Source organism: Zingiber officinale, chromosome 11A (assembly GCF_018446385.1).
Source record: "Zingiber officinale cultivar Zhangliang chromosome 11A, Zo_v1.1, whole genome shotgun sequence".
NCBI lineage: Eukaryota > Viridiplantae > Streptophyta > Magnoliopsida > Zingiberales > Zingiberaceae > Zingiber > Zingiber officinale.
Genome location: NC_056006.1, coordinates 90,058,065 through 90,122,168, shown reverse-complemented (window position 1 = coordinate 90,122,168; position 64,104 = coordinate 90,058,065). Strand labels below are relative to the sequence as shown.

General features: G+C 41.2%; 7 protein-coding genes across 11 annotated transcripts; 5 read left to right on the top strand and 2 right to left on the bottom strand.

Annotated features, from left to right (window-relative positions):
* Positions 1-350: 350 nt before the first annotated feature.
* On the top strand, positions 351-5,828 carry LOC122032230 (glutathione hydrolase 1-like). 2 transcript variants are annotated; one of them, XM_042591502.1, is made up of 7 exons: positions 654-765; positions 887-914; positions 1,638-2,156; positions 3,116-3,351; positions 4,402-4,666; positions 5,016-5,153; positions 5,263-5,828. In XM_042591502.1, exons 2-7 carry the CDS (start codon positions 888-890, stop codon positions 5,512-5,514), a joined length of 1,437 nt encoding a protein of 478 aa, XP_042447436.1. In that variant the 5' UTR covers positions 654-765; position 887; the 3' UTR covers positions 5,515-5,828. The 2 variants fall into 2 exon arrangements, with proteins under 2 accessions (XP_042447435.1, XP_042447436.1); XM_042591501.1 differs by lacking the exon at positions 887-914 and having other exon boundaries at positions 351-765.
* An 8,045-nt stretch (positions 5,829-13,873) lies between these two features.
* On the bottom strand, positions 13,874-16,325 carry LOC122030911 (pentatricopeptide repeat-containing protein At2g22070-like). Its single transcript, XM_042589956.1, has one exon. It carries the CDS (start codon positions 16,278-16,280, stop codon positions 13,917-13,919), a length of 2,364 nt encoding a protein of 787 aa, XP_042445890.1. The 5' UTR covers positions 16,281-16,325; the 3' UTR covers positions 13,874-13,916.
* A 16,162-nt stretch (positions 16,326-32,487) lies between these two features.
* LOC122032922 (MICOS complex subunit MIC60-like) lies at positions 32,488-51,587 on the top strand. Of its 3 annotated transcripts, none has more exons than XM_042592237.1 (12): positions 32,488-32,697; positions 32,842-32,902; positions 43,210-43,878; positions 45,163-45,258; positions 45,435-45,557; positions 46,155-46,232; positions 47,368-47,460; positions 47,541-47,660; positions 47,828-47,905; positions 49,839-50,018; positions 50,783-50,884; positions 51,026-51,587. In XM_042592237.1, exons 1-12 carry the CDS (start codon positions 32,687-32,689, stop codon positions 51,251-51,253), a joined length of 1,839 nt encoding a protein of 612 aa, XP_042448171.1. In that variant the 5' UTR covers positions 32,488-32,686; the 3' UTR covers positions 51,254-51,587. The 3 variants fall into 3 exon arrangements, with proteins under 3 accessions (XP_042448171.1, XP_042448170.1, XP_042448169.1); XM_042592236.1 differs by having other exon boundaries at positions 32,490-32,697; positions 43,213-43,878; positions 45,163-45,300; XM_042592235.1 differs by having other exon boundaries at positions 32,490-32,697; positions 45,163-45,300.
* LOC122032921 (pentatricopeptide repeat-containing protein At1g74600, chloroplastic-like) lies at positions 47,817-57,214 on the bottom strand. Of its 2 annotated transcripts, XM_042592233.1 has the most exons (3): positions 54,004-57,214; positions 53,702-53,801; positions 47,817-47,947 (listed from the first exon to the last, which is right to left on the bottom strand). In XM_042592233.1, exon 1 carries the CDS (start codon positions 56,755-56,757, stop codon positions 54,169-54,171), a length of 2,589 nt encoding a protein of 862 aa, XP_042448167.1. In that variant the 5' UTR covers positions 56,758-57,214; the 3' UTR covers positions 47,817-47,947; positions 53,702-53,801; positions 54,004-54,168. The 2 variants fall into 2 exon arrangements, with proteins under 2 accessions (XP_042448167.1, XP_042448166.1); XM_042592232.1 differs by lacking the exon at positions 47,817-47,947 and having other exon boundaries at positions 53,124-53,801.
* Positions 52,255-53,345, top strand: LOC122032923 (chlorophyll a-b binding protein CP24 10A, chloroplastic-like). Its single transcript, XM_042592238.1, has 2 exons — positions 52,255-52,533; positions 52,628-53,345. The coding sequence occupies exons 1-2, from the start codon at positions 52,313-52,315 to the stop codon at positions 53,175-53,177; spliced, it is 771 nt and encodes a 256-aa protein (XP_042448172.1). The 5' UTR covers positions 52,255-52,312; the 3' UTR covers positions 53,178-53,345.
* A 359-nt stretch (positions 57,215-57,573) lies between the features above and the next one.
* LOC122031560 (type I inositol polyphosphate 5-phosphatase 5-like) lies at positions 57,574-59,886 on the top strand. The gene is made up of 8 exons (XM_042590658.1): positions 57,574-57,627; positions 57,700-57,784; positions 58,038-58,236; positions 58,324-58,843; positions 58,936-59,132; positions 59,222-59,330; positions 59,408-59,556; positions 59,652-59,886. Exons 1-8 carry the CDS (start codon positions 57,574-57,576, stop codon positions 59,884-59,886), a joined length of 1,548 nt encoding a protein of 515 aa, XP_042446592.1.
* A 1,606-nt stretch (positions 59,887-61,492) lies between these two features.
* Positions 61,493-63,053, top strand: LOC122032586 (pollen receptor-like kinase 2). Its single transcript, XM_042591890.1, has 2 exons — positions 61,493-62,227; positions 62,320-63,053. Exons 1-2 carry the CDS (start codon positions 61,504-61,506, stop codon positions 62,934-62,936), a joined length of 1,341 nt encoding a protein of 446 aa, XP_042447824.1. The 5' UTR covers positions 61,493-61,503; the 3' UTR covers positions 62,937-63,053.
* The last annotated feature ends 1,051 nt before the right edge of the window (positions 63,054-64,104 follow it).

Here is a 64,104-nt window from a genome sequence, read left to right as displayed (position 1 = left end):
GTTAAAATATGCTATCTATTATGTATTTCGACTTCTAAAATATATTACAATATAATAAGAAAGAATCGTCAAAATTTTCCACGTTGAGCTTGATATGGAATCATATCAAGCATAACGTGCGCCTTATATAATTTCATATCAGGTCTAACATGAATCTTATATCATTTCATATCATGTCCACATTGAGTCTGATATGAATAATTAAATTCAAAAATACGCATTTTAGTAACTTATCGATATTAAAAAATTTTGCTAAATTTTTTAGATTATTAAAAGTTTATACTACACTTAGTCACTAAATGGTTAACATATAAGAACTTATTAGTTTCCAAAATAGAAACATTGGACCTTCAGTTTCAATTTTGTTTATTTTTATCTTCGTCAATGGACTTGGGCAGTGTCGCGTAATCGTGTCAATTACTTCACCAAAACCGTGGAATCTCCATGGTGTTCTTCTGGGCGGTCCTCGCGTTGGGCCTCCTCCTTCAATTGCCACCGCCGACGGCGGGATTGGTGCCGGAGGTCATTACCTCCAGGCGCGGAGCCGTGGCCAGCGATGACCGCCGCTGCTCAAGAATCGGGAGGGACGTCCTCCGGGAGGGCGGTCATGCCGTGGACGCCGCCGTCGCCGCCGCTCTCTGTCTTGGTGTCGTCAGCCCTGCGTCCAGCGGTATTGGCGGGGGTGCTTTCATGCTTGTGCGGTCGGCGAGCGGGAGCTCACGCGCCTTCGATATGAGGGAGACCGCTCCCTTGGCTGCCTCCGAGGTATGGGCTTGATTTTTGTGGTCTTTTCTCTTTTTCTCTTACCCTATTGGCGAGTTTAATATATTTTTTTCCTTTTTCTCATGTTATAATTTCTATTTGTTAAATTTTTATGGAAAAACAGGATGCTGGATTCTTATGCACTTTATGAGGTAAGCTTTGCTGTTTTCTTTCCAGTATATTTGGTTTAGGTTTCAGAAACGTAAGTCTGTGGTTGTATACTTTTTTTTTTTAATATTTTCTTCTGGTTGTTGTTAAAAATAATTAAAAGTGGTAGAAACCACGATTGGAACTTTGTAGTTTGATCTTTGCGTCGAATATATAAAGGGTTGTTGTGCAACTTTAACAGACCAAATAAATGAACTAGTTAAACAAGAGTGTAAAACAGATATAAGTTAGATGGGATGCTGAGAAATGGACGAAGCATTTTTTGTTTTTTTTGAGTGTGTGTGTGTGTGTTGTTGTTGTTGTCCTATAGCCTTTGTAGAAATATGGTGGCGTTTGATTTGCTGGATGTCGTAGGTGGGAAATAGCGTGGATATGGACTCAATAGAATGATAGATAAGGAATAACTTGGGTTGTAGATTGCAAGTGATTGAATCTCTCAAGCATGCCTGAGCTCCAAAAGGGCTCAACCAATGTTTTGAACTTCTGGTTCAAATTGGTTTATTGAACTGGAGGCTAGAACTATAATCAAGCTTTTAGTAAGTTCTTTAGTCAACTTCATGTGCAGTGTCGAAACTCAGTGTACTTTGTTTCTCTCTTGCATATGGCTTCTACAAATTTCCACTTCATAGTTCAAATGAATATTAAGAGAATTGCATTTTAGAAGTTTCCATTGAAAAGGAATACTTTTTCTTTGCTGATGCTTGCAGAATATGTATGCTGGAAATGCTACACTTAAAGGAAGTGGTGCTCTCTCAATAGCTGTTCCAGGGGAACTTGCAGGCTTGCATGAGGCTTGGAAGCATTATGGAAAACTTCCATGGAAGAGACTGGTGATGCCAGCCGCACAGATTGCTTACAGAGGATTCAAAATATCTCCTTATTTATATTTTCAAATGAACAGAACAAAATCAGGCATTTTGGCAAATAAAGGACTGTTTGACATTTTTACATCAAATGGAAGCCTCCTGCAAGTGGGAGATGTGTGTTATAATAAAAGACTTGCTGATACTCTGAAAGAAATATCTAAACACGGACCAGATGCGCTTTATAATGGTCCAGTTGGAGTTAATTTAATCACGGATGTGCAAAAGTCTGGAGGGATATTAACAAAAGAAGACTTGGAGAGATATAAAGTAAAAGTGAAGAAGGTTGTATCTGGTAAATTCATGGGACTAAACATACTGGGCATGCCACCTCCTTCAGCTGGTGGTGCTGGACTCATACTTGTAAGTACTATGTAAATATGTGTTTCCAGCTAAATTGTTAAAAATTCAATCTTTCATCTAATAGGCACATAGAGGTTAGTACATACTACTGCTTGTTATCTCAAGCAATTTGGCATCGGGACATAAGTTTCCAATGTCAGGGATCTGACGCTTATGTATTATTTGAAGTTAAACTTTAAATGGCATGTCCACAAACTTAATTGCCATATACCCCTAGTTACTTAAAATGTATTCCAAACATCTGAGGAGAGAATTGACTCTACATTTAGCTATTTGTTAATTAACCTTTTTGTCCTTCCTTGGCATTTTGCAGTGACAAATCAATAAAAATCATTAGAGGACACAATGGTTCGTATTTAGTAAATACAGTGCCAAAATTGATAAAATGTTGTAGATTTTTGTTGTGACTTTCTAGGTTGAATGTAATCATTAATTCATCAAACTAATCGGAATAACTACAATTTTCTCCAGAAATCAATTGCTATGGTATCTTAGAATTAAGTTGTGCTTTTGCCAATTTTCCATATGATATGCGTCGCTTTTATACTCAATCAAGTAGCATGTCGAAATAAGATCACTTGCACAAAGAAGCTACACAAAAAAAAAAAAAAATGTTAAAGAATAATTTCAAGTCACTATTAAATGGAAGTGTTTAAAATGCCTAATCAATAACCAGCCTCTAGGAGTAAGATTGGGGAATAATTTACTTTTTTTTCCAGAGGGAGGGGGGAGCTACCTATGTGCCGTTTCATAAAATAGCTATATCATGCTATCTAACCAAGGTTTCTTTATAAGTTTAGTTCACCTAATAGCTTTTGAACATCTGAGCTTTTAGGTACCAGATCCTGAAATTAACAATGAAAGATCTGGAGAGAATGCTTTTTGTTTGCAAAGCAATAAGATTGTGTAGTTCTTTCATGTAACAAAAGTATCCTTTCTTTGATTTCCTTGTGGCGCAGATATTAAATATTCTTGCTCAATATAGAATTCCATCTGGTGTTTCCGGCTCTCTTGGACTTCATCGATTTATTGAGTCACTAAAACACGTGTTTGCCATAAGAATGAATCTTGGCGATCCTGACTTTCACAATGTCACACAAGTTCTTTCAGATATGCTTTCTCCTAAGTTTGCAGAAGAATTGAGAAAAACCATATTTGACAACAGGACATTTCCTCCTGATTATTATGGTGGAAGGTAAGCTGAAATACATAAAGCTGCTTTAGTAGCTAAGTTCGTATAACATAGTAACTTTGAACTATGTTCGCTTTAGCATCTTTACATTTACAGAAAGTAACAAACATGCAAAACCTAGGGTTGGTCCATCTTTAACTCCAATGAACCAAGGGTGAAACCGTAATAAAAGACACATTCAATGCAAGGTTTTCTTATTTACAAATTGCATCATCTCTTCTAAGCTGAGTTTTGAATTGCAATGTCACTCGATAATGTGCATGTGGGCTCACATTTCATTCCCGTACTTTTGTTGGTAGCTTAATTTTCTCACATGAGAAATTACATGCAGAGTTTGTTAGCTGTACTGTTTAATTTCCCATTAATAGACTAGCGGTTGCACAAAATTAGTGAGGCAAAGCTGGAAGACAAAGAAAAGATTATTAATATACATTTGTTGAAGGGGTTTGTATTTGATGCAGTTGACATTTTTTTTTGTTTGGTCAATTAGTTTTGTCACATTTTTGGACTGTCGAATATTGAGATTTTGGTACATTTCTGCTGCTTGCGCGCATGATGTTTAGCTTTGACCATGGCAAATAGGATCTCATTTTTTTGAGCATGTTGAAATAAGATCGGTGAGATATGAGCACTCTTCTGCTCACACCCATGAGATTAAACATGAGCTTTACTGGGAGCAAATAAAGGATGTCATACTTTGTGAGTTTAAAATTGATTTCTTGATCAATAAGCAGCAACTTCTCCTATCGTAAGATCTGTCTTTCTATTAACATTCTGCAAGTAATTACTTGATAGTACTGCAATGTTAATACCTAAACCATGTTTAGATAGCGGATCATTGATTCTTTTTGGGACTGACATAGCTATGATTTTTAAATTACGTCTCTATACTGTCTTACCTCAGAAAGGTAACATTTTTATCTCCTTTTTTTTTTACAAAATTTCTTGTATGTTACTTCTCATAATTCACAGAAACCCATTTGTGCTTGTTTTTGAAAGTTGAGATACTGATTGAGATATTAGATACTTATTATCTGTGGTGCAAATATCCAGGTGGAACATTATCCGTGATCATGGAACTTCTCATTTAAGCATTGTCGACCATGAGAGAAATGCAGTTTCAATAACCAGTACTGTCAACTCATACTTTGGATCACAGATTTTGTCACCTAGCACTGGTATATTGCTCAACAATGAAATGGATGATTTTTCCATCCCTGGTAATTTTTCGGCTGATGTTGCGCCACCAGCTCCTGCAAACTTTATTAGACCACTAAAAAGACCATTATCTTCTATGGCACCTACAATTGTGGTCGAGGTATGACATTTATGGTCAAAGCTTAATCTAATTCAACATACAAAATTTTAAAAATTTAGTCAGGGCTACCTGCTTTTCAAGAACTGTGGTGAATGGTGATTCGTATGGTTAAATTGTACGATAAAGATGAGATTAGTAATATACATTTTGACATGCGTTTTCATTTTTCATTTTATTCTACATTTTTGTATTCATAATTCATATAGTGACAGTAGTTGGCAGATAAACATTAATTTAGCTATACCATCAATTCAAAATATATGTACATAATGAGTTAATTCGTGGAACTGTTGGCAGTGTCAATTGTGAACCGTTTTATTGTATAAGATCTTCATTTATTGCTTTGCAGGATGAACAATTGAAAGCTGTGGTGGGTGCAAGTGGTGGGGCTATGATCATTGCTGGGACTGCCCAAGTATTTCTGAATCATTTTGCGAAGGGAATGGATCCTTTATCTTCAGTTCTAGCACCTAGATTGTATCATCAGGTTAGCCTACAAAAGCGACTTTGATAGATCAAAATCTTTTTGTTTTCTTAATAACCTTTCAGCATTATAATCATTTCATTTCGACCAAAATGTTTTTCTTCTTTTGTAGCTAATACCGAACGTGGTTCAGTTTGAGAATTGGACGACAGTAACAGGAGGCCACTTTGAAGTCCCCGCTGCAACAAGAGCAGCCTTGCAAAAGAAGGGTCATGTTCTTCAAGGCCTTGCTGGTGGCACAATTTGCCAGTTTATTGTTCACCACCTGGGGAAGTCATCTGTCCATGGAGATGGAAGGGTTTCTTTTGGCCGACTCACTGCTGTGAGTGACCCTAGAAAAGGAGGTTTACCAGCTGGTTACTGAAGTGCTATTCAGATGAACTTAGAACCATTCAAGGAAAGATCACACTAGATAGTTAATGGTTTTTCTTTTCCAGTATGTATCTTGGAGTAGTCAGGAGAGTTAATGATCTTTTTCCAGATTTCTTCATTCAGGAACAAAAAATTAAGAACAATCTGTGTCTGATGGCACGTCAATATAGCCTTAGTTGAGTTATACTGGTTACAGCTTACATGATCATGTCTCAGCCTGATTCAAATAATGTTCTATGTATTCGCACATCAAAAAGTGCATGAATAAACCAACTTATTTTAGAAATGGCCAAAACTGTTCCTTAATATGTTTCCATTGCATCTTATACGAGTCAAGGCCCAACTTAGTAGAAATTTTCTGTATTACTTTCCAATTTACATGAGTGGCCATGTATATCTTAGAATCCAATCTTGAGCTTTCTAGCATTTCCCTGTTTTCTTTAATGTACTATAAGCCTAGATGTTCTTTGTTAGGCGTGGATCTTATGCTACTCCACTGCATCTGCAGAGCCACATATCTAAATAAATAAAAGTTTATCACCATATGCCAAAATATATTACATTCTACCAGAAATCACTGAACGAGCAAAATCCATCTCTCAAATGGTGAGAGCGAGTAGCATCTCTCACAAATAATTTCCCTTCCTGCAACTTTCGATATAAACTTTATTGCAGAATAACAATCATTACAAGCTCTTAGATTTTTCAATTTCTTTTTTATAACCAGATGTCCAATTTTACGATCAATTAGTTTTGGAGGTGACGGGTTTGATCCTACATAAGTTTTCCACCAGTTCCTAGAGGTAAATCACAGAAGCACAATATCAGCTCATCAACAATTGATCTGTCTTCGTCGATATCAAATCAATACTCTGCTCGTGAAAGTAAACTTATAGGCTTTTTCTACCCATGGGTGTGTTAGCCCACGGTCTCTCAATCTAAGTTTTTCATTAAATTCAGCGCTAAACATATCCTAACAAAGGATCAAATTGTGGCATTCTAAGAATCCCCGTTACGCCTTAACCCAACACCGTGCTGGTGAGGAAGCTCTCAGGTTTTTCATAATCCTTATAGTAGGGGTTTCAATAGGGCTGTAAATAAATGGAACATTGATGGATAAACTTGGTGTTCAGATTGTTAAGAACTTATTTATATTTATTTAATACAGAAGATCAATTAAATAAGTAAATTGTAACAACTCGTTAAACTAAATGAACAAGTGTGAACACATATGTGTTCGGCTCATTAATATTCATGAACAAAGTTCGTGAACGATTCATGAACAACATTCGTGAACGATTCATGAACAATATTCTCGAACCAGGTTTATTAATAAAACTTTTATCAACATACTAAATAAACAAAGAAACTTTCCAAATGAATAAATGAATTTGTATAATCAAGCTCAATAACCATTAAACGAACTTAAAATGTATAAGTTTCAAACGATCAAACAAGCTTGAATTGAAAGTTTGATAACATTTAAACGAATCAAGCTCAGATCAAGTTTGAATCAAACTCAAGCTTATAAAAAAGAAATCAAGTCAAGCTTGAACCATTATTTCAATGGCTTAGTTCATTTTAGGCTCAATTTAACTTGGCTCGATTATCTTATAAAATAAATTTATAGCCTAGTTTTCTGATGTATTGATCAAACCAATATTATACTGATATTAATTTACTTATCAAAGAATGATATGATAGGACCAAAAGAATTTAGATATCTCCATAATTACATGATATTATCCACTTTGGGCTTAAGTCCTCATGGCTTTGCTCTTGGACTCTCTCGAAAAGGCTGCATACCAATAGAGATATATATCTCTTATAAACTCATGATCTTTCCCATGTGTTTTCAATGTGGGACTATATTTATAACTTTGCAGCCCCAACATGACACCCTGCACAATTTATCCTAAGCGATATCCAATGTGAATGATCTGATGAGGCCTTTACTCATTTTTTATTTTCCTCTCTCATCTAAATGCAACTTTTTTTTCTCTCCGGCATGTAAGTATTTCTCTTTCATGCAAGGGGTGCTGGTTAGCACCAGCCAGCACCAATGTTGATTTGAAACCAACACCAACCAACACCATTAGTGTTGGTCTTTAAAAATAAGCACTAGCTGGTGCTGGTTTCAAACTAGCACCAGCTTGTGTTGTTCTTTAAAAACCATCATCAACTCTAGTGTTAGTCTTTCAAATTAGTATTGGTGCTGGTCTTTAAAGACCAACACCAACTTGGTGCTGGCTGGTGCTGGTTTCAAACCAGTATTGGTGTTGGTCTTAAAGACCAGCACTAATGTAGTATTGGCTGGTACTAGTTTCAAACCAGCATTGATTGTGTTGGTCTTTAAAGACTAGCACCAACACTGGTGTTGGTTTGTAGAAACTAACACTACTTTACATGCAAGAGAGAAAAAAAAAGTTGAATACAGATGAGAGAAAAGGAAATAAAAATATGAATAAAGGCCACGTCAGATCATCTATGTTGGATGTCGCTCAGGATAAGTTATGCAGGGTATCATTCTTGTGTGTGTCTATATATATATACGCTAGAGGGGGAGGGCAGGTGAATAGCGTTCGTTGAAAATCGAGAGTTAAAACGAGTTACGCAGTGGAATAAAGAAAATAAAAGTCAACGCTAACGCAGATGGTTTTACTTGGTTTGGATCCTGTAACGACCCCTACTCCAAGGTCCACGATCGTCGATCGCTTTTGTTGGGCAATCAGTATTAGTTCGAATAATGTGTTACAAGTATTGCGTACAAGAACTGAAATAATTGTTATCGACAAATAGAAAGGAAATTGAAGTTTTTCGTTATTTGAACTTCTAAAAAACCTTTCGGTGTCGTCGGAGCCTTTTTGGAACAACACGCAAGAATGAAAGTCGTAGAAAGTGTTGTTATGAAACTGCTGGTCGAAAGCCCTTATATAGGCCCCGGGAGCCTAGAACCCATCCGGGGGGCTTGGACCATGATAACGTGGTGACCTCTTGTCGAAACTTCATCATCGAAGTTTTATCCACTTTCGAGCACTTTGACCCTCTACGGGTGCTTGGACTATTGACGTGGGGTCGGCCAGTCGACGTGCTCCAACTCAGCTCCTGGATAACTTTTCTAATATGTGCACCTAGACCAATTTTGGACGCCCAGACCGCTAGGGTGCATGTCAAGATACCCGCCCAAGTAAGCTGGTTCGGATGCCCCGACCAGTTGTGGGTAGGGGTGGGATAGGGTCGGGACCCGTCTCGTAACCCCCTTACCCAATACCCGTCCCGATAAGAATTAGGAATTTTTTTTTTCTCCGGATCCCGTACCCGAAAAGTGTCGGGACCCGAATGTTCGGGATCCCGAATATTCGGGATCGGGTAGGGACCTGTAAGAATATCTCGAAAAAAAAATTTTTTTTAAAAAATCTATAGAGACTCAAACAATTTTTTAGTACAATACAAATAAATTAAAACGATTTCGTGGTACTTAACCATTAAAAGCTAAAATATCTTCCTAGGACATCATAAATATATTAAAACTAATCAACAAAAACTAAAACTACTACTTAGTTTATACTTTATACCTAATACAAGAAAATCCAAAAATAAAAATTGTCATGTCAACCATTGTATCAATAATGAATTGATGATATGATGACCTTAGTCCTTAGAAATGCTTGGATTCAACATACAGAAAAAAGATCATAAAAATTATTCTTTATATCATTTTATCAGTTTTCATATGCTAAAATAAACTAAATGATTATCTTCTTCACACATTGTCAATAAATTATTTAGAAACAAAATTATGATAAAGTATGAGAAAAATGAAGAGAAAAAAAATAAACATAATAGTTAGTTGCTTAAAATATAAAAAATATATATATAAAATAATATTTTTAATATAAAAAAATAATATTTTTAATATAAAAAATAATATTTTTAATATAAAAATAATATTATAATATAATCAGGTCGGGACGGGATTTCCGTCGGGAGGAAAAAAATTCCCGATCCCTTTCCCGATAGTGATCGGGACGGGAAAAATCCCGAACCTTCGGGTGGGGAAAATGTCGGGTCGGGATATTTTCGGGTCGGAAATGGGTGGGATTCGGGAAGGGTCGGGATTTTCGTGAATTTTTCCAACCCTAGCTGTGGGTGCCCGGAGTCAGGGCGCTCAGACCGCTCGAGTGCCTGTCCAAGCACCCGTCGGGGTGAGCTGGTCCAAACGCCCTGACCAGCTCCAAGCGCTCAGAATCGAGGCCCCCGGATCCCTTCTAGGCACCTGGACTCCCCTTTTTCGCACTTCTCTTTCCTAAAATAAAGAGTTAATCCAGACAAATATAAAATATGTTTATCTTGTAAAACAGAGTTAGCACAATATAATAAGATAGAGTTAGTCTAGGATCTAGTTAAAATCTCAGCTTAGGTTTCCCAAATGGACCTAAACTGGAATAACGCCTATAGTTCCCTCCATAGTTTGCAAAATCGCGATCTGGATCATAAGATCGTATGATCCTACGATCTGGAAATCCAAAATTGATCCAGGATCGTGCAGAATCGATTTTTGCAGTAGGATCGCAACAGGATCGGTAGGATCAGAACAGAATCGGTAGGATCAGAACAGAATCGGTAGGATCGAAACAGAATCGGAGCAGGATTGATGGAAGCTTTGAGATGTCATAAATTTTGACTCGGATCGAATCACGGGGCCTATAATATATCAAGTCAAAACTCATTCAAAGATCTTTAATAAATTTTAAAGTTTATCCTTAACCACCCTATTTCAAACCCAAAAAGTATCATTTAAATCCATTTTGGATGTGCAGAAGATTTTATCTTTTTTTATTATCTTTTTTTTATCTTATTAAGGTTTTAAATTATTCAAACATATGTTTAATTATTTTTGAGTTAATTTTTTATCAATAATATTCTGCCATTTCTTTTCCCAAAATGATAGTTTTTGGATGTCTATTGTCAAGTATTGTGTGACATCAACCAGTTTTTAGAAGATTATTTTCGACGTTCATATTTAAATCAAATGATTCAATATCTTCTGTTATATACGTTAGATGTTTTATTGGTCTTTAAATTGAATTATCTTATAAATAAAGAAAATATTTTTGACATTGAATGTGTTATTATTATTGTGTTAATATAAATTTTATATTTTTTTTATTTTATGATATGAAAATATAAATATTATTATTGTGCGAGAATGATAGTTAAATTACAAGTTAATTTAAATTTGTACATATAGTAATGTAATATAAGGTGTTGAGTGTAAATGATTGCATATATAAAAAAAATTAGTTATCTATTTATATGTAAATGAGTTTTTAGGTATTTTTTCTAATTATTAATCATGTATGATAAACTGTTAAAGGTTTTTGGTAGGATCGTACGATTCGATTCTACGATCATATCTAATCCTAACTGATCCGATCTTGACCCTAAATCGATTCTGCGTAGGATCGTGATTCTACAAACTATGGTTCCCTCAACCAAGAACGAGTTCTCACTGGATCTCTCCTCCAGTTGCTTACTTCTTATTTACCAAATGAGTCGCTTGACTTACCTTTGACTCACCAGGTCTTCTTGCCAGTTGTCAGGTTCGCAAACCCAACTAGACTTCGACCAATTGTCAAGTCCCGCAGACCCAACCAGGCTTTCTGTCAGATATTGGGTCCTGCGGACTTATCTGGACTTCGCTTCAACTATCATGTCCTGTATATCTAGTTAGATTTCAGTCTGATGTCAGATCCTCTAGACCTGTTAAGTCAAACACACTTAGTTAAATAATTAGATAATAAATATTCTAACTTTAATCTATTTATCATTTATCAAAATATGAATTAAATCATTAATATAAATTATATCAGCATATATAGAGATTTGATATCAAAATATTTGAACATTAATATAAATTATATCAAGATATAGAGATTTGATACGTATACTCATGGGCAACTCTTTATAATCTGGGTGCCTAAATTGTAAAGGATCACTCATTATGGTAAAAAGACGAATACGCTCGCCCCCAGCGCCTCCGCCAACTCGTTCCAAGGCTAACACGGAGGAGGTAAATCACGGGTGACTACTAGCCTTTGGAATAGTGATTAACACATAAGGGAGGTATTTATCTCGGTGTTGCCGAGATTTATAAAGGATCGCCCATGAGTATGAATAAGGATGTATGGACTAAAAAATCTTTATTATATATAATTGTTACAACTCTGTTGCATTCCCTACTTTAAACACTTTAATTGTATTTTTTTTTAATGAATATTACATTATGCCATTTTTTTATTCCATGAATTTAAACACCACCAATTTTTTTAAAAAAAAAATACAGACAAAAAATTGAATACTTACAATCAATGAGGAGTCGAAATAATACGATATCAATAAAATATGATGTGGAAGTAATATTTTGAGAACTTGGTCAAAAATTTAGTCATAAATTTTATCTCTGATGGAATTATTACAATTACCAGGGTAAATGACGTATTTATTAGACATTAATACTAAACTAGTTACACTCGTATTTAGTAACCAAGTCAGTTAACAAATTTATCATTTGGATTGTTCTCAGTTCTTGTGAACTATTAAGTTTTGACCAGTCCACTGTGGTGTACTTCCTTGTCAACCAAGTTGTCTTATTTCAGCAACCTTGCCAGCCAATCCAAGTAGCTTCCCATTCTTCCTCTTATAAAGTCCTCCCACATTCTCACAGTCTCACAACTCATGCAGCAGCAACTCTACTGGAACAAACATTGTTAGTCATGGCTTTTGCAGGGCGCGACATTGCAGAAATCTACATCGCGAAGAAACTCTGCATGGAGGAGATGAAGTCGAGTGAAGAGAGACGAGAGACACTGCGGGCAAAAGAAGGAAAAATTTGGTGGAATGTTTTCAGAATTGTAAAGAAAATGCACCCAAGCAAGAGCAAATCAGACCTGAGATCATCAAAGAATGATCATATGAAGTAATTTATAGGTGTTGGCTTCAATTGTATTGATATTTCAACCATATCGTCCTCACGTATCTTAGGTCTGTTTGGGAGGAGGTGAGGGAAGGGGAAGGAAGGGGAAGTAAGGGAAAGGGAAATTTTGAACCTCGTTTGGGAAGGAGTGAGGAAAGAGAAGGAAAGGTAAGGAAGGGTAAGCTTTAACCTTCGTTACCCATGAAAAGAGAGATTTTCTTATACCCCGAATTGGGGTGTAAGGAAGGGGAAGAGAAAACAAAATATTTTTTATTCCAATTCTATCCCTGTTCTTAATAGTTTAAGAAATATTTCAATTTCTAATTTTACTATGTCGCCGGAGTTCAATTTCCTCGCCTTCTTCATAGCTTGCTTGCTACCAGATTATTAGAGGAGAGGATTCGACACATCTTCTAACTGAATTGAAGGGAAAAACTATTTTTGTCGTCAAAATTTAAGAGGATATCTACTATTTTTTAATTTTTCCATCAAAATTTAATAAGTTTTTAAAGAATAGGAATTCTCGTTATTATCTTTCAAATTTTTTTACTTAAGATTTTTAAAATCATTATTTTCATTAATTTTTATTTAATTAATTATCGGTAATTCATTATTTTGTTATGAATAGTATAAAAAAAATAATTTTTTATTAAAAAAATATCTAATTTAAATGATAATATAAAAAAATAATTTTATTATTAAAAATATCTAATTTATATTTATAAAATAAATATAATATTATGAAAATTTTCTAATTTAAAAAATAAGGATATTTTTGTAACTTTATCTATTTAACCTTTATTCCCCTTCCTTTTCTCCCAAACAAAGTAACACATGTTAGTGTATGCTTATGATACATGTGATTGATCAAATAAATTTGTATACGAACTGTAAACCTGTCATGATTGTTTCTGAATGATGACAAACTTGGATGAGGATTGGGATAACCTCTTCAAAGACTATATGGAATTAAAGAGCAGAAATAGAAAGTGATATAACCAATATGAAGGGTGAAGGACCATCAAGTAATTCTAACTTAAAACTACTTCGTTATCCTCTGCAACTCATAAATTAAGATCACTTTCCCCATGTATACGTATCAGTTGTTGGATAGACAATATGAGCATTGTAGCACCATTAAGTGACCGCTAAAAAGTTTTCACCATAAAAGAATTACTCATGTTCATGTTTTATGAAGTGTATTTTGTTTATATGTATGCTCATTGGGGTATACTACTTATTTAACGCATTTGATCTCAATAATTAATAATCAAATATAATATTATATACATAAAAATTGAGAATTTCAAATCTCAATATTGATAATTTGAGTCTGTTTCTTTTATTTATTTACTCAATGTGCCACATATCTCTAAATAAATAAAAGTTTATCTCCATATGCAAAAAAATTTTACATTCTACCAGAAATCTCTGCACGAGCAAAATCCATCTCTAAAATGGTGAAAGCGAGTAGCATCTCTCACAATAATTTCCCTTCCTACAAATTTGGATATAAACTTTATTGCAGAGTGACAATCATTACAAACTCTTAGGTTTTTCATAATCCTTAGAGTAGTGTTCTTGGGTGTACTGATCAAACCGAAAGCTATAGCAAGTTTTTCACTGTGACGACTTAGTAATTCCTCCTTCAACTCATCATCTATGTCATGCAACACAGATTGTGTATCTGGAACAAAACCTGCTTTCTTAATCTCTTTCCAGAGCTTTGCAGCCATCTGATATATTTCATATCTCTGTGGGTGCAATCCGTCATCAGCGCCAAAGACATGAACCTTATTCTTTGAGTACATCCAGCTGAATCCTTGTTCTTTCCTCACTCCTTTGTCCTTCATTGATTTCCAAATCTTAGCAGCATCATTCCATCTGCCACATGCAGAATAGACGTTAGCAAGTGCAGAATAAGCACCACTATTGTCAGGATTAGTTGCTAGTAATCTTTCTGCAGCAATCTTTGCCAGCTCTGCATCTTTGTGAACTTTACAAGCAGCAAGAAGAGAACCCCATGCTATATCATCTGGATCTATAGGCATATGTTTGATGAATTCTTGTGCTTCCTGAAGTAAACCAGCACGTGCAAAGAGATCAATCATGCATGAATAATGGCTTTGTGTGGGTTGAATCAGATGTTTTGTCTGCATCCACTGAAAATACTGCTTGCCTTGTTCCACCAGTCCTGCATGTGTACAGGCTGAGATGACACCGACATAGGTTATATGGTCAGGCTTCACACCTGTGTTGATCATCTCTTCAAACAAGGTTATAGCTTCTTCTCCAAGACCATGTTGAGCTAATGCGATGACCATTGAAGTCCATGAGACTGTTTCTTTAAGTTGGCATATCTGATCAAACACTCTTCTAGCTCCTGTAATGCTTCCAGATTTAGCATACATTGTAATAAGGGCATTGCTTACTGAAACAGACAGGTTCCCGGATTTGATAGCTTTGCAGTGAATTTGCTTTCCATTGTCTAAAGATGCCAAGGTAGAACAGATACTTAATACTGCGGCCAATGTGTAATTGTTTGGCTTAGGGCCTTTGTCAAGCATCAACCTGAAGAGGTCCATACCTTCACTATTGAAACCATTTTGCTCATACCCAACAATCATAGCAGTCCAAGCAATAACATCACGATTTTTCATCAGCTCAAAGATTTCTCTAGCTGGCTGCAAATCTCCAAGCTTAATATAACCCTCAAGAAGTGCAGTGAAGGATATGACATTGAGATCAGTAGCCACTGTTTGTTTAACAAGCCTTCGAGCAATTTCAACCCCACCTGATTTGGAGTACATAGAGATCAAAGCATTTACAAGATGCATATGGAGAGACTGTTCAGTTCTTATAATGTGAGAATGAATTTGCTTCCCTACATCCAACCTTCCAAGGTAGCCACATGCAGAAAGAGCACTGGTAAAAGTGAAGGTATCAGGGGCTGCAGATTGGTCTTTAAGCATTCGCGAGAAGAATTCCATTGCCTCCTGGTTCATGTCATTCTGATTGTACCCTGCGATCATTGCATTCCAAGAAACAATGCTGCGCTCCTCCATCTGCTCAAGTTGGTCAAGAGCAAGATCCATCCTTCCAGATTGAGCATACAAGGTAATCATTGAATTCCAACTCGACACACTCCTCAATCTCATCCTATTAAAAACAGCCTTTGCAGTCACTGCTTCCCTCGACTTCCCATACATGTTAATAAGGGAATTAGCAACTGGAACAACGCTACTAAGTCCAAGCTTCACCACAAAAGTGTGAACCTTCCTGCCAATATCTAATGCCTCAAGGGCGGCACACGACGAGAGCACATTTGTGAATGTGAAGTGAGAAGGTGGAACCCCGAAGCGAAGCATCTCCAGAAACAAGCAAACAGCTCGCTCAAAATCTCCCACCTGATTAAATCCCACGATCATTGTGGTCCAAGAAACAGAGTCCCTCTCAGGCATTTTGTCGAACACGTTGTTCGCCGCCTGAGTCATTCCGGCTTTGGCGTACATGGACAGCAAGGAGTTCCAGGAGAAAATGTTTTTCAGGGGCATCTCGTCGAACACAAGGCGGGCATCGCTGAAAAATCCGAACTTGGAGTAGAAGTGGATGAGATTGTTGGTGAAGTAGACGCCAAGTTGGAGACCGGCTTTGATGACATGGGCATGAATAGATCTACCGGCGGAGATGTTCTCGGTCCGCAGGCACGTCTGGAGGAGAGAAGTATAGGGCTCAGAGAGCAATGGCCGGGAAAGGACAGATTGAGGCCTAGTTAGGAGCATTGGTTTGGAGGGATAGAAGAGGGAGAGGGAAGATTCAAACCCTGATATACTTATATTAATTTATTTGCATTTTGATCGTGAATAATATATATATATATATATATACACATTGTATTTTTTTTATGAATATTATTACAGTATGCCATTTTGTTATTCCATTAATTTAAACACCACCAATATTTAAAAGAAAATGGTAGAAAAAAATTGAATATTTATAATCAATGCGGTGTCCAAATAATTAATACAATATCAATAAAATATGAATACTTTAAATACAATGTTTGATGATTACAAAATTTGTTACTTTCATTCGAATTTAGTACTTAGTTCTTCCTATTATCTTCATAATAGTTCTAAATGAGTCTTCTGTCTTAAGTATTATATTGATGATTCTCTTAAACGGTATAAAATTCGTCTTGAGATAAAAGAATTTATTTAATAGCTAGATATTAACTTTAACAACACATTTAACTTAGTCATTAAGATTAAAATAGTTAGATTATTATTATCTATAATGATCATGTCCGAACCAAGGGTCAACGAACGCTGGGAACGTGGCGCTCCCTGCTGAATCCTCGAGTGCTCCGGCGAACCTGCAACAAAACCGAGCCGGGAGGGGTGTCCCGGCGACGGTCCTCCGACGCTCAAGTCAGGCGAGGGAATAGATGAAGGAAGTGGCTCAAAGATGAAGACTCGTGTACCTCCGGTTGAAGAAGTGGAGGCCTTATATAGACTTCTGAGGAGGGTGATGTACATATACCGAGGCACACACACGTGTCCTCAACCCATACCCAGTATGGGCTTGTCAGAGGAGCTTGCCTGACTCCTTACTGCTACAGTACGAGCACGTCTTTGATGGGACAGTGAGCATGTCTTTGATGGGACAGTGAGCCCATGTCCTAGGATCCTGCATATCATCTGCTGTCAGAAGATGTTCCTATCCTTGACTTTTCTTACTCCCCGTCAATCGTCCGACCGGTCGGCCGTTTCCTCGCGTCCGGCCGATCGGATGTTCTGATCCGCGCGGGAGCTTCCGGGTCATGTGCTCTAGACTGTTCGCAGCGTTGATGTTTTATTCCTTCGGCCGAGCAGGCCCTCTGCTCGGCCTTTCCTACTGTTCATCATGAGCGTCGGAACCCCGCCTCCGGCAGGGTATATTGCTTCCGCTCGGAAGCCTCAGCTGGTCGTCGCCCTCCTTATCCGCTCGGCCAAGGCCTTTGGCCCTCCTCGCGGCGTTGACTCTGCTAAATGGGGTCCCCCATTCTTACTGCCGGATCACTTGCCTCCTCTCTAAGTCTAGTCGAAGGAGGCAGTGAGTCCGACTGACTGGACTATGTGTCCGAACGGGCGGTCGTCATCTTACCGCCGCTTATGATATACCTAGAGCCGTTCGGCCCTCATAACTCATCATCCGCTCGGCTCTTCGTTCTGAATGTCTTGGCCTCCAGCGTGGATGTTTGCTTGTCTAAATCTTCTCGAAAATCGCGCAAATCTTTTCCATTAAGTCGAAGCATGCGCGGCATGGGCGCATTAATTGCGCCTGGTGACAGAGTGCCACGTGGCTCTTCTCGCGTGGCGGTGATGATCCGTACGATGGGACGCGATTACTTTGAAATGGACGGTTAGATGATAACCTCGTCTCTCGTGACCTGCATCCGACGGACGAGGTCGATCAGCCTCGTTCGCATAAAGCCTTCGTCTCCACCCTTACGCCGCATTTCTCTGTTTCATCGCTCGTCCTCCGTCGAAGGTGCCCGCGGCTGCTTCATTCCGGTTGTCCTAGCTTTCGCCTCTTGGTGGTTTTCGGCTTTCTGGTGATCTTCTCCGTTCACCTTTCCTCAGTAAGCTTCTCCCTTCCTTTCGTTCGGCCTTTCCTTTTCGCGTGGAACTCCTTTCGTTCCCCTGCTTGCGAACTCTTGTTTGTCCTCCGTTTCCGAGTTTCCTTCGGCTTCTTTCTTTTTCTTGATACTTCAGTCATGGCAAGTACTTCCGTACCCACTGTGGATGTTCATGGCCCTTGGTATATGACCATGGAGAGTCGGTTTGATGAAGAGGGTGCTCGGCGTCTTGCTCGGACGTATGGGATCCCTGATGACCATGAAATAATTATAGCCGACCCGGCCGATCGGCCCCATAACCCGCCGATCGGTACCATTTACTTTTTTCTGGACCAATTTCAGGGCGGCCTTAGATTTCCTACCCATCCCTTTATTTTGGAGGTTTGTAATTATTTCCGCATACCGCTCGGCCAACTTGTGCCGAACTCCTTTAGGTTGCTGAGCGGGATGGTTGTCCTCTTTAAGCTGCACAGTATCCCACTTGACCCCAAAATATTCCACTTCTTCTTCTACCCCAAACAATCCGAGCTGGGCACTTTCATTTTCCAAAGTAGAATAGGCTTTAAATTTTTTGATAATATGCCGACTTCCAACAAGCACTGGAAGGAGTTTTTCTTCTATATCCGACTTCCCGAGCGGCCAGCATTCAGAACCAAATGGCAGACCGCTGTGCCGACCCAGCCGGAGCTCGGCAAATTCAGAAGCAATCCGGCCTACCTTCATGCGGCGAACTGGTTGTCTGGTCAGCGGTACAAAATCGACCAGTTGCTTCTCAAGGGGGTGTTATACATTTTCGGATTATCTCCCGTTCGGGCAAATCTCCCCTACCGCATGAGTAAGGACTTTTTACTCTCTTCACCTTTTTTGTCTAAATGATTTTAATTTCTTCCCTTGCAGCTGAAGTCATGTGGCGCTCCAAGCCCACCGATCATCTAAAGTTGAAGGCCGTGGAAATTGAGGCGGCGACTAAAAAAGAACTCGCCGAGCGGGGTCTTATTCCCAGCCGCCCGGCAGCTACCGGAGAGGGGGGGACGCAGTCCGCCCCTGAAACAGAAGTTACCCCATCCGCTTCAACGGAAGTTGAGGCGGACCCTGTTTCCTCTGCCCCAGCCGAGCTGGGGGTCCCCCAGGTCGGGGATCCCCCACTGGAAGTTCGGCGAAAACGTCAAAGAGACTCCAGCCTTCCGCCGACCCAAGAGGGCGGACCACAGGCGCCGATCGGGGTAGCTTCGCCAGATCGCACGCCGTCGCAGATCGGGACTCCAGTGGCCTCGCCCACCGCACAGCCCTCTGGTTCTCCTCCACGAACTCGCCGTCGCTTACGGCGGTTGGGCGAAACCTCTACCATAGGGGAGTCCTCGGGCAAGGCGAGTGCGACCGAGGAAACGTCGTCCGGCCACCCGACCATCAAGACTACCCTCTAATTTCCATCGGAGGAATATTTGTTGTCCGCCGATCGGCCATCAAGCCCCGTACATGAAATAACCCTGACGGGTTCGCTCGCCAAGCTCTTCGAGGATGCCCAGATTCAAGTGGCCCTCATGACGCCTAAGCAGCTCGGCGATAACAACATGCAGCAGGCCACTCTGGTGAATTCATTTTTCTTCCTGTGCCATGCTACTGTTCAGTTCCTGACTTTATTATTTTCCTCACAGCACTGGGCTGAGCAAATCGCCACTAGCCATCGGCTAGCCGAGCTGGAGGATCTCCTGGAGAAACTCCAAGTGTCAGGGGGTCCATTGGCCGAGCGGGAGAAACAAACCCTCGAGGCCGAACAGAAGAAGTCCGCCGACCTGTCTACAGAGGTGGCTCGGCTAGAGGGCCAAATCAAGAAGCGCGAAGTGGATGCCAAACGCGCTACTGCCCGGAAGAAGCGAGCGATAGCTGATCTGGACAAGATGAAAGTAGATGCCCGTGCGCTAGATCAGCGATCCAAGGATCTGGAGGCCCAGCTGAACACCGAACGGGAAGACCGTTCGGCAGAACGCACAAAGGCTGAAATGGACTTGAAGGCAGTCCAAGATTCCTTAACTGCTTCCCGGGCGGTACTCAGAAAATATAAGGAGGGAGAGCCGAGCCGCCTAGTAGCAGCGCGCCAAGACTACCTCCGCTCGGAACGATTCGGCGCAAAATTCGGCGGCAACGTCTCATCAACCTTCGCCGAGACAGTCAAGGTCACCGTGGCGTACTTGAAGAAGGGTGGCCACCTTCCTGCGGGAATGCACATTCCCGCCTCTAACCTGGCGGCCATGATTGACGATATCCCGGATGCCTTTTTCAATTTTGAGGACCCGGAGTGAGGCGAGTTCTTCCAAGTACTTACTGTATTTCATCCGCTCGGCGGATGTAAAATTTTTGTACGTGCCGTTCGGCCTAATTGTATTCCTTTGCTTCCATTTTTGTCGGTCCTTTATTGCCCTCTTCTGTCTGTTTGGTGCTCATTTGTAGAGTCAGTTAAGCTATACGTGTCTTCCACTAGACAACCGATCAGGTTAATCAATTAACTCGTTTTCCTCGAAATCGTTTAGCGCTTGGCTATACTGTTTGCATTCAGTGAATGCGAAGTATTAACAAACCGACGGCCGATCGGACTTAAACAATTTAGTTTTTTGCGAATGCTCGTTGCGCGGATGTTTATAGACAATCGGCGCGGTTCTCGATTTTTAACGACGGAGCTCGTCGATCTTCCGTTCGGGGGTTTATAGACGCCGGCTCGTCTCTCGATCTTTAACGACGGAGCTCGTCGGCGCAAATATTTATAGCCGGTCGGCGCGGCTCTCGATTTTTAACGACGGGGCTCGTCGGCGCGGATATTTATAGCCGGTCGGCGCGGCTCTCGATTTTTAACGACGGGGCTCGTCGGTGCGGATATTTATAGCCAGTCGGCGCAACTCTCAATTTTTAACGACGGGGCTCGTCGGCGCGGATATTTATAGCCGGTCGGCGCGGCTCTCGATTTTTAACGACGGGGCTTGTCGATCTTCCGCTCGGGGGGTTTATAGACGCCGGCTCGTCTCTCGATATTTAACGACGGAGCTCGTCGGCGCGGATATTTATAGCCGGTCGGCGCGGCTCTCGATTTTTAACGACGGGGCTCGTCGGCGCGGATATTTATAGCCGGTCGGCGCGGCTCTCGATTTTTAACGACGGGGCTCGTCGGCGCGGATATTTATAGCCGGTCGGCGCGGCTCTCGATTTTTAACGACGGGGCTCGTCGATCTTCCGCTCGGGGGGTTTATAGACGCCGGCTCGTCTCTCGATATTTAACGACGGAGCTCGTCGGCGCGGATCTTTATAGCCGGTCGGCGCGGCTCTACGGTTTAACGTCTAGGCTAGACGGCCTTCAAGGCTAACTCCTTACCATGTCGAGCGACCTTGGCCTTCATAACTCATCTCGTGCTTGAACTATTTTTATGCCCGGCCGAACAGCACGGGTCATACGCCCTTTCCTCCCAGCTTGGAGAACGTACTCCTGGCCGAACGGCTCAGGGTTTGCTTCGTCGAGCACCTTGGCTCGACCAATATACTTCCGTCTGAACGGCGCGGGGCCTTTGTTCATCGGTGACGGTGCCGTATATTTGTTCTCTTGATTCTTCATTTCTGCATTTCCAGTATTCGGTCGAAAAAAGTACACAGGATGATTTACAGTGGTACACCTTTCATCCCGCCCGATAAGGCTGGAGGTGGTTCGCGCTCCACGGCCTATCCAACTGCCGACCGTCTTCATCCTCCAAATAATACGCACCCGAGCGGAGTTTTTCGGTGATTTTGAAGGGACCTACCCACGGAGCTTCAAGCTTGCCGACGTCGCCGACCGGTTTGACTTTTTTCCAGACAAGGTCGCCGACCTAGAATGATCGGGGAATGACGCGGCGGTTGTAGTTTTGCTTCATTCGTTGACGGTATGCCATCAGCCGAACGGATGCCTTGGCTCACTCCTCGTCAATCAAATCCAGCTCCATGTTCCTCCGATCGGCGTTGCCTTCATCGTACAATTGGACCCGGACGGACTCGACGCCGACTTCAACTGGAATGACTGCTTCGCCGCCGTACACCATATGAAAAGGTGTGACGCCCGTTGCTTCCTTAGCCGGCCAACTCCCCCCCACGTGGTCGAGCCGAGTGCGTAGAATACGGAGAATTTCCCGGTTGGCTACTTCGGCTTGACCGTTGCTTTGGGGGTATGCCACGGATGTGAAGTGTTGCTCGATGCCGTAGCTTTTGCACTAATCTTCTAACACCTTCCCTGTGAATTGCCGCCCATTGTCGGAAACCAACCGGCGAGGGATACCGAACCTACAGATGATGTGTTGCCAGATGAATTTTTTGACCATCTGCTCGGTGATCCTGGCTAGTGGCTCGGCCTCCACCCACTTGAAAAAATAATCGACCGCTACCAGCAAAAATTTCCTTTGCCCGGTCGCCATCGGGAATGGACCCACAATATCCATTCCCCATTGATCGAACGGACATGAAACGGCTGATGTCTTCATCACCTCTGCCGGTCGGTGCGAGAAGTTGTGATACTTCTGGCATGAGAGGCACGTAGATACTGTCCGAGCGGCGTCCATTTGTAAGGTTGGCCAAAAATATCCAGCTAGCAAAATCTTCTTGGCTAGTGATCGTCCGCCCGGATGTCCCCCACACGATCCTTGATATACCTCTTGAGTCTTCCGAGCTCACACACTTCAAAAGCGGGCGAGAGAAAGCCTTCTTGTAGAGCTGATCGCCGATGAGTGTGAACCGACTGGCCCTCCTCCTGAGCAGCTGGGCTTCTTCCCGATCGGCAGAAGTGGTGCCCGAGCGCAAAAACTCTATGATGGGTGTCCTCCAGTCGTCCGGAAATCTGAGGCCTTCCATCCGGTCAACATGTGCCACCAAAGATACTTGTTCAATTGGCTTCGGGCTAATGACCGGCGTCATAGAACTTGCTAGTTTGGCCAACTCATCGGCTTCCTGGTTCTCCGTTCGGGGAATCTTATGGATAAGAACCTCGCGGAAATTAGCTTTGAGTTTTTCAAAGGCCTCAGCATATAGTTTAAGCCGAGCGCTGTTGATTTCAAAGGTGTCAGATAGTTGCTGAGCGGCCAACTGTGACTCTGAATAAAGTGTCACCCGACCGGCTCCCACATGGCTATGAGGGCCTCATACTCTGCTTCATTGTTGGTAGCTTTATAATCCAGCCGGACGGATAAGTGCATCTTTTCTTCTTGAGGCGAGAGCAGCAATATTCCAATCCCACTTCCGAGCTGAGTGGAAGACTCATCCACATATATTCTCCACAGAGCTTCCGGCTCTGGCTTTTGCACTTCGGTCACAAAGTCAGCCAAGGATTGCGCTTTGATCGCCGAGCGAGGCTGGTATTGGATGTCAAATTCACTTAGTTCTGTCGTCCATTTGATGAGCCGTCCGGACGCTTCTGGATTTAACAGCACCCTTCCTAGCGGGCTGTTCGTCCGGACAATGATGGTGTGAGCCAAGAAATATGGTCGAAGACGCCGAGCGGCTAGAACTAAAGCAAAGGCCAACTTCTCGAGCCCGGTGTAACGAGATTCAGCATCTTTTAAAATATGACTCAGAAAATACACCGGCTGCTCTTCGCCGCTCGCCCTCACAAGTGCTGAGCCTACAACATGCTTAGTTGACGACAGATAAATATAAAGTGACTCACCCCCGATCGGCTTGGCAAGTATAGGCAGAGAATTAAGATATGTCTTCAATTCTTCGAATGCTCGGTCACATTCTTCATCCCACTGGAACTTAGTAGCCTTGCACAGGATCTTGAAAAATGGTAGGCTCCGGTCGACGGTTTTGGAGATGAATCTGGACAAAGCGGTTATCCGACCGGTCAACCGCTGCACTTCCCTTATATTTCTTGGAGGCGGCATGTCTTGCAGAGCTTTCACCTTGCTGGGATTGACTTCGATTCCCCGCTCGGTCACTATGTATCCCAAGAAACGCCCTCCTTTTGCTCCGAACAGGCACTTTTGGGGATTTAGCTTGACTCCATATTTGCGAAGCGTTCGGAAGGTTTCTTCCATGTCCTTGAAGAGATCGGCCGCTCGGGCGGACTTGATAAGAATGTCGTCCACATAAACTTCCAGATTCCGCCCGATCTGCTCCTTGAACACTTTATTCATCAAGCGTTGATAGGTGGCCCCGGCATTCTTCAATCCGAATGGCATCACATTGTAGCAATATGTGCCGTCGGCCGTTACGAAGCTTACTTTTTCTTGATCTTCCCGGGCGAGCGGCACTTGATGATAGCCTTGGTAGGCGTCAAGCATACAAATTAATTCGCAGTCGGCCGTAGAATCCACCAGCTGATCTATCCGGGGCAGGGGATAAAAATCTTTGGGGCATGCTTTGTTTAAGTCCCGAAAGTCGATACAGACTCTCCACTTGCCGCCCGGCTTGGAGACTAATACTACATTAGCCAGCCAGCTCGGGAACTGCACTTCGCGTATATGGCCGGCCTCCAGAAGTTTCTCTACTTCCGCCCGGATGATTGCATTCTGCTCGGCACTGAAATCCCTTTTCCTCTGCTTCACTGGACGAGCGTCCGGTCGGACATGCAATTCATGCTGCGCTATGCTTGGGGATATTCCGGGCAACTCATGTGTCGACCAGACGAAGACATCATGATTTCGTTGGAGGCATTGGATCAGCTCCTCCTTCTGCTCCTCCTCCAGATCAGAGGCAATAAAAGTCGTGTTCTCCGATCGGGTCGGATGGATCTGAACTTCCTTCTTTTCATCATAAATTAAAGCAGGAGGTTTCTCGGTTATGGCGTGCACCTCGATCCGGGGCGCCTTCCGAGCGGAACAAGCTTCTGCTCGGATCATCTCTATATAGCACCGCCGAGCTGCTAGCTGATCTCCACGTACTTCTCCTACTCTATCCTCCACGGGGAATTTGATCTTCTGGTGGAAGGTGGAGACAACCGCCCGGAACTCACTGAGCGCCGGTCGTCCCAAAATGACGTTATATGATGAGGGAGAGTCCACCACCACGAAGTTTGCTGTTCGCGTCCTCCTGAGTGGCTCTTCTCCCAGTGAGATAGCCAGCCGTATTTGTCCGACCGGCTGCACTTCGTTACCCGTGAACCCGTAGAGCGGCGTTATCATGGGCAGCAGCTCGGCTCGATCAATTTGCAGCTGATCGAACGTCTTCTTGAATATAATGTTGACCGAGCTCCTTGTGTCAACAAATATGCGATGAATAGTGTAATTTGCTATTACCGCTTTGATGAGCAGAGCGTCGTCGTGGGGCACTTCTACTCCTTCTAAGTCCCCGGGCCCGAAAGTGATTTCCGGTCCACCTGCCCGCTCTTGGCTACAACCGACTGCGTGGATCTGTAGCTGCCGGACGCCCGCCTTTCTGGCTCGGTTGGAGTCTCCTCCGGTCGGCCCACCAGCAATAACGTTGATCTCGCCTCGGGCAATATTGCTTCTATTCTCCTCTTCCCGAGCGGACGGTCGGGACCGTTCTCTGGACGCCCGTCGATTCTCCTGTCTTGGAGATCGGTGCCGATCGAGCGTCTGTTGATGTCGCCCCTCGGGGCGGGTCCGGTCGGCTTCATGGGTCCTTTGTCTCCTGTCGATGGGAGGAGACCGCCGTTCGGCACTCCTGGGGACGGGATTAGCCACGAAGGGAAGACTTCGACAATCTCTCGTGTTGTGCGTATCCGTCCGGTGGAAGGAGCAGAACATAGGGGTCCATCTCTTCTTTGGCTTGGGCCGAGCGGTAGCTACCTCTTGTACGTGTGATCTGGCATGGGGGGATCGGATTGCTTCAGCCCTCGGTCCTCTTGGCGGTTGATGAGCGGCCAAGGGTCTCCGCTCGGCAGGAGGAGCCCGTTCGATTGGTGTTTCTTTCTTCCTAGCTGTCTGCGCTTCCTCCACGTTGATATATTCATTGGCCCGGTGCAACATATGATCATAATCTTGGGGCGGCTTTCGGATGAGCGACCGGAAGAAGTCCCCGTCCACAAGGCCTTGCGTGAAGGCATTCATCATCGTCTCCGATGTGGCCGTTGGAATATCCATTACCACTTGGTTGAATCGCTGGATGTAAGCTCGAAGCGATTCTCTCGGCTCTTGCTTGATGGCGAACAAGATGACACTTGTCTTTTGATAACGCCGACTGCTGGCGAAGTGGTGGAGGAAGGCTGTTCGGAAGTCCTTGAAGCTAGTGATGGATCCGTCCGGCAGCCTCCGAAACCACCGTTGAGCCGATCCCGAGAGAGTTGTAAGAAAGACTCGGCACTTATTAATCCGCTCGGGAGATAAGTCCGCTCGGGGAGCTTTCCCCTTTCTGGCGTCTCGTCTAGGCATTTCGTCGGAAGAAGATCCTCTATCTCTCCGAGCTGGTACGGCTTCAGGGGTGCGGAATAAGGCCCGATGGAATGCAACGGTGGCTTGAGGTGCTTCCGTTCGGCCACCCGATGCAGATGTTGCTTGTTGCTCCGGCCGCTCGGCGACTGCTTTCTGTTTTAGCTCCATAAGTTTGGCGGCCCTCATCTCGACCAGAGCGTCGAGTTTTTCCGTCGAAAGCGTCACCGTGTGTTGTCGTCCAGCCTCGTCCATTGTTCCCTTTCGGATGCAGGTGCGTTCCCACAGACGGCGCCAAATTGATCCTGTCCGAACCAGGGGTCAACGAACGCTGGGGACGTGGCGCTCCCTGCTGAATCCTCGAGTGCTCCGGCGAACCTGCAACAAAACCGAGCCGGGAGGGGTGTCCCGGCGACGGTCCTCCGACGCTCAAGTCAGGCGAGGGAATAGATGAAGGAAGTGGCTCAAAGATGAAGACTCGTGTACCTCCGGTTGAAGAAGTGGAGGCCTTATATAGACTTCTGAGGAGGCTGATGTACATATACCGAGGCACACACACGTGTCCTCAACCCATACCCAGTATGGGCTTGTCAGAGGAGCTTGCCTGACTCCTTACTGCTACAGTACGAGCACGTCTTTGATGGGACAGTGAGCATGTCTTTGATGGGACAGTGAGCCCATGTCCTAGGATCCTGCATATCATCTGCTGTCAGAAGATGTTCCTATCCTTGCCTTTTCTTACTCCCCGTCAATCGTCCGACCGGTCGGCCGTTTCCTCGCGTCCGGCCGATCAGATGTTCTGATCCGCGCGGGAGCTTCCGGGTCATGTGCTCTGGACTGTTCGCAGCGTTGATGTTTTATTCCTTCGGCCGAGCAGGCTCTCTGCTCGGCCTTTCCTACTGTTCATCATGAGCGTCGGAACCCCGCCTCCGGCGGGGTATATTGCTTCCGCTCGGAAGCCTCAGCTAGTCGTCGCCCTCCTTATCCGCTCAGCCAAGGCCTTTTGCCCTCCTCGCGGCGTTGACTCTGCTAAATGGGGTCCCCCATTCTTACTGCCGGATCATATAATTATTAGCTTCAATTTATCAATTCGACAATTAGATATTTTCAATACTTTTCTTCATAGTTGTCTTCAGGAAAATATATTTATGGAGCCATTGTCTATGGTTCATTCATTTATAATTCTCAGCTCAAGAAATCTATATATATGATCTTCATCAAATTCCTCATGCATAGTTTTATCACCTATCTACTTAGTTATACACTCAAGGATTCTTCCAATTCTTCTTTATTTAATAAATACAATGCTAGCTCTTGATATTTCTTCTTATTTATGTAATCGATATTCTACTAACTGACAATGATCAAGAAGTCATCTCTTCTCTACTCCATCTTCTTAATTAAGAATTTTTTATCCGAGATGTTGGCAATGGTCATTATTTTTTTGGTATTAAACTTTTTTTCAAATTATGGAGGTTGCCTTCTTTTACATAACAAATACATCATTGCAATTCTATAGTGAGCTAAAATGGATAGTGTTGGTGCATGTCCTATTTCTATATCAAATTTTGTAGATAACTTTTCTACGTAATCATCTTCTCTCTGCCTATAAATGATCCTCAAATGTATTGAAGTATTATTGGAGTACTACAATATATCACTATTACCCAACCTAATATTGCTTTTGTTGTCAATAAAGTCTGTCAATTTATGCATGCTCTCTTTGAACAACATTGAGAAGGCGTTAAAAGGATTCTTTGATATAGGAATTAGATACCTATAGTGATACAAATTAGATCTGTTTTCTTGAAAATAGATATTTTACATGTGGATATGCAATTTTTTAGGTCGAAACCTCATTTCATTGCATTCTAAAAAGTAACATCCTATTTCCTGCTCAAACACTGAGGTCGAATATAAATTTATAGTCAATGCAACATCTGAAATCATTTAGCTTCAATCCATTATTTCTGAACTACATCTTTTTGCCAGTATTGCTCCTAAAATATGGTGTGATAAAATTAGAACAACATACCTTACCACAAATTCAATTTTTCATGCTCGTATCAAGTATGTGGATATTGATTTTTATTTTATCCGTGAATATGTGATAACTCATCAACTTTCAGTTTCTTATATCTTTAAAGAAGATTAAATCATTGATATATTCACCAAGCCCATATCCAGACAACACTTTACCAAATTGGCAACCAAACTTAATTATTGAGAGTAATAACGGCAGAGAGAATAATAATGGACAATAACATAGAATTGATTTCAATCAATCGAGATTTACCATGTCTGGCATCATCGACATGAGTTGATAGCAAAAAATAATAGTCTCGAGGCAATGGTGCAGTTGCAGACCACCTTTTCAATTTTTTACGTATCTAAGGATCGAGTTCCAATTTCGATGAATTAATGTATGAATTTCTTTTAATAGGCGGTTGACCTAAGAACGATGGTCTTATGAGTCGGCCGTTGTGAGCGTTTCTCGATTTATATTAGTGCCCGATAGAAAACTTCTGTAGAACCGAACTGATCATCTCCAGAATTAATCGACATATGTTGGATACCCGGTGTCAACTAAAATAATAGCAAAAAAAATAATATTTCCAAATTTATCATATTGATTGCTTTGATTATAATTTTTTTTATTCTTCGAACCAATTAATCCTAGAGGTCACATAAGTTTCCTATAGGCTACTAGGGTAATCGAGAAGCGCTAATTAAGACTCATCCAGACGGTTAAAATTCTTTGGTCATTGCTACTATTATAATGATAGTATATCATATTTAATATTTTCATTTATTATTTAGATAACTTATATAATATACCCTTTAAAGTAGATCCACTATTATAATTATCTCCGTAGTGTCGGGGTCTACGAATATAAAGAGAGGTACATGTAGATACACAGGCGTTAGATGTATGGTAGGATAAATCTTAGATCGTCAATTCCCGTCTTCCTGAGAATCAACCCCTGATTATTATATCAGAGATATTATGTATCTACCGTCTGCGCTACGTCATGAGGACTTATAAATAGATATGCCCCTTTAGGCTTTAGATCCTACATTAAGATATCCAAAATAATTATTCTCAATCTCTCTATTAATATTTTGAGAACTTGGTCAAAAACTTAGTCATAAATTTTCTTTCGGATGGAATTATTACAAAATCCAGAGTAAATGATGTATTTATTAAACATTAATAGTAAACTAATTACCCTGGTATTTAGTAACCAAGCCAATTAGCAAAATTTATCATTCGGATTGTTCTCAGTTCTTGTAAATATTTAGTTTTGACCAGTCCACTGTGGTCTACTTCCTTGTCAACCAAGTTGTCTTATTTCAGCAACCTTGCCAGCCAATCCAAGTAGCTTCCCATTCTTCCTCCTACAAAGTCCTCCCTCATTCTCAGTCTCACAACTCATGCAGCAGTAGCTTATCTACTGGAATAAACATAGTTAGTCATGGCTTTTGCAGGTCGCGACCTTGCAGAAATCTACATCGCGAAGAAACTCTGCATGGAGGAGACGAAGTCGAGCGAAGAGAAACGAGAGACAGTGCAGGCAAAAAAAGGAAAGATTTGGTGGAATTTTTTCAGAATTGTAAAGAAAATATACCCGAGCAAGAGCAAATCAGACCTGAGATCATCAAAGAATGATCATATGAAGTAATTTATAGGTGTCGGCTTCAATTGTATTGATATTTCAACCATATCGTCTTTCACGTATCTTACTGTATGATTATTGATCTTGTTGATATCGGGAGAGATGACGTGTTGAGTACATGGTTCTATTGTTAATGGGAAAAAGACCTCAAATTGGTCTGAAAAAGACTTCTAACCTCTCCTTCCTCTAGAGAGTAAAAGGAATCTTAGAGCGAAGAACTAGGGAGAAACAAACACTCAATACCTAAGTCAATATGGGTAACCGAGCAAAAAATAGAGAAGAAGAATAGTGGATATATGTGCATGGTGTAAAGTTTGCAAAAAGTATTGTTATTTCGTTAACGGAGAGAATCCCTTTTATATTACGTCTCATAACCTCTACAATAATGAGATGATAAGGAATATTCGGCATTAGAAGATGTTGGGTAATGAAAGATATACAATCTTCCTCCAAGGAATTTTCCTTTACATGTATATGAACATTCTTTTGTAATCTCCGTAATAATGATAGAAACTGCATAGTCATCTTCCTAAGAAGGTTCTGTTGCAGGTATATATTAGATATTAGAATATTTTTTTGATGAGTAGCTATTATTCCTCGATAGGATATTATGATTCTCTGACAATATTATCCCTTGGATGTAGCCCAGCTGGATCTTTAGCTAACAGTATCTTGGTCGGATCTTTAGCCGACCGTATCTCAGCCAGATCTTTAGCCGACCTACCGTATACTGTGATGTCTGTCTTTGAAGAGCGGGGATTCAAGTCCCGAAAGATCCTATAGGCTTTGGACGGATCGACCATATGTTATGAAACTTGCCCCTGAAATGCTTTGAGATCTGGAGGTCCTACCGAATCTATATTTGAATAGGGTTGAATTGAGAGCTGCCTTATGCATTTGTCTTGTATATACGTATATGAGACAGGAACACTGAACCATGTAAATCTGACCGGCCTTATGACCGATAGGCTATATGGAGGGAGACTGGCACATGAGAAGTGAATTGAGACACTTAGGTTCGACCGATTATATTGTAGCAATGAGAAATTGTATATGCTCGATTAGCGCTAGGACTGTTCGAGTTTAATCTATATGCCTTGACACTGAGTGGCACGATAAATTTCTTAAGTCTGCCCGGTTCTCAGATATGTCACCTCTGGTCCACTTACAGCATTCCGTTTCACTTATTATATATGTAATATAATTGATCAAATAAATTTGCATATGAACTGTAAACCTGTCATGATCGTTGTACAAATGGCACCCTTCTCAAGTAATTCTAACTCAAAAAATACTTCGCTGTTCTCTCCAACTCATAAATTAAGATCGCTCTCTCCCAATGTATACAAATCAGTTGTGGATAGACAATATGAGCATTGTAGCGCCATTAAGTGACCACTTAGCGTTTTCACCATAAAAGAATTACTCAAGTTCATGTTTTATTAAGTGTATATGTATGCTATTGGGACACATTTAATCTCAATAATTAATAATCACATATAATATTATATACATGATAAGGAAAGTCTTGATGCATAAAATTATTATGCATAGATATCTTATGATAATGTAAGATAAGACTTTGTTAAATAAATTTAATATAGTCTGACTCTGGACTTCGTATTGACGGAGTTTTGTATATGAGTGTCGTTGTTTTTTTTTTTTTAAAATAATATTATATAAATAAAAATTGCGAATTTTAAATCTCAAATATTTCTTTTAATTATTTACTAGGTCTTGTTATTTTTGTTTATGATAAAGTAACAGGTTCGATTTGACCGTTTCAATTCTATGTATCATTGTGTTCATTCCAACTCTACCAATCCAAGGTGATTATGAAGTCATAGATTTAGTCCTATAAAATTATTTTATTAGTCTTGAGGAAAAATTTTGAAGTATAGATGATCAAGTATTACAAATTATTCAAACACACTAAACGTAACTTACCTTAGATGAGATTTGGACCTTCGCTACACAGAGATAGTTCCATTTTGTACCATCGCACCATAGGCGGGCTCAATTAACTTTTATCTGATCCATTTAGGCCTTGTGCTCGATGTTAAGTTGTCACCTACATTTTTACGATTTAATTCCTAGCTATGATATATTTATAGAGATTTTTCCTTTAAATAAAGTATGTAATTATGTGATGCTGAGCTTCTAGATCAATTGTTGATCTAACGGACGCTTCTTGATTTATGTAGTGATAGGTGGAAAACTTACGTGGAACTAGACGATTACCTCATGTTCGGGTTACCGGTTTGTCTTTTTTTTACAGAACGTGGTGGTTTGATTTTGGAAATTTTAAACTTCAGAGGGGTTTTCTGAAGAAACGATAAAATTAGGCTTCCACTCCTCCTGCTAACCCGTGTTGTTCTATTCTGCATTTTCCCGATTTCGGGACCAATCTCTCCTCCCACCGCGTTTCGCCGCCTCTTTTCCCTTCCTCATCACTGCGAAAACCGTCTGACAATTCCTTGCGATCGACATCCTCAGCGTTTCATCAGGCCGATTGATACTTTAATTACAGTGACCTAAGGATCGGTATCGTTGCCGTGATGCTGCGAAGGTACTTCATTTTTTTCGGTTGTTGAAGAAGACTATCTTCGTCAAGTTCTCTTCTAGGATGCGTATTTTGGTTGATATTCCTCTTCGGTCACTTGCTTGAATCCACCATTTTTCATAGTTTTTTAATGACATTGTACCGATGCAGGTGCTTTTGTGAGATCTCTTCGCATCAAGCCATCTGTAGGATACGACCGATCTTGTCTCAGGTATGCATGCACCTCTCCTCGAAATTGATCTCTAGTAGCTTCCGTTCTTCTAGTTGAGTTATAATATTTATGAGGATAGGTTAGGTTTCGACTTTGTACAAAATATTTGCTATTTCTGTGAAACACAAAACTTGATTTACTTTTAACCTGGTAAGTTTGTTTCTTTAAGTTAATTTTGAAGTTAAAATTCCTTTTACAATTTCTGCATTGACCAAGTGCGACCCATTTGGAACTTGTTATTGAAATTCTTTATACCTACATTACCAGAAGAGTTGCGACAAATACAGTATCTCTAGTTGATGAGTATGTATACAACATGAATTTTCTATTTGCTTTTGTTGTGCCCTGAGCAACTCTTACCCTCTCCGCCTCCTTTTTGCGGAAGAAGATGAGAGAGACGAAATAGAATCGATCACAACAAGGCAACCAAGGAATCCCACATAGGAGAACTGCGAAGAAAACCAAGAACGAGAAAGAAACAAAAAGAAGAGACAACGGAGGATTACTGTGGTTTGGCGACGTGCTTACTCCACAAAACGGTCGAATGTTTATTAGAATTCTCTCTACATCTTCATAGGGTTACAATGATCCCATAGTTATAGTGCTCAAATGCTTACATGATATTTCAGATCGAAAATACTGAAAAAATCCTGAAATCTAGGTTTTTCTGTCGCCTCTCGGACGCAACATGGTCCGACCGTGCCTCCTGGGCACAATCGTGTCAGGCCGTGGGAAGCCTCCAGAACCGGACATGGTGCAGCTGTGCCTGGTCGTGTCGTTTCTCTAGAACCGGACACAGCCATGTTCAAGAATCACACCAGTGCCTGGGCATGCCAAACCTCCTGAACCGGGCACGACCGTGCCGTGTCCGGTGGGCACGACCGTGCCGTGTCCGGTGGGCACGATCGTACCTAGCCGTGCCCCTTTCTCCTTTCTTCCGTGACGGTCTTCGTGTTGCCCTCCACTTAGATATGAGTCACTCGACAACCATCTCCACTTTCGCGAATATTCACCCCTTCGAAGAACACGAGTATTTGAGCAAAACTCTACTTGGAACTCTAAGTTTGAACTTCCTCTAGCATCTAGAGACATGGATCAAATTCAAGCAATGTTTGATTTTCTTTGTGGTCACTCGCTTCGTCAATATGTCTGCAATATTGTTTGCAGTGTGAATCTTCTCAAGTTGAATTTCCTAGGAAGCAATTAACTCTGATTTTGTGAAACCTCACATCAGTGTGCTTAATTCTCACATGACACACCTGATTCTTCGTCAAATAGATATCACTCTGACTATTGTATAACAACTTGACTCCGTCTTGCTGATAGCCCCTTTCACCGAGCAACCGTGTAAGCCATAAAGCTTCCTTCGCTGCTTTAGCTGTAGCTTTGTACTCCGACTCCGTAGTGAACAATACAACAATAGATCGTATCATAGACTTCCAACAGATAGATCCTCCCGCCATAGTGAACACGTATTCGTAGTAGACCTGTAGTCATCTAAATCTCCTGCATAGTTTGCATCTATATGATCTTCCGATTGTCTACATGCTATAATCAGTTGTATTTCTCAAGTATTTGAAAATCTATTTCACTTATCCCAATGCTGTTGACTAGGATTTGAAAGAAATTTGCTCACCATACTAACCGCTTGCTCCAAATCTAGTCTCGTGCAAACCATAACATATATCAGAGAGCCAACTGTACTGACATAAGAAACTTTTGACATCTCTTGGATTTCCTCATCAGTTTTTTTGGCACTGTGTACCAAATAACTTGAAGTGATGCATTAGGGGTGTGCTCACCGATTTTACATTCTTCATGTTGAACCTATCAAGAACCTTCTCCACATAGTTACGTTGAGACAACCATAATTTTCTTGTAGCTCTATCCTCGTGAATCTTCATCCCAAGAATCTTCTTGGCCTTGCCCAAATCCTTTATGTCAAATTCCTTGCTCAACACCCTCTTCAATTTATCGACCTCTTTCATCTTCTTCACAACAATTAACATGTTATCTACATATAGTAATAAGGAAGCCAATGATTCATCTTTAAGACTCTTCACATATATGCAACATTCATATTCACATCTCCTATAGCCATTTTGAACCATGTATTAATTAAGATGCTTCTACCATTACTTAGGAGATTGTTTCAATCCATAGAGTGATTTCTTCAACTTGCAAACCAACCGCTCTTGTCCAGGCTAACTAAATCCCTCAGCTTGTGACATAAAAATCGGCTCCTCCAAATTACCATAAAGAATTGCTATTTTCACATCCATTTGCTTCAGTTGCAAATCGTGATGTGCCACCAAAGCTAACATCGCTCTGATTGACGTATGTCTCACGGAGAGAAAATCTCATTATACTCAATCCCCTTCCTCAGTGAATATTCCTTTGCTACCAAACGAGCCTTGAATTTCACTTCTCCCTCTGACATTACTTCCTTTTTCTTGAATACCCACTTACACACTATAACTCGTTTTCCCTTAGAAAGTTCCACTAGATCTCATGTTTGATTCTCATGCAGCAACTCTATCTCCTTCGTCATAGCACCCATCCACTTGTCATTCTCATGTGTATCGCCTCTTGAAGAGATTAGGGTCTCCACTAGTGGTGATAAGCTCATAAGATACCAAGTCTTTGAATTCGTATATAGTGGGTGGCTTTACGACCCATCTCATTCTGCCTTCAGCTATAGTGCGATGCTCCGTGTGCTTTAAGCTTGAATCATTAGAGTCATGAGTCTCTAGTTCCACTTGCACGATATCTTTTTCCTTGTTACTATGTGGTGATTCCTTTCCTTCTTTCTAAGTACGTTGTAGGATGACCTCATCAAATACCACATCTTTGGTAATCATCACCTTATTTGTCTTAGGATCTCAAAGTTTAAAGTCTTTAACTCCTTTTTGATATCCTAGAAAATGCACTCTTCACATTTAGTTTTGATCTTTCCTCACTAGATATGTGTATATGCATATAGGCTGGACGTCCAAATATTCGAAGATGAGAGTAATCAACTAGATTTCCTGTCTACACCTCCTCTAAAACTTTGCTTTCTAGTGCTGCTCTTGGTGATCTATTAATCAAATAGCTCACCATGTTAACCGCTTCAACCCAGAAATTCTTTGTCAGCCCTGTATTGAGCTTGAGACACCTTGCCTTCTCAACGATTTTCCTGTGCAACCTTTCTACCATACCGTTATGTTGAGGTGTCTTACAAACTGAGAAGTGTCTCATAATCCCATGCTGCTCACAAAACTCCTGAAACTTTGAATTCGTGTATCCAGTCCCATTGTCTGACCTAAGACATTTAATCTTTCTTTCTGTCTGGTTCTCCACTTCAGTTTTCCATAATTTAAATTTCGCAAAAGTTTCCGACTTGTGATACATGAAGTATACTCAAACCTTTCATGAGTAATCATCAGTAAAACTCACAAAATACAAGTACCCTCCACATGATACTACATTGGCCGGTCCCTAGAAATCCATATGTACATAGTCTAGAATCCCCTTCTTCTTGTGTGTTGCCATCTTGAATTGTAGTTTACTCTATTTTTCAAGAACTCAAAATTTTTAGAATTCAAACTTGCACGTCTTAATGCCCTTCAACATATCTCTCTTGTGAAGTTCCAGCATCCCATGTCCGCTCATGTGTTCTAACGGCATATCTCGTACTATTTAATTCAAACTTCACCGAGGCGACTCCACCTACAACTGTAGTCTCTATCAACTTGTAGATGTTCCTACTAACTTTTTTCCTTTCATCATCGTCAGAGCTCCTTTGCTGACTTTTATCACTCCACTTGTAATGCAACTAATGTCATACAGTGTGCCTAATGAGATCAAATTATTTCTCAGATCTAGTATGTGTCTGACATCATATAGGGTTCTTACCACACCATAAAACATTTTGATTCTGACATTCCCTATGTCGATGACTCTATAAGATGCATCATTCCCCATTAACATTAAACCAGAATCAACTGCCCTATAGAGTCTAAAATCCATTCATTCGTCAGCTCTGAACTTAACATAACTGATATCTTATCTCCGTTATTGCTCTCTGAATTTTCCACTTCAACTATGTCGACTTTGCTGAACTACCTTTGTTTTCTGCAACATGTTTCTTTATTTCTAGACAATCTCTTTTCATATGACCTCTACACTTCTAGCACGTGATCACCTTCTTCCTCCTCGACCTAGAACAAGCTTTGTTGTCGTTACCCGATCTATACCAAGTTTTGCTCCTACCACACTCTTGGTTACTATGCATTACAAGTCCTCGCTCGTACGTAGGAGATGACGTTAGAGAATACAGCAACATCTGCGCTTACATCAACCTGCTTCAAATTGCTCACAAATGTTGAATACGTTGATGTGCTGACTTAGATCTGTTCCCTCTGTCATCTTCAGCCCGAATAATTGTTTCTTAAGATACAACTTGTTTGTCAATGACTTTAACATGTACTGTTGGTGCAGCGGGGACCGACAAGAGGGGGGTGAATTGCCTGCAATCACAAATTATACCCTCCTCAAACTTTCAACTCAAATAAAACAATAGTTATGAAATTAAACAAAATTAAAAAGAATTAAACAAAGAAAACCAGACTCAGTGTTTTTACTTGGTTACAACCAAGATGGTTGTTAATCCAAGGCAGTTTGAAAGCGCACTAGAAACGTCTCCTTCTATGAAGGCGGAGAAGCCTTTTACACTTTGAGAGCTCAGAACTATTGCTTGGAAAATAAAACACAGAGAGTTGATTGCCTTTTTTTCGTTGTTCTTGAACAGCTATTTGAGACCCCTTTATATAGGGGTTCCAAGACTTATTAGATAACCTGATTTTCAGGTTCAGGTTTTGACTCGAGAGGGATTGGTCGACCGATCCCCAGGTTCGGTCGACCGAACCTGCTATACCTGCCCAGCCTTCCGTCCAGGTGCAGTCTCTCTGGATCGAGCTTTGGTTCGGTCGACCGATCCTTGTGTTCGATCGACCGATCAGCCAACGGTCTCTCTGAGCTGGCCCGATCAGTACGCTCGACTAAGTCCTCTGATTTATCTCCGGTTCGGTCGATCGATCAGCCATTGGTTGATGACGTGGCTACTGATGTGTCTCCAACGGCTGACTGCTAATGAAAGGGGGTTCGGTCGACCGATCAGAGGGTTCGGTCGACCGAACACTTGTCAAGTCAACTTCCCGGTTGACTTGCTTTGGTTTGGCTTGCTTGGGTGATTTCAGCCATCCGGAATAGAGCTCACCCGAACCCAGTTCCCGGCCTTCTTCTCGAGCAGTCTTCCGTCCCGGCTTTACGTCCCTCGAACGCCGCGCACGTTCTTCACGTCCACCGGTGTACTCTTCCGCAGCTTTCTCGTCCTTCGGACGCACCGAGCCCGTCGGCTCCCTTCCCGTACCGTCCTTCTCGCTAGCTGCGTCTTCCGCTCGACTTCCTACGCTCCTAAGTTCCTGCACACTTAGACACAGGGATCAGACAAACAGGACCTAACTTAAACTTGGTTGATTACATCAAAACAACCACGGGGTCCAACAATCTCCCCCTTTTTGATGTGCATCAACCCAAGTTTAAGTTAGGGTAAAAACAAACAAATAGTAATTTTAAGAAAATTACTAAACTAACATTTTAAGCATAAAAATAAAATTTGCAACATAAGTTAGAAAAAGAAAAAATTTAATTTTTCCTAACTCCCCTAAACTCCCCCTAAACTTGTTACTAAACTCTCCCCCTTTGATTACAGCAAAAACGGGGAAAAATAATTTTCTAAGTCATTTGAAAATTTTGCAAAGTAAACAATATAAGTTTATTTTCAGAAGAGCTTAGTTAAGACAATTTTCAAAAATTTCTAAGTTTTTTTTTTTAAACATTTTAACTTAAACCAAAAAACTTTCTAACTTTAGAAGACTTTTTAGCAAAAATAGTTTTAAAGATTTTTCAAGTGTAAGTAAAATAATTTCTAATTTCAGAATAAATTTAAACTTAGATAAAAATACTATTTGAGTATTTTTCAAAATTCATGTGCAGCATTTAAAAATGGTAAAAAATATTTAAGTAACCTTTTAAAGCATTGTTTTAGTCTAATTTTAATGCTTTTACCAGAAAATTAATTAAACATTTTATTTCGATATTTCGGCTTCCAGGTCGTGGCGAGGCACTTGGCCTTCTTGGTTATTGGAGCAACAACCACTTCCTTAGACAAAGCTTCATAAAGAAATTCATTGTTTAATTTACTCGCTGTAAGATCTAACTCATTAAGTTTTACTCTAGTAAAGATTTTGGAACCTAGTAAAGGTTCCTTCCTACAGGGTTGGTTAAAAACTTAGTGGGTACATATACTTTTGGTATTTTTCTAATTTGACCATGATGTTTTCTTATATACCAATTTAATTTTTCGTAGACCTTAATTTTTGATTTTTGAAATCGATTTGGTCTTAAGCATGCCTTTTCAGTTTTCAATTTTTCAAGTTCTAAGTTTAATTTCTCATTTTCTAAATTCACATTTTCTAACATTATTTTTAAATTGGCAATTTCTTTTTCTGATTTGACTAAGTCTTTAGTAAGTACTTTGATAAACTTAAAAGACTGAGAGGGAGTGAGATCACGTACCTTACTTACCTCACTTGGTGATGCTCCCCCTTCATCGTAGCTTTCTTCTTCTGATTCTCCCCCTTGATCAATGCTCATCTCTGAGTCCGAGTCACCTTCGAAGAGATGGTTGGCCACCAGTGCTAGTCCCGAGAAAGCTTCGGCTTCTGACTTGGAGGATGAAGAATCATCCCATGTGGCCTTCAGGCGCTTGCGTGTAGAGGACGTCGACTTTTGAGGTCTCTTTGTTCTTTTTCTTCAGTTTGGGGCAGTCATGATGCGCCCTTCCTCGTTGCAGTTGTAGCATCGGACAATCCTTCTGTTGCGTTGATGCTTCCTCGACTGCGATTTAAATTTGTTAGATTTAAGAAATTTATTAAAACGTCTTACCAGTAGCGCCGTTTCGGTTTCGTCGATCGATGCTTCGGAGTCGAGATCGTCCTTTTCGGCTTATAGGCCAATGTTGAGGTTCGTCTTCTCTACTGGTTTCTTTGCAAGTCGAGACTCGTGAAGTTCGAAGGTAGAAAATAAGTTTTCTAAGCTACTTACCTCAAAGTCCTTAGAGATGTAATATGCATCTACTAAGGACGCCCAGTCTGGAGTTCGGAGTTCTGGGGAAGGCGTTGAGTGCGTATCGGATGAAATCCCGGTTCGTTACTTCTTCTCCAAGATTGATTAGTTGAGTTATTAGCTCCTTAATCCTTGCTTGGAGTTGCGCTACCTTCTCGCCATTATTCATCCGGAGGTTCGTTAGTTGTGTCCGGAGGATGTCGCGCCTCGCTAGCTTTGCTTCCGAGGTACCCTCGTGGAGCTCCAGGAATTTATCCCAGAGGTCTTTTGCGGAGTTGTAGCTTCTGATCCGATTTACTTCCTGGGGCGGAAGAACGCTGAGCAAGTGAAACTCAGCCTTTCCGTTAGCGACGAAATCAGCCTGCTCCTTCTTCGTCCATTTTCTTCTTTGTCTTTTGGAGTTGCAAAACCATATTTCATTGTAATAAGAATGTCAAAATCTGTTTTAAAGAATACTTCCATTTTTCGCTTCCATGTAGCGAAATCTCCGTCGAACTTCGGGGGATGAATGTTCCTGCTAGCCAATTTTCTGATCTTTGTGCTTCAGACGACGATTAGTCTTTCTGATGCTGTTGGGCTCTGATACCATTTATTGGTGCAGCGAGGACTGGCAAGAGGGGGGTGAATTACCTGCAATCACAAATTATACCCTCCTTAAACTTTCAACTCAAATAAAACAATAGTTATGAAATTAAACATAATTAAAAAAATTGAATAGAAAAAACCAGACTCAGTGTTTTTACTTGGTTACAACCAAGATTGTTGTTAATCCAAGGCAGTTTGAAAGCGCACTAGAAACGTCTTCTTCTCTGAAGGCGGAGAAGCCTTTTACACTTTGAGAGCTCAACTATTGCTTGGAAAATAAAACACAGAGAGTTGATTGCCTTTTTTTCGTTGTTCTTGAACAGCTATTCGAGTCCCCTTTATATAGGGGTTCCAAGACTTATCAAATAACCTGATTTTCGGGATCAAGTTTTGACTCGAGAGGGATCGGTCGATCGATCCCCAGGTTCGGTCGACCGAACCTGCTGTACCTGCCCAGCCTTCCATCCAGGTGCAGTCTCTCTAGATCGAGTTTGGGTTCAGTCGACCGATCAGCCAACGGTCTCTCTGAGCTGGCCTGATCAGTACGCTCGACTAAGTCCTCTGATTTATCTCCGGTTCGGTCGACCGATCAGAGGGTTCGGTCGACCGATCAGTCATTGGTTGCTGACGTGACTGCTGATGTGTCTCCAACGGCTGGCTGCTAATGAAAGGGGGTTCAGTCGACCGATTAGAGGGTTCGGTCGACCGAACACTTGTCAAGTCAACTTCTCGGTTGACTTGCTTTGGTTCGGCTTGCTTGGGTGATTTCGGCTATCCGGAATAGGGCTCACCCGACCCAGTTCCCGACCTTCTCCTCGAGCAGTCTTCCGTCTCGGCTTTACGTCCCTCGAACGCTACGCACGTTCTTCACGCCCACCGGTGTACTCTTCCGCAGCTTTCTCGTCCTTCGGACGCACCGAGCCCGTCGGCTCCCTTCCCGTGCCGTCCTTCTCGCTAGCTATGTCTCCGCTCGACTTCCTGCGCTCCTAAGTTCCTGCACACTTAGACACAGGGATCAGACAAACAGGACCTAACCTAAACATGGTTGATCACATCAAAACAACCACGGGGTCCAACATGTACTGACTTTCTAGCTTTTGCCAAACTACCACCGGTGATTTCTCATCCATGACGTGGTATATCACATCATCCGTAAGACAAAGTCCTATCGTTGCAACTGCCTTCACCTGAAGCTCCTCTAAATCTGACATTTCCATGCTTTCCGGTTTCCTTTCTTCTAAAGCCTTCACCATGCCTTATCGCACCAATAACTCCTTGACCCTCCTTTGCTACAATCTAAAGTTTCCAGTTCCGAACTTCACCATATCAAACTTCGTAGAAGATGTCCCTGACATGTTGAGAATAATCAAAACTTGGCTTTGATACCAATTATTGTGCCCTTAGCTACTCTTACCTTGTCCACCTCCTTTTTGCAGAAGAAGAGGAGGAGAGTTGAAATAGAATTGACATAGCAAGGCAATGAAGGAATCTCACGCACGAGAACTGAGAAGAAAACCAAGAATGAGAAAGAAACAAGAAGAGACAATGGAGGATTACCATGGTTTGGCGATGTGCCTACTCCACAAAACGGCTGAAGCTTTATTAGAATTCTTTTTATATCTTCATAGGGTTACAATGATCCCATATTTATAGTGCCCAGACCCTTACATGATATTCCAGACCGAAAATACTAAAAAAGCCCCGAAATCGAGGTTTCCTGGATGCAACATGGTTTGATTGTGCCTCTTGGGCACGACTGTGTCGGGCTGTGGGAAGCCTCTAGAACCGGACACGGTGTGACCATGCCTGGCCGTGTTGTTTCTCTAGAATCGGATATGACCAGGCCATGTTCGGGAAGCACGCCCGTGCCTAGGTGTGTGGGCACGGCTGTGCCCCTTTTTTCCTTTCTTTCGTGATGGTCTTTGTGTCGTCCTCCGCTCATATATGAGCCACCTGTCAACAGTTTGGTTCCTATCTTTTTTTCCTGCTTTGTTTCTGGTATTGCCACTATGAGCTCTAGTTTTGGGAGTAACCTAGATAGAATATGTGGGATATCAATTTCTTTATATGGTGACTTCATCTATTGGAGCATTTATGAGAAGGTTTAGACGTGCTCATTTTTTAATTCATTCTGTCATATAGAAGAAAAAAAACTAAAAAATTTTGGTCAGTCCATAAACAAGCCGTCAATGTGCTATGTGGATACTCAATATTTCCATCCACAACTCAACAAGGTAAAAAGATCAACTCAAATCATAAAGGAGCAAATTTACCAACACCATTTTATCTAAAGATTACAAGATAATTTGAAATCGAGGGGCTCTTTGATGAGCAAAATTGTAAAATAGTTTGTTTGACTGTTTCTTTGGTGTATTTGGGAGTGTTAATCTGTGTTTTTAATATATTATATTACATTATTGTATTTGGATCCTTGGTTCTAGGAGCATACTCATGAAAGTTGGTTTTTGACAATTAGCAGTTATAGTGAGGTCTTAACTCTTTAGCCTTCATCCTAATTGCTAGTACTAACCATTACCATTTCCTTATGTTAGCAGACATCATTCTACCTTTCATCAAGAAAACAGTTCTCAGGTGCTGCTAAGGAGAATTCTTCACAGAAACCTGCTCCTGCGGAAAATGATTCGAATTCTACAAGCTCTATCTCAAAACTTGTCTTTGGAAGTATGGCTGTTGGGGCTGTTGCAATGGCAGCTTATAAAGCTGACTTGCTGGGCATTCAAGTGATGGAGGAACGAGCTTCTCATGATGCCACTATACTGAACGAGGCTAAAACTCCTAAAGACTTGGAGCAGTCAGTTGATCAAGCCATTGCTCCAATTAACAGTGAACCAACCATGTTGGAACCTGAAGTAGATATTGTTGACAAAAGTGATGTACCTCAAAGCCAGGAAATTGAGATTAAAACAGAAGCAATTGATGTTTCAGTACCTGGAGAGGAAATACTTCATTTAAAAGAAAATGAACCAGAAGAAGTTGATTCTAAAGAACCATCTGAAAAGATTGTTTCAGTCACCAATGAGCAAGTATCTGTTACTGAGAAATCACCTGAAGATGCAAAGTTGGATGACATATTGGCCCAAACAGAAGTGAGTGTGGAACAGACCAAGGTAAATGGTACTTCAGAAGAAACTGTAGGATTAGAAAATGTACAAGTCTCTGAAGAAGCTGGTTTAATGGAAGTTCCTCCAAAGATGGTAGAGGTATGATCTTTTTCAGTTAATATTCGTAATGCACTAGTGCTGATTATGGGTAGTTCTTATTTTTTACTTAACATATCAGAGGGACCCATAAATTAGTTAGTATGAAAGGATTGTGTGTAGTTAAACTACGAAATCTGTTGTAATACTGATATTCACTAATAAAACCTGGTTGATGTTGCTGAGTAGATAGTTTAGTACCACACAGGATTCTGTTGATCAGCAGAGAACTCGCATGGGAAGGTAACCTTGAGTGAAAAGAGATGTACATGTGTGAGGCAACATCCAGCAGAAGGCAACATTAGGAAGAGTGAAGGAATAAACAAGGCATGCAAGAGTAGAGCAGAAAAAAAGTGAAAGAAAAAGAGGAAAGCCATCCCTCAACCAGGATTGAAGAAGAAATCCTAGAATTTAAAAAGACTACTTATTCCTAGAATTTCTTGCTCTAATAACAAGTCGAAAGTGATAGAGCAATATTATTGAATTTAAAAGGACTACTTATTCTCACATATACAATTATACAACATGATAACTAATACAAAATTATCCCATGTGAGACTAAATTATTTATTCTAGTTTAACATCCAACTGTTTAGTTTTTATGCATGTTTATCTTCTAAATCTCTTGTAGTTTAGTAAGCTATATTGTCAATAATTTGGAATAGAATTTTCTTTACCATGATATTTAACATAATGGTCTATATTGAAAAGGCTATTTATCTTTGTTAATGTCTTAATAAACTAAATAAAACGGGAAGCATACTGACATTTAACTGTCTGACAGAGGGCCATCTTGTAATGTACTGGCATGAATATGTGCATTTTTCAGTATATGAGCTGGCATAGCAGCATGTACAGAGGGCCATCTTGTAATGTACTAGCATGAATATGTGCATTTTTCAGTATATGAGCTGGCATAGCAGCATGTAACACATAATGGAGTCAGGCCAATATTTTATGCTGTTACTGCAATAGTTTGCTAAAATTAAATGCAAGAGCAATTATTGATTAAGAAAAACAAAAATTGAACACTTAAAATACTCAATTTCCACACACTATTTACATTTTACATCCACTAAATGCAATATTGATCTCTTTGAGTCTGAAATTATTCTGACTTCCCTGTTTAGTTTTGGTTATTTTCCTAGAAATCAAATCTTTTTTTTACCCTAAATGTGATAATATTCCACGAATGCTAGAAAACAATGGATTAATAGTATCATATGATTTGAATGTATCTTTTCTTTTTGACCTGCACATGTTCATCTGCTCTGTTGGTATATCCAGCTAGATTATGCAGATGCTGAGAAAGAGACACCAAAACCCCTCTCTGAGTCGTATTTGTTACAAGATGAACAGAGCATTGACATTTCCAGTGAAAAGGTGAATAATGATGCTGCTGGAAGGTCTTCTACTAGTAAAGAGGTTATTTAAGCTTAGTTTTGTGTTTCTTTATTCATGTCAAGGTTGTTTTTTTTCTCCTGAGTCCTGACAAAGTGTTACCTGATTTTATTCTCTTATGATTGATGTCTTTTTTTCATGATACTGAACATCCAAAGGATAAGAGAACTTCTGAAGATGAAAAAAAAATATTTGACCTAATAGAAGTTATCCATGCTGCTGAAAAAAAGCAAGCTGAATCAGATGCCTCCATCTTTGCTGAGGAAAAAAGAATCCTGAAGGTTGGCTTTTGATATCAACTCAATGTCATTGAGGAAGTTCCCTCCTTAATATGTGTTTTGTTTAATGAATTTTTAAATGGCCATATGAAGACATTTAGAGAAAAATGAAACATATGTTCTAAGTAGATCTGATATATCAGAACATTTTAATCCTCTACCAAGTATCTGTTTGCCAATTAGATAAAGTGAGCATAACCATCTCGACCATTTATATAGCTTGTAGTTGCCATTAAGGAAGAAAACAAGTTAATTTAAAGCTCATGCTCTTACTCATCTTTATCTTAGATTAGTGATTTGGATTGTGGCATTCTACACATTGGTTTCTCCATATATTGCAATTTTTCCACATAGAGTTGTGTTAAAAAAATGTAGTTAATGATAAATATACTTTTTTAATCCACAGAGGAAGTGTTTGTAGAGTTTCAAGCTGACTTATATATATCGTCTTTTGTCCTTATCTACACAATTGAAGTTATTTAATATATTTTGGAAACGACTTCGCTATCATACGAGTAGCTTACAAGCAACAATTCTTATGTTTAAGCTTTCAGTTGAAAAATCTTAAATGTTCATTCTCCTCATTTACCTTGATCTCAGGAGAAGTATGAAAAGGAACTAAAGGATGCTAGGGCACGGGAACTGATGTATGCAGAAGAGGCTGCAATTTTGGACAAGGTTTAGACACTACTTGTGTATGTTTCTATAATAATGTCATTTAGCTAGTGTGATTAGCTCCTCAGTCAATAGTCAGTAGTTCTTGTTCTTCTTCCTTACTGTATAAATTTTAACTCCACTATTTGATTTTGGAATCCTTACTCTAAACTTGTTGCTTTGACTTCCATTTGGATGTGTATTCTGTGGTTGGACTTTTTTTTTTATCTATTCTTATTACTGAGTTGTATTCAAATAATTGAGTCAGTTAATTTGTTTATTGACAAAATAGATATTTTTTTTTCATCATGCATTAATGTAGTGACTGTAGGGCTTAAAGTGCATTTTTCATGATTTTCCCATTTACAAGTGCAAGGGAATAAAACTATGAGTTGTACCTATGTACATTAGCGATCTCTAATCAGAAATAAAAGCTCCATAAGGAGCTTATTGTAATATGTACCTACTAGGTCAGCGTCTTTAACTAAGCTCATTGCTTCTACTGCATGCATGCCTGAAAGTTTCTTGCAAGTCCGTATCTCTGTACAGTCTACCTTTTCCCCCATGTTCTGATGGAAGTTTCTTGTGTCAGCTAGTAATAGGTATTTGTTTTCCAGTTAAAAAATGGAGGATTTGCAGCTAAATTGCATAGATGTTGAAATTCATTGCAATCTTGATTGTTCATCTACTCATAAAGGTTTAGGTCCTTCCGATATTCACATGCACAAGTAATGCAAAGATGCAATACAATTGATGCCAGTTGCTAGCAGACCCTTGAATGGTAAAATTGGTTTACTGAGTTGAGACTCTATAGTTGAATCTAAATATTGGATTATTTTCACATATGATATTTGGTAAAGGAGAATAATTCTAACCTGAGGTCCTGCTTGATTTTGTTCTTTTTATCAAATTTGGCATCGTACAAAATGGATTGGCTTGAGCTCAACTAGTGTCATCAAAATTATCTCTAGTACTTTGTGTACTATCTTTGATGTATAATATTCTAGTCAATTACATGCTGATTAAAAATTCAAGTTGGATAGACATGCTTAATAATTTGGGTAACTTATCAATTAAGTCTGAAGATGATGATTCACTTGATTGATATGCTTTCTGCATTTCATTGGAAACAATCTCTTCATTTCTGCACTATTTTCAGGAATTAAGCAAAGTGAAGGCAAAAGCAGCAGCTGCAATCAAATCAATTGAGGAAAAAGCTGAAAACAATCTTCGGGGAGAATTACAGAGAAAGGTTCAGCTGGAACAACAAACCACATGCTGACAACACTTTTATGCTTTTTGTTCAAATTCTAAGGTCAACACTTATTGCAGGATGAGGAATTTGACATGCAGCTTAAGAAAGTTACAGAGTTAGCAAAAGCAGAATTAGCTGCAGCTATTGCAAAGGAGAAATCATCTCAGATAGAAAAAATTGCTGAAGCAAACTTAAATGTAGGATATTTTATCAGCATTCATCATTCTTATTGTCTACATTATATGGCTATTTATTGTACAGATAAGTTGCTGCGGTACACCAAATGTCCTTTATAAACAACAATATTATTTGACATAAGAGTAACACTGTTTTTCAGTTGATTTACATGTTTTTTTTTTGACAGATAAACGCGTTGTGCTTAGCGTTCTATGCAAGATCTGAAGAAGCACGCCAGACTCATTCCATTCACAAGCTTGCTTTGGTGGGTTCCCCAGCTTTTTTTGCTATCCTTTCCTTTAAACCTCTGGGCAAATGAAACTTCATATAAAAAATAGGCAACATATTGTTTGAAGATAGTGCACAAAAAACTTGTATCAAGAAGTTTAGGTGTTCCAATACTAATACGTTGATTGCTCATTTGGGTTGAAATAAATTTGATTTTAACTAATGAATATTCTTCCAAAACTTTCATAATGTCAATTTTTTAGGCTACATTTGTTGCAGATAGGAAGACTCTGCAATTATTTCATTTTTGGCCAAGTCTCACTTAAATCAGTTTCTAGCTAGACATTATTTTCACTAGGTCTCACACAGCACATTTGTATGCTGATTTTTCTGATTTTTCTTTACCAAAAGTTTATGTGAAATGCAGAATACAACTCTGAACCAAACCACTATGAAAAACATAAATCTGGCTGACTTTAGAGATGTAATTGTAGGATTGAGACGTGCTTTTTTTTTTTTGGGGGGGGGGGGCTTTTCTCACTTTTCGGAAAACATAGAATAAACGCAGCGGAAATAGTAAGCAAAATAGCGGAAGTAAAACAATCGCTAATTCGTGTTGGTTTTACTTGGTTCGGAGCCTTTGACGACTCCTACTCCAAGGCCCGCGATTGTCGATCGCTTTCGTTGGGCAATTCACTATCAATTCGAAAAATCTTTACAAAGATCAGTACAATAGATTGATGGTTTAAGTACTATAATTGAAAATATACCGACGACTTTTAAGGATCTGGAAGGTTGTGCTTTCGGTTGTCTGAGTCGCGTCACGGAGTAGTAGGATCGTCCTTGGAGCAGCGGCGCATAGGAGAAAGGATGCGAAAATGAAGTGTGTCTAAGCCTCTGGTCGAGCACACCTTTTATGGGCTGTTGAATGCGCCTTCAATCCCATTGAAGGCGCCTCCAACTTTGCAACTTATCCCCAGCTTCTCGTGTCGATAAGCTCCGCAGCCTGCGTTGTTTATCCATTCGAAGGCGCCTTCAAGGCATCGAAGGTGCCTTCCATCCTAGCTCCAAGGCTCCTTCAGGCACACAAAAGGCGCCTCCCTGCCTCTCCGCGCGAGTCTTCAGCTAAGGTGCTCGAGGCACCTCCAACCTCACCGGAGGCGCCTTAAGCACTATTCATCTGAGCTTATTTTGTGTTTTTCACTCCCTGCAAGCCATGTTAGTCCAAAATACAAAACATACCATGTAAGACAAAGTTAGCACAATAAAATGTGAATAATAGAACTTCTTGAGAGTCTCCAGATTGTCCGGTTCTGACTTTTGGATTTCTCGAAAATCCTAGGTCGAACCGACGCTTACTGTTCTCTCAACGGGCAACACGTCCTCACCTACTCCTCTCAGGAGAGTTTACCTTTTGCCAAGCCGATCTTCCAGACCGTCTGGATTTTTGCTCAGCGTCTGAGACGTTAGGACTTCATGTTGAATATCTGAATCCTGATTTGTCCAGTCTTCCACATGGTGTCGTTGACCCCAAGATTTTCACCTACAATCCTCGACTCTAGGATTTTGCCCAACGTCCTCGGCTCGTCAAGACTTCGCCTAGTCCCTCAGACCAGGATTTCGTTGCTTAACCGCAGCTAGGACTTTCCATAACCTAGGTTATTTCCCCTAGGACGTAGGATTACCTCCCCTAGGACCTAGAGTTACCTTTCCTTAGGGTTTTCCATCTGTCTAGAATCCACTAGGACTTTTACCTAAGAACACTTAGGACTTCCCTGTAAGCTCAGTTACATTTGTTAGATAACAAGACATCTTAACTTTTGAATCCTTTTCTATAATCAAAACTTAGGTTTGATCGTCTCGTGCTCCTGCGCCAACACTAATTTATGCTACTTCTTTTCAACAACTTAGGTGTTTCAAAGCATTATTTAAAGTTTACATGTTTTTGCTAATTATTTCTGATCATACAGGGAACACTTGCTTTAGAAGATGCTCTATCTAGAGGATTGCCAATTCAATCTGAGGTTGTTGCATTGCTCAAGTCACTTGAAGGCATTGATAAAGATTCACTTTTACAAGTGGCACTTTCATCCCTTCCAGAAGAAATATTGGATAATGGAGCAAACACTCAGATGCAACTAAATGAAAAGGCAAGTGAAAGATCCTATTCTTATTGTGTTTGAGCGTCATTGTCTTTGTTTATAATTCTGTGATGGTTTTCAGCTTTTAATTATCAGTTTCGAGTGTACAGACTAATTTTTAACAGCCTTACTGTTGGAAAATAGTACTGTCATTTTCATTATTGTATTTATAATCCACTGCTCTCACTATGGGAACCTGCATCATGATTCTGCCTACCCTGTAAATTGTGTTCCAGTTGAATATTTTCATTTCCAGAAGCAATATTGTACCATGCAGTTAGACTACTTATTCTTGTTCGTCATTAGATGCTATAACATTTACATTGTTCTTGACGTGTAAGATTAGTTTGTGTTGTTCTGTCTTGGTGCCATTTGCACTCGTACTCTAAACTTTTTCCTAGACCTAGATGAATATTGGAGAGGGGGTTGCTGTTTACCATGTTCAGACAGTCTATAGACTGTTGATGTTTTGACCTGTTATGATGTTATATACTTTTGTATAAGCTTGCTACCAATTCTAGTGGGTTAATCTCAAGTTCAGCTGAGACAGTTTGCTTCAAATTTCTAGTTATGTTTATCCAGATTGTAAGTTATTAAGCTGTAATCTGTACAGTTTCAGTATTAATAAAATTGTGTCGATCTAATGACTACTTGTTTACACACTGTTGAAGCTCCTTACAATAGTAGTCAACTGTTAACTATGAAGATGATACCTTTTTCGTATTCTGCCTTTCTAGAACATTGTAACTTTTCTGAGTTCTCTTTCGTTGCAGTTTGAGTCCCTCAAGGGTATCTTGCGGCATTTCAGCCTTATTCCAGCCGGTGGTGGTGGTATCCTTGCTCATCTTGTGGCTGACATTGCATCTTCATTAAAGGTCATCCTCATATTAAACTTCAAATGCTGATTTGTGATGATTTGATCTATCACACTTAAAATCAGTCATCATTTTATTCGTCTGGAACCAGTAGTACCTTAGTAACTTAAAGAATGTGCCTGCTCTTATTTGTTTCATCAGATGAAAGAACAGTCTGGAGATGGAATTGAGTCTATCATCAGTAGAGTTGAGAACCTGTTGGTGGATGGCAATTTCACAGAAGCAGCAGATGTCTTGGAAGAAGGGGTTCATGGCAGTGAAGCCAAAGAAGTTGTTGCTGAATGGGCGAGACATGCAAGGAACCGTGCTGTTGCTGAGCAAGCCCTGTCTCTTCTTCACTCATATGCTCTGTCTGTCACGTTTTCCTAGTTTTGACATGGTTTATTCCACTACGATTTCAAGAGGTATCCTTGTTCTGATCCCTACCCGACGCAAATTACTCTTGAAGCTACCAATTTGTTGGTATGAACATATAAACCTGTCAGCCTAGGTTTTCTCATTGAGTCAGGCACCATAACACTCAAAATAAAAGAGAAGCGATTTTTGTATGAGATCTCTTGTATGGGCTCTCGACCATTTTGTAGCAGTTTATAGCTCAAAAACATCCCAATTATAAAAGTACAAGTACACATGTTACATGTATTCTATTATCTGAGGTTGTACGACCTGAAATTTCACTTATATGATAATTGATTTTGATCAATCCAAAAGAAGAGAATCTCTTGCTATCGGAAGTTGGTGTATGAGTTGATTGATTGGAGGGATTTTGTGGTTGATTCATCAAGTCATCAGTGCGGTAAATACTGATCTTTTGTTTGAAATATGTATGCTGTTAACTATAGTTTTGTTTAAAATTAAGACAGAAGTTGATGAAATTTATAGTATTGTTCTTGTATTGCTCGAAAAATACGATAGATCAACTTAAACATGGGTTAAGCTTCACATGCAATTGACTTGGAATTTTCCTGCAATTTTTTTTTTCGATTTCAATTTGACTTCATTTGTCAACGAGAGAAAATATCAAAATTTTCCAATAAAGCTTGTCTTTAAAAGAATATTTACGTATGAAAATTACTTGTCACTAAAGAATCGGCCTGAGTCGCACATCAATACAGCAAATGAGACCGACGAGATGGCCCGAAAAAATCAACTGACGAATTAAGAGAGATACGCGTGGCCAACACATATATCAATCTAATTTGATAAATTTCAAGGTGAACAAAAAACTAGAGGCCCATATCCACGTTTGAGGTAGAGGGATCCGCGTCAGCAGATTGAGCAGCTCCTTTCCAAGTTCCCCATTGGTCAGTAATCTATCCTCTTTCCAATCCCGGATCTCCCTTAGATTGGGAGCCGCCTCCACTCACTAATACCCCTCGCGCATCCACGCCCCTCAGCTGAACAGACCAATTCATCAAAGCAGCAGCAATGGCCATGGCTTCCACCTCTGCCGCGGTCGTCCTCCAAGGCCTGTCCACCCCCTTCGTCTCCGGCTCCCGGACTCTCCTCAACGCCACAATCGGCGGGAGGTCCTCCGCGGTTTCGTCTCGTCGGCTCATCGTCGTCGCGGCCGCCGCCCCCAAGAAGTCCTGGCTCCCCGGCGTCAGGGGCGGTGGCAACTTAGTCGACCCAGAGTGGCTCGATGGCTCGTATGCCCTTCACTTTCTTTCTGTATAGTCATCGTCAAGAATTGGGGATTTGTCGAAAAATCAAATCTTTTCTGCCGTGTGATGATGAGTGCAGGTTGCCGGGGGACTACGGGTTCGATCCGCTGGGGCTGGGGAAGGACCCCGCGTTCCTGAAGTGGTACAGGGAGGCGGAGCTGATCCACGGGCGGTGGGCCATGGCGGCGGTGGTGGGCATCTTCGTGGGGCAGGCGTGGAGCGGCGTGCCGTGGTTCGAGGCCGGCGCTGACCCGGGCGCCATCGCGCCTTTCTCCTTCGGCACCCTCCTCGGTACCCAGCTCCTCCTCATGGGGTGGGTCGAATCCAAGCGGTGGGTCGACTTCTTCAACCCGGACTCGCAGTCCGTGGAGTGGGCCACGCCATGGTCGCGAACCGCCGAGAACTTCGCCAATGCCACGGGCGAACAGGGCTACCCCGGCGGCAAGTTCTTCGACCCCCTCGGCCTCGCCGGCACCATCAAGGACGGCGAGTACGTGCCCGACTTCGAGAAGCTGGAGCGGCTCAAGCTGGCCGAGATCAAGCACGCCAGGATCGCCATGCTTGCCATGCTCATATTCTACTTTGAGGCCGGACAGGGCAAGACCCCACTTGGTGCACTGGGATTGTAAATTGTAAACCATGAGACTTGAACAAATGTATTAATCTACTCTACTGTATCATCGTTGTCATAATTGTGTCATTTCTAGAGGTACTTAAGGCAGCAACAGTTAGTCGTCTATCAAAGATCTTGTAGAATTAATGTTGTGAGTTGATTATGTGATTGAGTTACAGGCTAACCTATGTTCAAAGAACAAAAACATAGCGCTTCCCGATTTACTAGGCCGATAGTAAATTTTCATGAGATCAGATCGATCACCTCCTGAATTAATCGGTATAAGCTGGATAAATACCAGCTAAAAAACAGAACAAAAACATAAGAGCCTCTGTATATAAAGTTTCCTAATTACGGGGCAAATTAGAAGTTTGGGCTTAAGCATTTGTGGCACATTAGTATTTAATTCAAGAAAATCTCTGTTTAACACTATTCTCAACACCAAATATTCATGCCCAAATATATATATATAAAGAAAAATCTCTGTTTAAAAGCAATGAACATGGCTTGGCACTATTAGGTTTGGGAGAAGCATCTCACCATGAGTTATCAGTTGCATGGATCAGTCAGTGGAGAGACACTAAAAAGCTAGTGAAACCATCACCAAATGTCTTCTGTGCTTCTGCTTCACCTGATGAATCTGCATACAAAGTGACAGGGTCGATTAACATCAATATTTAAACCTACACAATCAATAGAGATTATTGCCGATTGAAAGAGTACAAGATGGAGAATTTTGCAAAGTTAATAGACATGATAGATTATTGTAAATATGATATAGATAGCCAATCGTTTCTTAGGGATATGTTACTGAAAATTTACTTTCAGCAATCTGAGCTTACCCTTAAGCTACAAGGCTTGGCCATATCAAGAAAGGATAAAGGTCAAGGCTCTGCGTTGATGCATTTCAACATCTAATGATGATCTAACTGATTTATGTCCAACCTTATAGAGGAAAAACAAAGTGATTCTTCTTTTGAGTTTGGAGTGCCGATTAGTTATACTGTTTAGGTTACACTCCAGCCAGGTTCCTTCTTTAGTCTAGTTCCCTTCATTGGGCTTCTTATCATAGTAACATGTTCCCAATCTCCTAACTCAGCAGATATATTCGACAAAGAAACAAGAGTTGCAGAATCTTGAGGTTCCAGTTCAAGAATTTCCTTTGCAGCCAAATTTCCTAACTGAACGTCTCCATGGAGTTTACAAGCACCGAGCAATGTGCTCCATACCAGTAGATCAGGTTTGAAAGGCATCATACTGATAAAACTTGCCACTTCTTTGAGCCTTCCAGAACGACCAAGTAAATCAACCATACAAGCAAAGTGATGTGATTCTGGTCTAATCCCGTAATCAGAGCTCATAGAGTTGAAATGGCGAAAGCCTTCTTCCACTAAACCATTACGACTACAGGCAGACAAGACGCTAACAAATGTCACAAGATCAGGCCTGACCCCATTTTCTTTCATCAGTCGAAACATTTCAAGAGCTTGAATGCCATTCCCATGCCGAGCATATGCATCAACTATGGATGTCCACATGACTACATCAGGGTCTTCAGTCTCATTAAAAATTCTACAAGAATCGTCAATTCTACCAATTTTTGCATATAGTGTCAAGAATGCACTACTGACCAATATACAAGAAATAGTGTTTCTTTTAAGTGACAGAGCATGCAATTGCTCACCGATACTTGGTCTCCACAAATTTGTACAAACTCTAAGAAGGGATGAGCATGCATATTGATCAACCTCAAAGCCAGCACTGACTAAGCATGGAAGTTCCATAAGTGCTTCCTCACTATAACCATTTGAAGCAAAGCCTGAGACTAAGGAAGACCACATTACCTGGTCTTTTGGTGAGACTCCATCAAAGACTTGTTTGGCTAATACTGGTCTTTTGCATTGCAAATACATTGAGACTAGCGCACTACCAAGAGGTGGATCAATGAGGAACCCATTACGAAGAGCATATCCATGAAGCTCCTTTCCTTTGGTCAAGGAATATTCACCATGGCAAGCCATAAGAATGGAAGATATAGTCATGTTATCTGGTATAACCTTTTCCTCCATCATGTCTCTGAACAACTGGAATGCTTCATCTGTGTGACCATATCCTACAAAACCAGAAATCATAGATGTAAAAGAAATTCTGTCTTTTTCCTTTATGGTCATAAAAAATTGATAGCTTTCTTCTAGGCTACCACATTTGGAATACATGGTGAAAAGTGCGTTTCCAAGAAGAGTATCATGGACGCCTCCAAATTTTATAGAATATGAGTGTATTTGCCTTCCAAAATCAACATGGTCAACTATACTTAGGATGCAAGAGCAGCAATTCTTGTCAGGTTTAAGACCTTCACTAAACATCCAGCAGAAGAGCTGCATTGATCTTATCAAGCATTTGTTTTCAGCAAGGCTGCAGACCAAAGCTGACCAAGTGGAAGCACTTTGCACTGTACCTGTCTCTTCAAAAACCCTATTGACATACGTAATATATCCAAATTTCCCATATGTTCTGAGCAACGCATCTTTTACCTCAAAATCAACATGCAAGCCTTTCTTCATAATCAAGCAATGTACTTGGTCTGTCTCCATTGCCGTAGAGGATTTAGAGCAGGCAAGTAGTACACTTGTCAGAGTAAACTTGTTAATCTCAATGCCTGAAGACAACATTTGTTTGAAAAGTAACAATGCATCTACGAACTCACCCTTCTGGACAAAACCAGAAATAACTGCTGTCCAAGTAACCACATTGCGGATTGCTATGGACGAGAATTGCCGCATGGCCGCATCCATAACTCCACATTTCACATACATGTCGACGATCGCCGTGGCGACAAACACATCAGCAACAGCATCATTCTTAATCGCCCAACCATGTGCAGCTTCACCTGCTTCTAGTTTCCCAGAAGAAGCACACGCACATAAGATACTTGACAACGTAAAAGGATTTGGATTGCAAAAGTCCACCATCAGACGGAAAAGATACAATGCCAAGTAAATCTCGCCATTTCGCACTGCACCAGTGATGATCATGTTCCAACACACGACATTTCTGGCGGCACCCTGCCATAATACCCCTAGAGCATCGTCTAGACGACCATGCGCGGAGAAGACGTCAATGAGCCTGGAACAAACGTATCCATCTGAACAAAACCCGTCTTTGATCACTAAAGCATAGAGCTGCTCGGCCAAACCAAGGTTCAGGGAGGTAGCACAGGCCGAGACCGCATGCCTGTACGTGAATTGATCGGGACGCAAACCTGAAGAGCGCATGCGGCAGAAGCCCGCGATAGAGCTGTCCCGCTGGGGCATTTCGTCGAACATGCACCGAGCGTCCCGCACGCCGCCAGAAGTGCAGCTCTTGCCAGAAGGAGGACTCGCTGCATGGATATCCGAGTTCGAGGCGGTGGCAGGGGCCCCAGGCGCCGTGCCGGTGGACAGCAGCGTATGAATATGTGCGCGGAGAACGGAAGCACAGATTGGGAAGGGCGATGGAGGAGGATGTGCCGCGTGGATTTGGAGGCGGAGAAGGTTATTCAAGATACTAGGAGAAATCCAGACGAGATCGGAAGCAAACGGGAGTAGATTTCGCATCGCAGTGTTCCTGCTCCGCGACGCCTACATCTTGTTCGACACTTTCTCTCAATGGCCAAACGCTCAACTAATCACCCGCTGTCAGTCGTATTAGCTATGACTCAGTTCGCATTCCCAGTCCCACTCGACCTGACGGCGCAAGAAACCAGATTGAATCCTAATGGTCCGATTCGACATACTGAATTGAACCACCGACAGTTATTGTCCCTTCCTCTCTCCTACTTTCGATTTGTGTCGATGTCGATGTTGGCCAGTCTCTCTGTTACTCCTTTGTTCGTGCCGATATTGATGCAGTCACCCACGTTTTTAGGAAAGTGGAACGAAAACAAATCTCAACCGTGTCAACCTGGGGTGGTATAATACTTTGCGAGCATGTTTCAATCAATCCAAGTAGAGATTAAAGCTTTGAGGCAGTTAAACATACATAGAGACGGCAGAAATTGCAGAGACCGGGTCATATCTTTTTCAAGATTAGGAGCCTAAAAATTGCATGCATTAGCTAATTTGTTCTCCCCAACAACACCCAAAAAACATAGAGACGCCAGAATGGCAGAGGAAGAGTAGTAGGAGTTGGTCCTTAATTCCTACCTCCTCCTCTTCTTCTTTGTTCCCAATTCCCTCCCATCCATCCATCATCCATTTCTCTCTATTTCTCGCATGTTTCTAGTTGATCATCATCCCCAACAATTCATCTCATTCTCCTCCTCTGAGCTCCACATGATATCCCTCAATCGAGGCACGGGCAACGGCTGACCCCGCGACGGCCCCAATGTGTTTCTGAATTGGATGTCATTCGACGAGCCTCCCTCGGACGACATGACCAAGTCCAGATTCCTCGACGACTCTGCCAGGAATGATAAAAAGAAAAAAGTATGCCATTTCTCTTTCATTTTTCATTTTTCTCTCATTTTGATCAATCGATCTTTCATTCTTGTTTGGTAGTCCATTTTACCAAGCATTTTCAGTAGAAAAGGGAAAACTAAGAGAAACTCCGACGGTGACCTCCCAAGAACAGAGATCGTCTTCGGTAATTAAAGAACCTTTTTTTTCTTCTTGAATTTGACTTTTGTATCTTTTTTTTAATCCCACATAAAACTTGTTGGGTTTTGGAATTCAAAAGACTTGGAGAGCAGCTACATCTCGAGGAGAAGATTTCCGGAAGCGTACCCTGTTGCAAGAAAAATTCTATCAGGTGGCTAATGTGAAAACATGCATGCTTTTGATGGATTCAACTTTGAATCAGAATCTATAAACTCATCATGGATTTCTCTAAACTCTAGGCAGACGCACAAACTCGAGAATAGAAGGGCTCAACCTATCTATTTTAGAGAGGCACAGAAGGAGAGCTGCTGTTCGTCGAACTGAGGAGTACAGTATATTTGTGGGGACATGGAATGTAGGAGGAAGGCCCCCAAACAATGACCTCAACCTTGAAGACCTTCTCCGCGTAGAAGGATCCTCTGACATCTACGTTCTTGGGTAATAATTCAACTATATATCCTTTTTTTTTTTTAATATTTACTGAACGATGAATTTGATCGATTGCTAATGTGTTTGATTCGTCAGGTTTCAGGAAATAGTTCCTTTGAATGCAGGGAACGTGTTGGTGATCGAGGACAACGAGCCCGCCGCCAAATGGCTGGCGCTCATCGGCCAGGCGCTCAATAACAAGACTAGATACGATAACAAGGAGATCTCAAAGTCGAGCAGTGGCCTCTTCTTCCAGAAGCCATCGCTGAAGGTCCTCAGCAAAAACTACCGCGCCACTGGCGCCGCACTCGTCAAGGCCTGCAACTGCAAGTACGAGCCCGGCGACGCAGGGGGGCGGATGGAGAGGAAGATGAGCGAGTACTTCATCGACGACTCGGGTTCTGACGACGAGTTCGGATGCTACTCGACGTCGTCCCAGTTGGTGTGGCCGGAAGTCCGAGGCACCGCCGGCCAAGCGGATTACTGCCTCATCGCGAGCAAGCAGATGGTGGGCATTTTCCTGTCGGTGTGGGTGAGGAACGAGCTGGCGCAGCACATCGGCCACCTCCGGGTCGACACCGTCGGCAGAGGAATCATGGGATGCCTCGGGAACAAGGTGCAAATTTGAGCTTTTGAAACTGATAAGCAGCTGCTTAATTGAAGCACAGCTGAAGCTCATCGAGTGTGAAAAAAAATAAATTAAAACAGGGATGCGTCGCGCTGAGCATGTCGTTGCACCGAACGACCTTTTGCTTTGTGTGCAGCCACTTGACTTCCGGCCAGAAGGAGGGCGACGAGCTGAAGAGGAACGCCGACGTCGCCGACATCCTTAAGAGCGCGCAGTTCCCCAAAATTTGCAAGATCCCCGGAAGTCGAAAAATGCCCGAGAAAATCCTCGATCATGAGTATGCAACTTCAATTCATTAATCCTTTTTCAATTCGAAATTTTCATCGTCGGAGCGAATGATTTTTTTATCAACGAACGTATGATCAGTCGCGTCGTATGGTTTGGTGACTTGAACTACCGGATTGCACTGCGCTACGAGGACGCAAAAACACTGCTCGAGGATAATAATTGGGATGCTCTGCTAGGAAGGGATCAGGTAATATGACTAAATTGAATTAACAAACAAATACATTAATCACTGATTCTTGTTCTCGATAAATTAACTGATCGCAGCTGAAGATGGAGAGAGAAGCAGGAAAGGTGTTTGATGGATGGAAGGAGGGCAAGATCTACTTCGCTCCTACTTACAAGTACGCGCAAAACTCCGATGCCTACTCAGGGGAGACCACCAAATCCAAGAAGAAGCGTAGAACACCGGCATGGTATTTGAAAAAGAGAGGGAAAAAATGGGTGATTAAATATAACGAAATGCAAGTAAATCATTGAAACTTATATAATTATTAATTTTAAAATATAGGTGCGATAGGATCCTGTGGCACGGGAATGGCATAGAACAGCTGCAGTACAGGAGAGGGGAGTCGAGATTTTCCGATCACAGGCCGGTTTGTGCAGTGTTCAGGGCTCAGGTGGAGGCGAGCAGCAAAGGCGGCGGCGGCGGCGACGCCTTATGCCGAAAGGGATATTCCGGCGTCTACTCGAGGATGCCTCTCCACGATATCATACCACGAAGGCACAGCTTCTACGAGTGCTAGGAAACCAACGCTTTATGCGAATTATGTTTATGCGGAGATTCATTAATAACTGTGGTGGGTTGCTCTGTTGGTATGATCCATACTGAATATAATGAGATTATTAATTGTTTACTCCGAAAATTATAACTATGAAGGATTTTTTTTTAAAAAAAAAAAGTAGACTAAATTTTTAGGGTAACGAAATTTAATATCAATGCCTTTGTTCCTTTTATGAAATATTAACTTTTTGGCTAGTAAGATTATTATCTTATTGTTTTAGTTGATCACTCTTGTTTGTGATGGGAATTTCTTGCTTTGGATGACATCTTTTTGGATCTTCTATTTGATGCCCCCTTCTCTTGCAATATCTACATAATTAAGAATCTTTCTTACATTGATTTGTGTCCATGGGTTATGGTACCGCGATAGAACATTCAGATTGTCACTTAGGTATTCATGATTCGAACTCCAACTACGACGTATTTACAATAATTTTCTTCCAAATGAAAGGCATAACCAAAGGATTGTATCAAAGTGTCTTATCTCATGATATTTAAAATAGAGGCCTATTTCTGGCTGTTTGCAAGAAGAATTGTATCAAAAGTTTTTTCAGCCAGAAGCACAAATAAAATCTCATCATGATTAAGATTAGTTGTTCATCTTTATTAGAAAACTAGTGTGATCGTACACGTGCATTATTACGTGTGTAATATAATAATATATAAATTATTTGGGTCTTTGAAAATCTGAAAAATTATTTTAATTTAATATGATACTTATCTTAATAAAAGAAACTAAGAAAAGTCTTAAAATATTTATAGAAGTTTCTTTGATTATAGTGTTGTCAATTCTAAGATATGACATTAAAGAGAACTATATTTTTTATATAAAACAACCAAAGAAAATTATTAATAAACCTTGGAATTATTTTTAGTGTGAATAGAAAAAAAGACAGTAACGTAAATTCATTTTAGACTTCACCAAAGTTAGTTAGTAAAGGGGGGAGATTTTTAATAAAATAGTAAGATGTCTGAAATTAAATTGTTGTTTCAATCATATTTTTTAAACAAAATGAGAAATCTTTTATCAGAAACTTATCTCTAGTTCAGATTGTGATCCATTTAAACCAAAGAGTCAAATTTGGACAATAATTAAATATCAACTTTCTGCATAGTTCTTAGCTATTATTCTCGCTGAGAAAAAGAACGTTCTAAACAGAATAGTCAAGGTACACATTGTTTAGACCAAAACATAGAACAGTTTGTAATCTTTGACGGAAAATGTTGATGCGATGACGTTAACATCAAACACAAAAGGCATGTCCCTATCCTTCGAATGAGATTTATGGATGCATCCCCTGTTCCAACCAAATTTTAATTAATCACAGCCAAGCATATGCAAACGAAGGACAAAATTGGCCGTGTCACAATCGAGGTATTAGATACGTTCGAGGACTGATATTTACAACAGACTCTCTAAATGACATCAATTCAGATTTAATCAAGAAGAATATTACCAAATCCACTGGCCTTCAAATCCTGTTTTACTCTGATAAATAATCTTTCCAAGCTTGAAGAATAGATAATTCAGAAATTCCTGCGCTTGTTTAACTGAACCAAAGCTGGAGTTTGATGATTTATGGAGCATATGCCAGATTCGTTGGATGATTGTTATATAAGCAATGCCACGACTCCATCTCTTTCTTTCAACACCCAACATTCCACCTTCCCAAAGCACTCAATGCACTCTACTCTCTTGCGTTCCCAACTGCTCCTGCTGCTCCTCTTAGCGCTCGGCCATGTCGTGGCCGGAGAGGGCCAGTTCAACGACCTGTTCATAATATTCTTCGTAATATTCATCCTCGTTCTGATGATTTTGCTCTTGAGTATCCACCGATTCTGCTGGAATCTACAAGAGCGTGAGAAAGTGAAGGAGAAGTCCATCGAAGTGGTGGAGGAAGGGGAAGCCGAGTTCTGCCGGGCTAGTGATCATGCAAGAAGCAGTGGCGAGAGTGACCAGAAGGACGCGGTGATAGTTCAGGAGCCAGGGAAGATAACGTTCACCAAAGGTATGGGCGATTTCAATCTCACCGATCTCTTTCAAGGGTCGGCAGAGGGGTTGGGAAAGGGAGGATTCGGAAGCTGCTACAAGACGAAGCTGGAGAACGACAAGACGGTGGTGGTGAAGAGACTAAGGGACCTTGGACCAGTAACCATGGAAGAGTTCATGAAGTATATGAGATTTCTATCTTCCATGGAGCATCCAAATCTACTACCTCTGCTTGGTTACTACTATTCCGCTACTGAGAAGCTGATGATCTCCAACTACGCGAGCAATGGCAACCTATTCTATCGCATCCACGGTGAGATTAGAACTGAGAACACCATTGGCATGCCATTTCTCTTAGATTTATTCAGAGTTGATTTAAAAATTTGTTGCAATTCAATTGAATAGGAAGAAGCGCCGACAGAAGTCCATTCACCTGGGCCTCGAGATTGAAAGTAGCATATGGAGTGGCCCAGGCAATGGAGTTCCTGCACAGGAAGATGAATGGGGCGGCCGTTGTTCCCCATGGAAACTTGAAGACATCAAACGTTCTTCTCGGTGAGAATGACAAGCCACTGATTTGTGACTATGGGCTTCTGCCTCTGGTGTCCCCGTCCCTTGCGGTACATAGGATGGTGTGCTACAGGTCGCCGGATCACCAGCAGAATCAAATGGTACTGTCGAAGAAGACGGACGTGTGGAGCTACGGTTGCCTCCTCCTCGAGCTGATGACCGGAAGAATCTCGATGAACTCTAAGATGGGCGGCATCCATGGCATCCATCTCTGCCATTGGGTTAACCGAGCAGTGCGCGAGGAGTGGACGGCGGAGGTGTTCGACAACGAGATCCTGAAGAATACGAGGGAGTCCAATGGAATGATCAAGTTGCTGAAGCTTGCTCTGTGGTGCTGCGAATGGTCGCCGGAGAAGAGGCCGGACATGGGAGAAGTTGTGGCTGAGGTTGGGATAATAATGACGGGCCGGTTGGATGCAGAGAGCGACTCGTCGTATATCGACTCGGTTTAATTCGTTGCGTTGAAATCGTTGTTTATCGTGAATTAATGATAGCTGTAAATAACAGATGAGAAGCATCCTCTGTAATAATATGCAACCGGTGCCATGCTCTTGTATGATCGACTGTGGTTTGCAGTAGCCGCGATAATGGTATAATGGTTAGATTTTTAAATTGACAATTAAAAGATGGTTCGAATCTCAGCTGCCTGTTGGTAATTTAAATGACTTTTCGTAAGCGCTTTCTAACTTATTTTATTAGTGGATGGAAAATTTTACTTAAGTTAGTAAATGACCCGGTGAAAAATAGAGAAGAACTACAATAGAAATGAGTGAACGTAGTAAGGAATGATGCTTAATAATCTATCAAGCGTGTAGAACGTATCTCGTCAACAGAGAGAAACCTCCTCTTATATATCATATCTCATAACCTCCGTAATCAGGAGGTGGCAGAAAATGTAGAGTGTTAGTATTTGTCGAGTAAAGGAAGACGTATAACATGAAAGATGTACAATCACTATCTGAGGAATTTTCTGCTATATATGCGTAACTCTTTTGTAACTTACACCATTAATGAGGCGATTAAGAGAATATTTTGTCAACTGATGGAAGATGTATAATCACCTTTGAAGAATGTTCCATTGAATGCATCTGTTATGATATACGAATATTCTCTGACGAATAGTTGTTACTCTCTAATAGGTTATTGTGATTCTTTAACAATGCTATTCCCTAAAGATATCCTCGTCCAACCGGTTGTACATTGGCAAAGTACTACATAAGCAGAGTACCTAGCATCATAGGCCCACCTGACTGATTGGTCGCGTAGCTATATGATGTGGATATAGGTTGAGAGGTAGAGAAGAAAATAGGGTGAGGAAGGAGGGCATTTCAGTCTTTTCGCAGGGTAGGGCTTTAAAGGTGAAAAGGAGGCATTGTAGTGATTTGGGGGGGGGGGTTGGGTAGGGGGAGTTTTTCCGCCGCTATAAAGACCAGGGAGAAGGAGCCACCTCTGCGGTCTCCGACTCCAGCGGCCTCCAACGTCGGCAACGTCCGACGCCGACCGCTCCTTACTCTCACTCACGAGGCCTCACGCAAGCGCGACGACTTCCCCTCCTCCCCTTTCTCCTCTCCACGCCACCATCACATGCCGGAAGACGAAGCCACCATTGGACCGACCTCA

What these genes read in the sequence shown, in the direction of transcription:
- LOC122032230 (XM_042591501.1), top strand. Translation starts at nt 445, where the DNA reads ATGGTGTTCTTCTGGGCGGTCCTCGCGTTGGGCCTCCTCCTTCAATTG. An exon ending in CACCTACAATTGTGGTCGAG is followed by an intron (nt 4,667 to 5,015) that starts GTATGACATTTA and finishes ATTGCTTTGCAG; the next exon opens with GATGAACAATTGAAAGCTGT. An exon ending in CACCTAGATTGTATCATCAG is followed by an intron (nt 5,154 to 5,262) that starts GTTAGCCTACAA and finishes CTTCTTTTGTAG; the next exon opens with CTAATACCGAACGTGGTTCA.
- LOC122030911 (XM_042589956.1), bottom strand. Translation starts at nt 16,280, where the DNA reads ATGCTCCTAACTAGGCCTCAATCTGTCCTTTCCCGGCCATTGCTCTCT.
- LOC122032922 (XM_042592235.1), top strand. An exon ending in AGGCTGCAATTTTGGACAAG is followed by an intron (nt 46,233 to 47,367) that starts GTTTAGACACTA and finishes CACTATTTTCAG; the next exon opens with GAATTAAGCAAAGTGAAGGC. An exon ending in GGGGAGAATTACAGAGAAAG is followed by an intron (nt 47,461 to 47,540) that starts GTTCAGCTGGAA and finishes CACTTATTGCAG; the next exon opens with GATGAGGAATTTGACATGCA.
- LOC122032923 (XM_042592238.1), top strand. Translation starts at nt 52,313, where the DNA reads ATGGCCATGGCTTCCACCTCTGCCGCGGTCGTCCTCCAAGGCCTGTCC. An exon ending in CCAGAGTGGCTCGATGGCTC is followed by an intron (nt 52,534 to 52,627) that starts GTATGCCCTTCA and finishes TGATGAGTGCAG; the next exon opens with GTTGCCGGGGGACTACGGGT.
- LOC122032921 (XM_042592233.1), bottom strand. Translation starts at nt 56,757, where the DNA reads ATGCGAAATCTACTCCCGTTTGCTTCCGATCTCGTCTGGATTTCTCCT.
- LOC122031560 (XM_042590658.1), top strand. Translation starts at nt 57,574, where the DNA reads ATGACCAAGTCCAGATTCCTCGACGACTCTGCCAGGAATGATAAAAAG. An exon ending in GAGAAAATCCTCGATCATGA is followed by an intron (nt 59,133 to 59,221) that starts GTATGCAACTTC and finishes ACGTATGATCAG; the next exon opens with TCGCGTCGTATGGTTTGGTG. An exon ending in AAGCGTAGAACACCGGCATG is followed by an intron (nt 59,557 to 59,651) that starts GTATTTGAAAAA and finishes TTTAAAATATAG; the next exon opens with GTGCGATAGGATCCTGTGGC.
- LOC122032586 (XM_042591890.1), top strand. Translation starts at nt 61,504, where the DNA reads ATGGAGCATATGCCAGATTCGTTGGATGATTGTTATATAAGCAATGCC. An exon ending in CCTATTCTATCGCATCCACG is followed by an intron (nt 62,228 to 62,319) that starts GTGAGATTAGAA and finishes TCAATTGAATAG; the next exon opens with GAAGAAGCGCCGACAGAAGT.